Source organism: Lactuca sativa, chromosome 6 (assembly GCF_002870075.4).
Source record: "Lactuca sativa cultivar Salinas chromosome 6, Lsat_Salinas_v11, whole genome shotgun sequence".
NCBI lineage: Eukaryota > Viridiplantae > Streptophyta > Magnoliopsida > Asterales > Asteraceae > Lactuca > Lactuca sativa.
Genome location: NC_056628.2, coordinates 190,707,233 through 190,779,321, shown reverse-complemented (window position 1 = coordinate 190,779,321; position 72,089 = coordinate 190,707,233). Strand labels below are relative to the sequence as shown.

At 37.3% G+C, this 72,089-nt stretch overlaps 4 protein-coding genes across 4 annotated transcripts; 2 read left to right on the top strand and 2 right to left on the bottom strand.

Moving 5' to 3' along the window:
* The first annotated feature begins 4,627 nt into the window (after positions 1 to 4,627).
* On the top strand, positions 4,628 to 7,013 carry LOC111879620 (uncharacterized). Its single transcript, XM_023876082.3, has 2 exons — positions 4,628 to 5,579; positions 5,977 to 7,013. Exons 1-2 carry the CDS (start codon positions 4,951 to 4,953, stop codon positions 6,686 to 6,688), a joined length of 1,341 nt encoding a protein of 446 aa, XP_023731850.1. The 5' UTR covers positions 4,628 to 4,950; the 3' UTR covers positions 6,689 to 7,013.
* An 11,618-nt stretch (positions 7,014 to 18,631) lies between these two features.
* Positions 18,632 to 19,751, bottom strand: LOC128126933 (uncharacterized). Its single transcript, XM_052765128.1, has 3 exons — positions 19,677 to 19,751; positions 19,309 to 19,572; positions 18,632 to 19,162 (listed from the first exon to the last, which is right to left on the bottom strand). The coding sequence occupies exons 1-3, from the start codon at positions 19,749 to 19,751 to the stop codon at positions 18,632 to 18,634; spliced, it is 870 nt and encodes a 289-aa protein (XP_052621088.1).
* A 17,446-nt stretch (positions 19,752 to 37,197) lies between these two features.
* Positions 37,198 to 37,747, top strand: LOC111879623 (50S ribosomal protein 6, chloroplastic). The gene has a single exon (XM_023876085.3). It carries the CDS (start codon positions 37,266 to 37,268, stop codon positions 37,614 to 37,616), a length of 351 nt encoding a protein of 116 aa, XP_023731853.1. The 5' UTR covers positions 37,198 to 37,265; the 3' UTR covers positions 37,617 to 37,747.
* Positions 37,748 to 44,957: 7,210 nt separating this feature from the next.
* LOC111879603 (amino acid permease 6) lies at positions 44,958 to 49,519 on the bottom strand. The gene is made up of 6 exons (XM_023876067.3): positions 49,362 to 49,519; positions 49,040 to 49,273; positions 48,855 to 48,948; positions 48,529 to 48,743; positions 48,192 to 48,334; positions 44,958 to 45,832 (listed from the first exon to the last, which is right to left on the bottom strand). Exons 1-6 carry the CDS (start codon positions 49,474 to 49,476, stop codon positions 45,182 to 45,184), a joined length of 1,452 nt encoding a protein of 483 aa, XP_023731835.1. The 5' UTR covers positions 49,477 to 49,519; the 3' UTR covers positions 44,958 to 45,181.
* Positions 49,520 to 72,089: the final 22,570 nt, after the last annotated feature.

Sequence of the window (72,089 nt, the reverse complement as noted above, 5' to 3'; positions counted from 1 at the left end):
TTTTAATATAAACAAAATACATTTATTCATAAATGGTTTGATAATATATTTATCATGTTTCCAGAGAACAAATTCCGTAATATTATTCTTTAAAATGGATACTCTAATTTTTAAATAAGCATAAATAAATTTTTTAAAATGACTGTGAATTTGGGGATGTCACAATAGATATGGGTTGATGCTAGATTGAAGCTCTCTTCGAGGCTTGGTGATAGAATCACCAATATGAGCATGAAGATGTAACAATCTAGTTATTTTTCCCATTTTAATATCTAGAGGTTGGATTCCATTATAAATATGAAATCTTAATACGATTTTAATATTAGTTTGAGTTTTTAGGTTTATTCTAGTTAATTAGTCATTATCAACAACATCATTTAATGTTGCTTAAAATCTAGTTTATAAGTTGTTTGAAGCGTATGAGCCCTATAATAATGAATAGTTGATCCACGAGCTTTGATAGATGAAAGTAATGACTTGATTAGGTTATAAATGTGATTTGTAAGTTCATTCTAGTTATGGTAACCACTATCTACACCCTTATTTGTTTAATGATTCGACAACCACCAACTTTTAATAACATCGTTGCTCATATTCGGTAACCAGATCTTGCACCGCCATTCACCTCCAGTAACCACCATCAGTGTCACCGTTTACCTCTGAAAAAACACCATCAGTAACCAACAAACAAAGTGAAACCAAACCAAAATCAAACCTTGAACCTAAAATCGACCCTTAAACCTAAAACCTGAAAATCAAATATGAAATCATGCTTTAAAATGAAAATTTAACCCCAACCCTCTCTATGTTTCCGTGTCAAGGTTATAAAGAGGATATGTGTAGATTTGAAAGAGATCATCAAGATATGAAAAGATAGTATGAAAAAGAGTCAAAATTCATAGATCCATCAAAATGCACGTTTTCCAATACCATATATGATGTCGTCATTTTATTCTCAAGGGTTTAAGTTGTTGAAACATGAAATCACTCCTAACCCACCATATTTTCTTCATGAAATGGGTTTGATTGGTTTTCAAGGATTGAAATTGGTTCATGCGATGATTAGGATGACAAACGGTCGGAGGCGACTCTCCAATTATAGTGGCTAATAGATTTTGAGTTCCACGATTTAGGGTTCATAACTTAGATGAAAGGGGATAAAAATATGGGGATATATACAGTAAAGTCCCAATATTTTCATCGATTTGACAAGAAAGTCCTAAACTTTATTTTTTTTACAGTAAAGTCCAAATTACCGGCAGTTTTTGACACTTTTACCCTTTTTTCCCGGTTAGCCGGTAATTAGGACTTTTTTGTCAACAAAATAAAGTTTAGGACTTTCTTGTCAAATCGTCAATTAGGACTTTACTGTCAAAAAAATAAAGTTTAGGACTTTTTTGTCAAATCGTTGAAAATATTGGGACTTTTTTGTCTAATCAGCTAGATCCTATTGAAATCCTTTACGTTTACTTCTTGATAAATCGTTTTTTTAATCTCAACAAACAGACATTGAAAAAAATTGAGATAATCAAGAAAGAAAGAAAGAATCAGGGTTGTGTTGGCTTTTTGCAGTCTCAAAAATGGAGAAATTAGAAACCTAAAAAAACGAAATTGCGCTGGCTTTATACAAACACAAACAACACATGTCTAGTCAAAAGGGTGTGAATGTGGAGAAAGGAAAGAATGACAATTGCGTTTTTTTTTTTTTTTTTTGGTTTCTTATTTCTCCATTTTTGGAGCTGCAAAAAGTCAACACTACCCTGGTTCTTTCTTTCGTTCTTTCTTGACTATCTTAATTTTTTTCAATGTCGGTTTGTTGAGATTAAAAAAAAGATTTAACAAGAAGCAAACGTTAAGGATTTCAATACGATCTAGCAGATTAGTGAAGGTTTCAATAACTCTTATGCTTAAAGAGTATCATACCATTAAAATTTTAACCAAAAAAAATTATATATACACTAAAGTCTCAATATTTTCAACGATTTGACAAAAAAGTCCTAAACTTTATTTTTTTGACAGTAAAGTCCTAATTGACGATTTGACAAGAAAGTCCTAAACTTTATTTTTTTGACAAAAAAATCCTAATTACCGGATAACCGGGAAAAAAGGGTAAAAGTGTCAAAAACTGCCGGTAATTTGGACTTTACTGTCAAAAAAATAAAGTTTAGGACTTTCTTGTCAAATCGATGAAAATATTGGGACTTTACTGTATATATCCCTAAAGATATGTATTAGTTTTGTGTGTCATTTTTTTTACATTCTAGAAAAACAAATAGGAAAAATATAGAAAATGGGTAATATAAAAAATAGTAATTTCAAGTTTGATAGAGAAGAAATCTATGACAAAAAAATAACAAATGGATGGTACAAGTTAAAAACAAAAACATAGACAAAATTAGTGTTGTAAAACTCGCCGAGTTGGCCGATTAGTCGGTCGAGTACTCCTTATTCGGCCTCTTATTGGAGCTTTGTAAAACCCAACCAACTCGGTGATTAATATGTATAATATACTTAAGGGTAAATTACACGAATGGTCCCTTTGGTTTGGGGTAATCTATGTAGTTGGTACCTAAGAAGAATTTTTAACTCGGAAGGTCCTTATTGTTTGTTTTTGTTGCGTCGTTAGTCCCTATTTGACATAAAATGACTTTTTTTTACCCTTATCGGTTTCTTTTTTAATTTTTTAATTTATTATTTATTGTTTATAATTTATAGTTCTAAAATATAAAATACCCACCCACCATAGCTTCACCGATTCATACCTATACCACTGCTCTCTCTCTCTCTCTCTCTCTCACTTTCTCTTATCAATGAACAACATAAAAATCATGGACAAGGCTTCCGACAACCTCTACAGTCCTCTGGCACCTGAAAAAGGCAGGCAACAGACCAACACAACCAACTCGTCTTCTTGTCTCTATGTTAAAAGATCTCATCCATTTCATCCCCGACAAACCTAACAATGCAAATCTAACCAAAACCAAAATTCAAACTTGAAATTAAAATCAAAACTAAAGTCAAATTTGTGAAAATGAAAATCAAACCCGAAGGAATGAAAATCAAAATCGATGTTAATCAAATATGTATTTGATGATAATTAAAACAAAATCAAATGATCAGGATGAAAATCAAAATCAAAATATGATTCATGTGGTTGTTGAAACGATTTTCAATCAAGGTGTAAAAATCAATGGAAGCTTCGATTCACATGGTTTCTAATAAAAATGTCAACGGTTGGGGTGACTTTAGTTCACTTCAAACACCAACAATTTCAATGGGGGTTTCAACGGTGCCTCCACCTTATGAATCACTGGTTTCAATGGAAAGAGAATGATGTTAGGGTTTTTGATATAAAGTTTAGATAGTAAGGGATAAATGGGTGGGGTGAGCGACGAGGGTGGGGCTAAAATAGAAGGACAACCCGTCAGACTCTCTACTTTCTCCGACATCCTCCACCTTCTCTGACGATCTGGTTTCTGTAAGGTTTTCCCGATATGATTTCTCCGACGATTTTCTTCAGGTTTGATTTCCACATTTGCTTAAGATTTGTTGGTTTCTTTTCCTGGTTTCTTCGATGTTTATTTATGGTGGAGGTTTTACAACAGTCTTATTGAAGAAGACAAAGAGGTTGATGATGGTTGGGTGGAGGATTACCGAAAGAAGATGTGAACAAGGGGATGAGTGAGGGGGTGGGTTGGATTGGAGGAGGTAATCTGATTATGTTTTTCAATAATATTAATAATAATATAAATAGTGAAAATAATAAATAATTATTAAAATGAATTTAAAATATAAAAAAATAACAGTAAGGGCAAAAAAGTATTTTTAAGGGTGGTTGGGACCAAAGACGCAATAAAACCAAACAATAGGAGCCGTCTGAGTTAAAAAATCTTCTTAGGAACCAACTTCACAGATTACCCCAAACCATAGGGACCATTCTTGTAATTTACCCTATAATCAATGATTTATTATTTAATACACATGATTATTATGAGATATATATTTTAAATTTTCAGTAATTATTTACGAAATACGACCATTTTATGCTTTTTAGTGTTAATGCATTCATATGTATCTAATTTTGTTATATATTTCAATCAACTTATGATTTTGACATTAATTTCTCTAAAAATATTTATACATGAATTACCGAATCCGAATACTCTTCGAGTATTCGTTACTCAGCAATCAGTCGAACATATACCGAATAGCGAGTTCTATTATCTTGGATAAAACACACATAAAAAGTCAAACCCCAAGAAGGTTAATGTAATTTTATCTTGATTTAAAATACAATTTAATAAAAACATGTGTAAATAACAAAAAAAAACCTAAACTACATAATAAAACAACCAATATTATTAATAAATTACAATGATTATACATAAACAATACATAATTTCATTATTATTTTGTAAATAGGATTTATTGAACTTTTAAAAACAACATAAAACGAAAAGACCAAGTAACAAACAAGAAAGTGTACTCCTATGAAGTCCAAGAATAAAAACATAGAAAGGTAAGGGGTTAAGAATAAAATTGAAATGAAAATTAAGTGCAAAAGTGGACAACTAACACATAATACAAGGATCAAACTTGCAAAAGTTCCTTCCTCTGATCTTCTCCCTCACACTCACGATTTTTCCGTACATTTAAACCTTTGAAAAGAGGAACAAAAACACTGATAATTTTCAGTTACAAGATTGCGACCACGAAGAAGATCGATCATCCGGATAAAAAGCCTGAGCTTTTTCCTTTTGCAAACATGGCCATCACCACCTTCACGTTTCTCAATGCATTCTTCCTACTCCACATCCAGCCTGTTGTTGTTGATTTAATCTTCTCTTCATCCGCTTCTTAAACCCTATCTTTCCACCAAATTCCGCCGCCTCTTCGTCGACTTCTGTTGAATCGCCGGAGAAAGGCGAAAACAATTTTCAACAATACAGTATGGATCCTTGCCCTTTTGTGCGTCTTACAGTAGGCAATCTCGCTCTCAAGATACCTGTAGCGTCGAAAGCTGCTCGCTCTGTGATTCACCCGTCGTCGTCGCCGTGTTTTTGTAAGATTAAGCTGAAGAACTTTCCTGTTTACACTGCGGTGGTTCCGTTTTTGCCGCCGGAGAGTCAGAATGTTGAAGTACAAACCCTAGCCGCTACTTTTCATATGAGCAAGTCTGATCTCGATAGGCTTGTGGCTAAATCACTTTTTGCCGGAAAACTCAGCTTGAAAATATCGATTTTTACTGGACGGAGAGGGAGTAGTTGCGGTTTGAGCTCCGGTAAGCTGTTAGCGAAAGTGACAGTCCCGTTGAATCTCGCCGGAACGGAGAGCAAGGCTTGTGTGTTTCACAATGGTTGGGTCACAGTCGGCAAAGATGCGAATAAAAGCTCTTCAAGCGCGCAGTTCCATTTGAATGTCAAAGCGGAGCCGGATCCGCGATTCGTTTTCCAATTCGACGGTGAGCCGGTGTGTAGTCCGCAGGTTTTTCAAATTCAGGGTAATATCCGGCAGCCTGTGTTCACTTGCAAGTTCAGCTTCCGTTCAACAACCGCCGGTGACCGTAATCAGCGATCCAGGTACCTTTTCTTCGTACATTAGGGCTTTACGCTTTCGATTGGGTCAAGCATTCATGATTACTTCTTTTAACTTTGTCGGATTTTGATTCTAATTACACAGTGCTTATTGAAATTAAATCGATAATGTATCTCTGACATTGTTAAGGTTGCTCAATTTTTTTTTTGTTAATTTGAATGCAATACATAAATATAATACTTTTCCTGTTGAATAAACCTTAAATTGAAGAAGAATCTCTGCAATTTCCCCCCTCCGAGACGGGATCCCTAACTTTATTTCATCTGATATGATTCAGATTTCAGATTACAAAATTCGAAAGTATTATTTAATTAAGACGCAATGTTCTTTGCTTCACGTCTGGGTTTAATCAACTCTCTTTTTTCAATTTGTGTACAACAGATCTTTACCACCAGACATCAGTGGTTCACGAAAATGGCTGAGTTCATTCGGAAGCGACAGAGAACGACCAGGAAAAGAAAGAAAAGGATGGTCAGTCACCGTTCACGATTTATCAGGGTCACCGGTCGCCGCCGCATCAATGGTAACTCCATTCGTCGCATCTCCTGGGTCCGACCGAGTCAGCCGCTCCAACCCCGGTTGTTGGCTCATCCTCCGTCCCGGCGACGGAACATGGAAGCCATGGGGCCGCCTTGAAGCCTGGCGCGAACGTGGTGCTCACGACGGACTTGGGTACAGATTCGAACTGATCCCCGACTCCGCCGCCGCCGGCATCGTGTTGGCTGAATCCACATTAAGCTTGAACAAAGGTGGGAGGTTTATGATCGATTTAGGTGCGGGGGCGGGGAACGGTGGTAGTGGTCGGAAATCAAACATGGCGTCTCCGGTGTGTAGTCCGAGAGGGAGTGGGGATTTCGGGTATGGGCTTTGGCCGTACTGTGCTTACAAAGGGTTTGTGATGGCGGCGACGGTGGAGGGGGAAGGGAAGCGCGGGAAGGCAATGATGGTGGAGGTGAGTGTGCAGCATGTGAATTGCACGGAGGATGCAGCGGCGTTTGTGGCATTGTCGGCGGCGATTGATCTGAGCATAGATGCCTGCAGGCTTTTCTCTCAAAAGCTGAGAAAGGAACTATGTCAGCCTCAAGAACTATGAACTTTTTTTTTTTTTTTTTGATTTAGAGAAATGTTTTTTTTTTTTTTTCTGGATTTAGTAATTTTAGGTCTGGAAAAGTGGTGGAAATTGGACTAACACTGAGAGGAAGTAGATGTGTTTTGTATAGAAGGAGAGTGGCACTAGCAGTTTAGCACTGGCACCGGTTGTTTTTTTGTTAACTAGGTGTGTGGTTTTTTTGTAATTTTTCTATATCTTTTGGGTGATTTTTAGTCAGAAGCAAAACTGTATTTCGCCAAATATGAGTTTGTATTTTTCTACTGATCATTTTTTGTTGAGAATTATCGTAAATGACAACTTCATGTGATGTCTGGTGGTTTATGGCGTTACCTTCAGCATTTATTCATTCATAGTTAAACGAAAAGAGAATTTTTTACAAATGTATTTTCTTATTTATTTATTTATTTATTATTTCTATTACTTTTGTCTTTACTCTCTAGTATGGTAGTCTTTTCAATTAAAAATTATTCAATTAAATTTGCAATATTACGTTGGAGTACATAGATTGTCAACCAATTGATACACAAACAACTCATCCAAAAAGGTAATAAATTAATACAAATATAAATTAGTGGCTTTTTTAATAAGTTGACGGAATTCATCCTATTGTGGAAAATTATGGTATTATGGAGATATTTTTTAGCTTTTATTGGATTGAGGAGTTGGTTTTAAGTGCCATGAACAAGTTTAAAGATAAACTTTATTATTGAATGATTTTACATGTTCAATTTTATTAATGTAAAATCTTTGTTGCAAATGTATGTTATAAAAAAAAAATTTGGTTTATTGAGTAGTTATTTTATTTTATTTTTATTATTATTTTGTTCATAATCTGTTGCATCTTTTGTACCATGAACTTTTTATCATTTTTAACCACAAGATTTAGAAACGAAGAAGCCTTGAAGATGAAAGTTTACTTTATAGTTGTGGAGTTCCAGTAAGAAGATGAAATTTTACGTGATAATTATGGCACCCATAAAATCTTTATACATTAGTTGATCTTTCTCCAAGATCACCATCTTCTTACTTGAAATAGAGTAAAATTTCATTCTCAAGGTTCCTTGGTTCCTAAAATTTCATCTTCTTACTTGAAATAGACAAATATTTGTCACATAAATGTCATTTCGAAAAATTTTGTTCATGAAAGCTTGTAAAAACCCAATAATTGATTTCATCCGATCAGAAATTTCTTTTTAAATAAAATTATATATATGGATGTCTCTTTCTAACACTTTTACAAATATGAATGACTTTTTTTACTAACAACTAAAGATTTTTGTTTTTCTTATAATCAGTATGAATGTTGATTTTAATTGTCAAAACTCAAACGAGTACCTTTAAAATTGGAATACTATGGTGAAATAAAAGTTACATCTGTATGAATTTGAATTGGCCTAGGTATCCCCAATGCATTAGGCATAAGTAAGTCTAAATTATATATTTATATATTATCCAATAAATTAAGAAAAACATGCCGATTAATAATAAAAAATATGTCGTAAATTTATAGCTTACCAAATAATTCACAAATAAAAAAAGAAATGATACAAAACATACATTTTATATGATAAAACTATTTTAAGCAAAGTCTTATTGAAAATCTGTAAAACATTTGTCTAAAATAAATAAGGAAGGAAAAGAAGATTTGATTTGGAACACATCCCTCGCACGGGTCTCAACATTTATTAAATTACCAAACTCCCAAAATAGTGGTAGGCATCGTGCTATGAATATTTTAATGTTCTTACTTTTTTTTCATTTCCAAATTCTTTTCGACGATTTATATTATTTATTCAAATATAAAATTAAAATAATGATTTTAATTTATAAATGTTTCACGACATTATCTAAATACCCATGACATAAGTTTTATAGTATAACCATTTATATACCTTTTCAGTCGTTCTTTGTTGTCTATCATGTGGAAAGTTTTTGTAATTAGTTTAAGATGTGATTTTCACCCAAAAACAATAACATGGACAACTTATGTTAAGCTTTGAAGTGACAATAACATCCAACAAGAAATAATTTTTATAATGATAATATAAAGGTCAACAAATAATTTTGACAAAAGTTCAGATAAACAAAATAAATTACTAATATAGTGATCGATCATATTGAAAGTTGACAAAAAGCAAACTTTCTAATAATAAAGAAAGTGTTAGGCAGGATATTTGAATATTATATTTAATAATAATGAACTAAAAAGAATAATCAAGAAAACCAAAAAATGCGGTTAATAAAATAGTAAATTAAATACAACTTAAATACAGGATGAGTGGTCTGTTGCCCCACCCAGTTGTGCTTGAGGCCTAAATATTTAAATAATTAAGTATAACTTTTTAATAATGATATTTTTCCAGAATTTTACTAAGTTGCATGATATAGAAAAATGTAATCTGAATATTATTCCAATTGTTATATTGTGAGAACATTTTATGTAAAGTTAAAAAATGGAAATTTATATTTTGGCATTATATAACTAATTTAATATATCATTGAAAAATTACAATTATACTTTTGATTTTTAAGAATAACTGAAAATTTTCACCGGATCTCACAAATTGTGAAATTAATACTTTTTAGTAATTGTTTGATTTTGCAACTTTGAAGACATTATATTTATACGGAATGTTTGAGTTTGCAAAATTTACAAAAGAAATGTTTTATGACTCTATGAAATCAAATCGAAAGTATCAAATGTGAAAAAACAGATAAATAAATCAGATCTTTAAACATGTGTAAATTGACCTAATTATCTACATGCAAGTTAAATTAAGATTACATTGGATCTTTTTATCGGAGTTGGGAGTAGATCATAGGGATTTGTTTAAGGACGGTCGGGTATGTTAAAACCGGATCCTATGCACTTTGTTTTCCAACCCCCATATGATCAAAACATACAAAATTTGATTAGTAAAAGAATAAATTATAGATTCAGTCCTCGGACTATTTCTTAATCTATTGTCTAAGTTCATTGGTCATTTTAAATGGTTCGTCCAAATTAGTCACTTTTTTATGATTGTTTGAATAAGGGTTTTCCAACAAAAAGACTATATAACATTGTCTCTTACTATTTTATAATTCATGTTTGAGGAAATATATGTAAATGACCACTGCACTTTCAAATATGAATCGTGAAATCAATTTGTATCTAGGAACAGAAACACAAGCCAAATCGCCAGAGAGTTCTGTTTTCGTTTATAAGAAGAGCTGAGAAAATGGTTTTGTCTACGACTAAAAGAAAGAGCCGTATATATACATGACAAATTAGAGTTTAATTTTCTAAATTAGTTTGGAGAATCTCGAATTTAATGACAAATCAATGGTTTCTAAAACTGGCGAGATTTGTAAATTTTACCATAGTCACCCACTAGAATTCATTTTTTCCATGAGGAAACTAATTCAAATTTTCGAAGACATTTTGGGGCGTTGCCCCAAACCCCGTCAGGGGCCCCTAGGACCCTGCAAAGGGGCGCGACCCCCTTGACCCCCACCTTTCTGTCATACTGGCTTATAATTTAATCTTATATATGCATGTACTTCGCATTCCCCCAAACATATATAATAGAATACAAAAAATAAACCTTTTAACTCAAATATCAATTCCAATTACACAAAAATATCAAATGACATTAAAATCAAAGACATAATATACATTTATATATTATCTATAAATTGATGTATATGTTTAAACAAATGTTTGATCACCAGAGCCATCGTTCTAAAAATGTTAAGCCATATTATATGCCTAGGTCGTACACTCATACTAGATGCTTGGCAAAAGGAAAAAGATTTAGAAGCTCCCTAAATATCATTAAGGAGGTGTTTGCAAAAATAAACAAAAAATAAAATAAAATAATCTTATTGCTTAGTTTATAGCTTATAAGCTAATAAGTTAGACTCTAAAATGAGGTAACTTATGAAAAAAAATGGATTATTAGTAGTTCCTTCGCAATAAGTTATTTTTATTAAAATATTGTTTTAGCCTATAACGATATGAAATCACTTATAAACTTTTGAGAAATCTCCGGAAAAGTCTCAATATTTTGCCATAATTTACGAAAAAGTTCCAAACTAAAAATTGTTTATGAAAAATTCCTAATTACTGGTAAAAATGACGATTTGACCCTATTTTCCCGGTTTACCGGTTTCATTACTTAACCGATTTTAATAAAGTCTCATTATTTTACCATAATTTACGTATAAGTCCCAAATTATGATAAAATAATAGGACTTTAATGAAAATTTTGGTAAAATAATGAGATTTTAATGTTTCCGGGTAAGTAATGAAACCGGTAAACCAGGAAAATAGGGCAAAATCGTCATTTTTACCGGGTTTTGAACTTTTTCATAAACCAATTTTAGTTTGAGACTTTTTCGTAAATTAGGATAAAATATTGAGACTTTTCCGAAGATTTCCCTAAACTATTTTTAAATAAGCTAATCCAAATACCCCCTAAACGAGATCATCAATATGAAGACAAAAAAGTTGATTATCTGATTTATGGACCTTTCTAAGAATTCCACCGTGCCAATAAAAACAACGATGATATAGGAATTTATTGACAACGAAAAAGCATCGTATCTGTTACAATTTCTAAAATTGGAGAAATAAAATTAGTTATTATATATTTATCTGTTAATTGATGTAACATACACTATAAAACTTTTTAGACTTTTATTTAAATAAGATGCAAACATATACATCACCAATAGTTAAATGTAATATTATGACGTGCATAGATAAGCCCTAGGGGAGGAACCAAGGGGGTTTCAAGGGTGGTTGGTGCTACCTTTTAATTTTTCTGGCATAAGGTAAAAATGTTTTTTTTTTTTTTGACATAGTATAAATTTTCTGGTATACTACCTCAAAATCATGTATGTACCCCTTGAATTTTTTTCCTGATTCCGCCACTAACCATGACCCACACCTATGATACTCTAAACATTCGACCTATAGGAATTCTTTCTTTATTTATTATTTTCCACTTATTACCACTACTTAATGCCTTTAACCACATATAAACAAAAACCATACAATATTTGTCCAATAATCTTTCGATTTAGAAGTTATTAAAATTAGCTTTAAAAGGTTTTAACATTTCCAAAATTTATTATTACAACATGCTATAATTGAATTGTTATATGTTAAAGTCCACGTATTCACGTCTATAGCGCCATTCACCCACTAAGTATGTTATGATTAATTAATAGACATGAAATTAGGTTTTAGTTTAAGAGTATATTGTATATTTGTGTTTGTCTGTTAAAAAAAAGTATTTTTGAACTCTAAAGTGATACAATAAAGCCCAATCTACTTTTTGAACTCTAAAGTGATACAATAAAGCCCAATCTACATAGGGGAGCTTAGACCCATTTGCAAATATGATATTTTTTTTTTAAGAAACCACAAAACTAATGGGCATAATCGTGCACCTTTCGTGGAACACTTTGTATCTCATAGTAAAAGATTCAAACATGTTTGATATGGTGTTAACAAATAAACTTTTAATCAGTAATCATCCTTTTTATAATATTTTTAATTTACAAAGCATATGATTTCTTACTAGAGTTTCTACATAACCATATTGATCATCTTTATAGTGATTAGGGTTTAGGTCTAAATCTCTTTGGGTTTAGTTATTAGGGTTTATGTATTCTCTATGTAATTCTTGTTTGAATAATGAAACATTCTATTATCTAACATGGTATCAAAATATTATGTTAAAATACAACTGTTTAGTGGCGGAATCAGAAACTTTTGTTAGGGGTAGCACTAAAAAATCCCCATAAAAGGTAGTGAGATGTTTTTATTTTTATTTTTTATATTGCAGTTGTATTAGATATAACAAACAAACGTAACAGTCTTACATTATAAAGTTGACTTCTTTGTTTACCTATTTTCGAAAGCACTTTATCACTAGTTCGATCTTAATATCTAGAAATAGTTCTTTTTCAACACTAAAAATCAAAACATTGTTCAAAAAATCATCACTCATTTTATCAGAGCTTCATTGTGGAAAACCATTTTTCAACGGTTGCAGTTGTGAAGGCAAAAGCGAAGTCAATTTAAAAAATATAAAATTCATTTAGAGATTTAAAAATCACCACCCATTTCCAATGGAGCCCTACAAACACAATTAAAGATTTAAAATTAACGATTAAAGATTTAAACTTAATTTCACCGACAACCTAACAAGTAAACAAGTAACTTAGTGAATTTTAATATTTCAAATTGAACGACTAAATTAAAATAAAATAATAAAACATTAAAAATCAATGTAAATAAATAATACTCTTTTTATTCTTACTAGTGAAGCAAACCAGCAAAGCAAATGTCAATGTGGGAGAATCTGAAAAGAAGCCACGAAGTGAAGCAGGGAGCAGAGAAAAAAAAAATAAAAAACTCAAATTTCTTTTTCTTTGATTAATTTGCTGCTGACATTGGGCTGGATACAGGATACGCAGTGTTTGTTTATTTATTAATTAGTGGGCCATTTGTTCTATTTTGTGGGCTACTAAATGGTTTAAATGAACTTTTAATTTAACCTTTATAGAGCACACTTGATTTCCCCATATACATACCTTGTAATTTATATCTAAAAAATTCAAATTTTTATACATTTGGGGAATAAATGAGGGTTAACACGTCCTACCCCTAACAACACATTAGTTCTGCCACTGCTGCTGTTGACCCCATGTCGCAACTGCCGCCCTCCACCTCCGATAATAGTCTGAGCTAGGTGCCTTCTTTGTCCATTTTTTTTCCCTTTTCTCCAGTCACATCTCCACTTTCTCCTCCTAAAAACATCTCTCATATAAACACTCGTTGTAACCTCTGCTGCTTTCTCTGATTTCTTTTAGCGTCGACTTTGTTGGACATTAGTTCTTCCCCGTCGCCACCACCGTTGTCTCAAGATTTAGTCGCCGCTTCTTGCAGATCCAGTCTCCATTTTCGCTGTAACATCACTTTACTAACCTTGTTTAATTATCATGTTTCATATGATTGTTAGTTTAAAAATGAATATTATTAGATATTATGTTGTTTTTAACGTTTAAAGTAGGTAGTTATAGTAAAATAGAATTGTAAGCGTTAAAAATTATTATTTTTCGGTATGGTTTTAAGTGTTGAGTTCTAACGAAATAGTTTTATAATATTTGAAGTTAAACTAAGTTTAGAATCATTTGGAAGGTATTAGAAGTGGTAGGGAAGTCTTATGTGCTTCTGATAAAAAAATCAACTATCGGAACTAACGAAAGTATAATGTCTAAGTTGGAAATAAGTAAAACTTATTTTATTGGAAGATCTTTTCTATGATATTATTGGAAGTTGTAAATTATCTCTTTAGAAACGTATAGGCGAAAACCTTATCGAAAACAGAGTTCCGAGCGAAAAGTTATGCAATTTTTAGTGTTTAGGGATAAAACGGGTACCCAAACCAGGTCAAACCCGACCCAACTCGGGTTTTTACCCATTGAAACACGATTTTGGGTCATTTTTCTTCCATTTTCAGTTCCTCACCATCCCTATGGGAGATTTTCACTTACATGATAAATCTTGAAATTTTTTTGAAGATTAAATCAAGATTTTGAGTGTTCTTGAAGTATCAAGTCTAGTAATCAAGGTATGAACTTTTAATTTTTGGATTAACCCTTGTAATTAGTGAGTTATTAAGAGATTAGAGTTTGATCAAAGTGGGTTTACCATTGATTTGATGAAAGTAAGCATGAGTTTATGTTATTAACCTAGAATCTTAAATGGAAATCAAGTAACTACATGTAAACTTGAGAATTAATCATATGGTTTAAGAGTAATTAGTGAAAGTTAGTAATGAAACCCATGGTTTATACTTGAATTAGAATGGATTACTAAAATATTCAGTGTTATCATTGTAAAATAAGAACTTGGTGATATTGATCATTAGGCTTGATCATGTATAGGGTAAAATGAAATCATAAAGGGTATAACTGTCTAGTTTTTGTAAAAATCACCAAAAATTGTAGAAAAATCGTATGGAGATGTGCTATATATCCATGGAAAGCTGAGAATGTCTACTTTGATTTTTTTTTAAAACCAAAATATAATTCCGGACTTAAGATGGGTGAAAACAACTATATGTTTATTGTAGTAAGGCTGAATTTTGACAGTTTTGGGACATTTTGACAGCTTTGGGATGCTATTTTGTAAAATTCATAGTAAATTATAGAAAAATCATAAAAATATGAGGTCAGTGGCATTAGAAATATATAAGAGTCTTTTTTGTTAATATTTAGAATTTATTAGTTATTTTGATATTTAAGAAGGGTAAAACAGATCTGCAAGTGACAGCCATACAAAGAACAAAAACTAAAATTTCTAAATTTAAAACAACATAACTTGAGAGTAGTTGAGTAATTGCTTATGAAATTTGAAATATGAACTCCAGGGGTATAATTGAAGGTTTTAGAGGCTCGAGGATGGTGTAATTTCATCAGAAAAAGAGGAATTTTATCACAACATTCGGTTACAACACAGTGAGTTCAATATATGGACAATTGTATGTTATGTGTTATATGTGCAATGTGCTTTTTTATGTTATTGATCTAAGTGGTTATTACTTGATATTGATTTTGATTCCTTTGACCATGTAGAGCATGACTCATATCACTTTGGTAATGGCTTTGTGCCTGTGGCCATGTAGAGCATGACTCGTATCACTTTGGTACTGGCTTTGTGCTAGGTAGGGCTGCAAGCTTGTATATTCTAGCAACATGATAAAAAGGGATTGTGTTTTATGTGGCTCTTAGGATGAAATTTATGATGTTTATGATCCTAAATTATTGTGTCTCGTTGATTGTAATCCCTTGAATCTAACCGTTTATTGATTTGGAAAGCCCTTCATTTGATACACATAAGCCTTTGTTGTCCTTTGTTTATTTTTGTTCCTGTCATATTGTTATGTATATGAGATAGATTTATATTGTATCTATTTTTGAACTCACTAAGAGACGCTCGCTTATCCCTTTCAGTGTTTAACTATTTCAGGTGATAAGCATCCAGAGTAGACATGCTTTGTTGGAGGACTTAGAGTAGTTGACACTACTGCGTTTGTACTTGGTATACATATATGTATATAGATTATAAATTCCTGGGTAGTTATGTATTTATACAACTAGTTATGAAACTTTGTAAAAACCCTTTTAGTTGGTTTGTATCCATGCTTTTGTATTTAGACCACTAATGTGAATTATAATTATGAATATGCATGTAACATGTTTGGCTTTATGGTAATTTTAGTGTTGGAGTCTTACAGTCGCTACCGTCGATGTGGCCAGTTCTTGATGTCTCCCGCCCTCCCACTTTTATTTTTTATCTGCATCTATGTTTTATGTTTTTATGTTTATGTTTTTCTAGTTTCATCGTCTCCTCCCGATCAAACTGCATAGAGATGTTAGTGATTAGGGTTTATGTATTCTTTATATATTCATATGTAATTGTCTTTTGAGTAATGAAACATTCTATTATCTAAAACAAGATAGTTATAGCTAGAAAAAATGCATCCAAAAGTCGAAGACACAATAATACTCTAAGATATCTATGACATCCCCATTTTCACGGTCAGATAAGACCGATTTTTTATGCTTATTGTAAAATCAGAGTATCATTTTTGAAAAGTAGTATTGCGGAATTTGTTCCCATAAAACATGATAATGATAATATCAAAGCATTTCCGAAGAAATGTATTTTATTTATATTAAAACATTGGGATGTCATCGTCAATACATATCAAAAGCATAAACGAAGTAGTTCTTTGTAATGTAATGAAAACACATTTATTCGAAAATGCTCTGTTCTAGATATCATCCACGTAAGTAGATCAATCAGTATAACGACTTGGAATCACTGATAAATCTTGTTTATGGCTTCATAATAACGATAATGAACTTAAACATAAGTTATACTTAAAGTAGGGTAAACATAACTCACCTACAAGAGAGTTTAGCGAGGAACCGGGCTCTGCGCGGGCAGAATTTCTAAGTCGAAAGCTCTTCTTCTCGGGGCTTTCCGGTACTTTGGGATTCGCTTCTAACACCTAGGAGGTGCTAGGGAAAGGGTTAGAGGGTTTTGGATTGTTTGGGAGGGAATGGGTTAGAAGGTGTGAAGAAATGAAGTGATTTGTGCTTCTATTTATAACATGTATGGAGGTCGTATGCTGGGTGTACTAGATGGGTATGCTGGGTGTACTCATGCCATGTGTCACCATCTGGTGGCAAGGCGTGGGGAGGAAGTAGTGGCTCAGATCGCGCCACGTGTCACTCGCTGGTTACTCCAAAAACTAATTATCTTCTAAAATCCGTAACTTTCGCATACGAGCTCCCCTTTTGACATTATTTACATCCACGTGTAGGTATCGATGAGACCTAGAACTTTCGTTTAGACTCCGTTGGCTAATTTTGACTTTATTTTTAAAGTTATATTTTCACAGACTTAAATAGTCAAAGTCCGTTAAAAATTCATAACTTTGTCATCCGACGTCCGTTTTCGACTATCTTTATATTGTTGAGCTCCTATTAATGAGATATTCAATTCTCATTTTGGTTGTGTCGGCTAAAAATAGATCGATCTAAAAGTCGATTTCCGGGCTGTGTACTGCTAAGCTAAATCTTAGAAAAATCATAACTTCCTCAACCGAAGTCATATTTGGATGTTATTTTTGTGTACGTTCTCCGTTTATCGTATACTACCACTTTCATTCAGATCTCTAAGGATAAAAAGTAGTCTATCAAAAATTCACTTTTTATGATACATGGAGGGGTGCCGGTTTTGTCACAAAACTTTCACGGGTCATAATATCTTCGTTATAAGACGGCTTTCAACGTTCTCTATATGTACGGAATCATTGTGACATATACTATACTTTTGTTAAGATTATTTATTCTAAATAATCTTCTATAAAAAAATCATTTTTAACGATTATTATCTTTAGATTGACTAGCCCAAATCTGCGGGCGTTACAATTATCTCCCCCTTAGGATGATTACGTCCCAAAATCATCATTGAAACAGGGCTTGTATAATGACTCCAAACGTTACGTTTTCATCCTAGGTAATAACCGTAAATCTTATGTCCTTTCAAACGAGTATTTAACTATTGGATTTCTTGATTGATGTGGGTGCTCAATCTTGCACCCACTCTTCATACTATGTTGGACTTTCAATTGTAACCTTCGGGTTACAATCTCGATCCTTACTGGAGACTCCTGCTCATTCATAAATAGACTTTACTTTGATTATCGTAACAGATTGATGGTTCATGTTCTAATGTGATATAATCACATTCTAACATGTAGCACTTCTAGCTACAAGATCTTACTTCAACAACAACCTCGATACTTCTATTGATTGCTTCGATTATCTTATACTTCAATATTTTGGATTAAGTGAGATGCTACATCGAACTTGGTTCTCTAAACCACGTAACATAATTATCCTAGTCGGACTACTAGGGTCAGAATAACAATCATCTTCTTAGATATTACCGAAACGATGGTAACGACATGCATGAATAAAATAGAATCAGTTACTAGCGCCTTGGAATCCTTGTGACTTTTCCTGATCCAAGTGCGAGTTCTGTGATTTTGGTAGTATATGAATCTACTACCTTTCACACCTACTCATACTCATCCTAAGTATTGTTTCGTAGTTCTCCAAGTCACCACATAAGAAAAATCATATAGCAACTTAACACATTAGATAACATAACCAAGGTTTATATTACTTCTTGAAATGATTACATAGATGTTCAAGTTCACCCTATACTATGCCTCTTATATTAGGCTACACCACATGATACTATTTATATGGCTACTTTATAGATCCTTACTCCTAATCCCTTACATCCTCGCCTGCTTCATCAAGGATCATTTGGAATGCTCTTTCCTTTCACTTCGGCGGTGCGATTGGCTTTGTAGCTCGTTCCCTCTCTGGGCAGTCTTGCTTGAAGTGTCCTTCTTCACCACACTTAAAGTAGAATTCTCTCTTGGTTGTGCATTTGTTGGCATAGTGACCAGACTTCCCGCATTTGAAGTAGGTCACCTCTTTATAGCATTTCCCAATGTGCTTCCTTCTGCACTTGTCACACCACTTTTCTTCAATGCCATCCCTATACCTCTTGTTGTTGAGGTCAGACTTCATAAACCTATTTTTATTTTCGGATCTTGAAGAACCCTCAAACTTCCTCTTCTCGCCAACTTCAACCTTATTGGTGGTTCTGACTTTAATCATTTCTTCGACATACTTAGCATCCCAAATGGCCGCCTCAAGAGTAAGTGCCTGGCGCACTGGCATAGTGTACTCCCATGGTATTCCCTTTGTATACTTATTAATTTTTGTTAGCTCTTCAGGGACGATGCGCAAAGAAAACTCCATCTTGTCTGTGAAGGCATTCATATACTCATCAATGTACATGTTACCCTTTTTTAATTTCAGAAACTAGTTCTCTAGCTTTAGCATGTTTTGGGCTGAGCAGAACTTGCGTTTAAAGTGTACCAAAAATTCTGCCCATGTCAGTTGTAGTGGCTCATTGGGGCTTATGATCTTTCCCAAAGTGTTCCACCAACAAACAACCCGCCCATAAACTGATGCACAACATAAGTGGTTTGCAGCTTTTCCTTGCAACCACATGTTATGAAAGCTAGCTCCATCTCAGAGATCCAATCCATAACTTCGATTGGATCTTCTTTCCCAGTAAAAGTTGATGGTTTGAAATTTGTAAAGTCTTTATACTTGCATCTGTTCCTTTCAATTCCTTCATCCTGGTTATTTCTCCTAACCACTTGTGGTTCGGCTTGACTAACGGTTCTACTATAGTTTCCTTCTTCTAACTGTTCAATGTTCAGTTCAGGATGTACAATGGGTATAATAGGTTCATATCCCGAATCATTGCTTGGAATCATGCCATCGTGATTGGTTCGGGTGCAGCTACTACCTCTGGTGCACGCTCAATCACTCGTGGCTCAGGTTGTTGATTACCGTTTTCAAATCCGGTTCGAGTTCTCACCATGTCGATCTATACACAAAATCAGAAGTTAGGTGTGTAGTGATGAGAATTAAGATAGGGAAAGCTTTATTTACGATAATGTATAAATCTCCTTATCACTCTGAAAAGTTACATGCCAGTTCTAATACCGTAATTAAAAGTTTAGAAATCTGAACACAAAAATTTCCCGATCCGGTCGGCAACAGACCATTGATTTGATAGCATCGTAAAACATATAAGGCATATTATAACATAAATCATTTAGCACATAAAAGCAATATAGGCATCCCCCTAAATAAGCTAGTGCCCGTGTCTATGCATGCATACATCCTAAACATAACAGACACTCATCTCACAATCATCGCTTAGGATTCTAAGTTTAAGTCTAGAAATAAATCCTTACTCTTAGTTCGCTTAAATTAATGCTCTGATACCAACTGTTACATCCCCATTTTCGTGGCCAGAAAAGACCGATTTGTTTATGTTTATTTTAAAATCAGAGTATCATTTTTGAAAAGTAGTATTGCGGAATTTGTTCCCATAAAACATGATAATGATAATATCAAAGCATTTCTAAAGAAATGTATTTTATTTATATTAAAACATTGGGATGTCATCGTCAATACATATCAAAAGCATAAACAAAGTAGTTCTTTGTAATGTAATGAAAACACATTTATTCGAAAATGCTATGTTCTAGACATCATCCACGTAAGTAGATCAATCAGTATAACGACTTGGAATCACTGATAAATCTTGTTTATGGCTTCATAATAACGATAATGAACTTAAACATAAGTTATACTTAAAGTAGGGTAAACATAACTCACTTAAAAGGGAGTTTAGCAAGGAACCGGGCTCTGTGCGAGCAGAACTTTTGAGCCAAAAGATATTTTTCTTGGGGCTTTCCGGCGCTCCGGTACTCGCTTCTAACACCTAGGAGGTGCTAGGGAAAGGGTTAGAGGGTTTGGGAAAGAATGGATTAGAAGGTGTGAATAAATGAAGCGATTTGCACATCTATTTATAGTCTACCTGAAGGTCGTATGTTGGGCGTACTCATCCCATATGTCACCATCTGGTGGCAAGGCGTGGGGAGGAAGCAATGGCTCAGATCGCGCCACATATCACTCACTGGTTACTCTAAAAACTAATTATCTTCTAAAATCCGTAACTTTCATATACGAGCTCCATTTTTGACATTCTTTATATCCACGTGTAGGTATCGATGGGATCTAGAACTTTTGTTTAGACTTCGTTGGCTAATTTTGAATTTATTTTTAAAATTATATTTTAACAGGCTTAAACAGTCAAAGTCCGTTAAAAATTCATAACTTTGTGATCCGGCGTACGTTTTTTACTGTCTTTATATTGTTGAGCTCCTATTAATGAGAGTTTCAATTATAATTTAGGTTGTGTTGGCTAAAAATCGATCGGTCTAAAAGTTGATTTCGGACTGTGTACTACTACGCTAAATCTTAGAAAAATCATAACTTCCTCAAATGAAGTCAAATTTGGACATTCTTTTTATGTACGTTATTGGTTTAACGTATACTACCACTTTTGTTTAGATCTATAAGTCTAAAAAGTAGTTTATAAAAAATACACTTTTTATGATACGGGGCGGTGTGCCGATTTTGTCGCAAAACTTCGACGGGTCATAACTTCTTCGTTATGAGTTGGATTTCAGCGTTCTTTATATGTACGAAATCCTTGTGACATACACTATACTTTGGTTAAGATTATTTATTCTAAATAACCTTCTATCAAAAAGTCATTTTTAACGATTATTATCTCTAAATTGACTAGCCCGAATCTATGGGTCTTACAATCTCCCCCTATATGCAAAAGAAAGGCTCGTATTGAACAAATATTTTTTGTACGATAATGTATTTATCTTGAAATACAAAGGATATATTGGGTCTCATGGAGTTAAATGGATCGCCCTATATGGCGATTTTAAATTGACTATTAGGCGCTTTTCATGTTTAGTCCAATTCAAAAAAATTGGTATCTTGTACCTTGCTATTTTACTGATGATGGTGTAACACCCATAAAATTTGAGCCAAATTAAAACATTTTAATTCATTCAAAAACCATTAAGTTCATACATCTTGTTTTCAAAATAGTTTAAACATCAGAGTATCCCCCAGAACCATATCACATAAATCATAAAACATGAGAAACGGTATGATCACGCCTTCGCCTTGACACGATCTCCTGAAGTACCTGAAAAAATACATTGAACTGTAAGCCCGAAAGCTTAGCGAGTTACCCCCAAAATACCAACCACACATAAACATACTCATAGCATATCACAAATAGAACAACCATGCACATCAGGTCTATTGTGTGACTGGTCCGCCCACACCGGGCCTTCAGTCCACCTGGTCCACCTTCCGAGTCTAGCCATGTACATCGAGTCTACAGTGTGATTGGTCCGCCCGCACCGAGCCTTCAATCCACTTGGTCTACTCTCTGAGTCTACAATATGACTGGTCCGCCCACATCGGGCCTTCAGTCGGCCTGGTCCACTCTTCGAGCGTCGGCACATCTAATCCTCTCTCTTGGGGCCTTCAGCCTATCCGGACCGCTCGCTGGGCCTTCGGAATATCCGGTCCGCCCTGGGTATGTTGGCCTTTAGCATAAAGCAGGACCCGCCTCAACCCAACCCCCGTCAAACAACCATGTGCACATAAACAATTAATCACATAACAAATCCTTAACCAGAAAAACAGTCTAACAGATCACATAACATATCAACATTCTAACCAGGATTCCGACCTAACCGGTCACTAGCATAACATTATCCTATATATCGGGTACTGACCTTAACCAGGTCACTAACATAACACTATCCTAAATTACAGGATACAGATCTAGCAAAACCATAACATAACAAACAATACCCAAATTTCCATCCGATAAAGGGCCGACCTTGGTGCCGTAGACCCTGTCGATATAGTGAGGATAACTCACCTGCTCTGACCACCGACACGAACTTCACCACAGAACACTACCAAAGAACCAATTCCATTAATACCAAAATTACCAAAATACCCTTGGAAGTCAAACTGGTTAACTCTTGGTCAAAGTCAAGGTCCTCAGTCAAAGTCAACTTTCCTGGTTGACTCTACTCGCCGAGTCAACCCGTCGACTCATCGAGTTCTTATACTCAGAAACTCCCATAACTTGACTCAACTCGCCAAGTCGCCCCAAGACTCGTCGAGTCCAACGATCAACGAGTCTCATCCTGCTCAACTCACAGAGTCGCCCCTCGACTCACCGATTCGAGGCTTAACTAGAAGAGGTTAGGGTTCCACGACCAGACTCGTCGAGTCCAAGAACAAACTCGCCGAGTTCAAGGCAATCTTCAACAGACTCGCCAAGTTGTTCTTCCAACTCTCCGAGTCCATGCACATGTTCATACAACTCGTCGAGTACACCCATGTGACTCGCCGAGTCTCTCTAGTTCTCAATCCATACAGTGGCTTTTCGAGCCATGCAGGGGCTCCAATCCATAGATCCACTCTTCTACAGTCTAACCCTCACATAAAGTTGCTAACTTTACGTGAAACCAAGGAGATATATGCCCAAAACACACAAGGGCTAGGGTTAAGGACTAGGAGGCTTCACCAACAACTCTTAGACAGGAGCTTTATGACATTCTAGGCCATACAAGTCTAGATCTGGAGTAGCAACCTCAGATCTAAACTCCAAACCCGAAATAGATCTTAAACAAGCTAAGGAACTCCAAATCAACCACCAAGGATGAACCAAAAAGGAAATAGCTTAAGATGATGGCTCCTTACCTCTGAGATGTGCCCAAATTGATGTAGATCCTAGATCTACACAAGCCCCTTGATGCTAGCCTCTAATTCCTCAAGCTCCTTCCACCAAATTCCTCTTCCAAGCTCCAATCTCCTCAACAATGAAGTCTTACACAAAAATTAGGGTTTCTGGATCTCAAAAGGGTAGCAAAGAGGCTGAGGATGGGTTATAATGTGCTTTATATAGGGAACAATCCCCGGGATTAGGGTTTTCTCTCTTCAGCACCAACTCGTCGAGTCCAAGCCGCCGACTCGGAGAGTTGGCCACTTAACCTGCGACAAAATCCCGCTCCAACTCGGTGAGTAAGCATGCCTACTTGTCGAGTCCTTTTCCTTAATTTAAACTTTAAGTCCTTCAATAGCACCTCTGGAATTTGGAGTGTTACAGATGGTTTCATATTAAGTGATAGAACATGATATATTTTCATTGATTACTACAAATATGAAAAAATATCGAACAAATCACATTCTATTCAGATTTTTCTACATTATCGTTGTCATCTGCATCATTATAATCTTGTTGTAATGTCACAAATTTCAAACCATACTTCTCTTTTTAAAAGATTAATTAAAATATTCTTTTCCCATAAAGGCGAAGAATCAATAGTTCCAAAACCCCAAAAGCTTAACATATGGAAATCATTGTTTTCAAAACATTAGAAGTAGTGGAAGTCTAAAACATAAACATAGGAGATCCACATGTATCACGGTCGAGCTAGAGCCTTCCCACCGCCGAACAATCTAAAAAATATTTAATCCACAACTATAAACACAATGTTTAGTGAGCTCTCTAAATTACCACATACCACAATACACATACAATGCACACAATGTAACGTCCCAAAAATTCAAAGTAAAAAAATTATGTTTTTAAATCAACCAAAACATTAATCGTACATTCCAAAACCCAACAAGGTATGTCATTGTAGAAGTAGTTATAAGAGTACAATCTCAAAATCATAAAATATGGAACATGGGTGAATGTTTTGCGATCATGACAGGCCCTTCCCTTTGAACCGGAAGTACCAAAAAACATTTCAAACATAAACCGTAGGCACAAAGCTTAGTGAGTTCCCAAAAATACCACATACCATACATAAATTGCCATGGGCTACCCCCATGGTCTTACATACAAGTGTCTTGGGCTACCCCCATGGTCTAGCATCCATATGTCTTGGGCTACCCTGTGGTCTTTCCTTGGAATTCCATGGGCTACCCCCATGGTATAACATCCAAGTGTCGTGGGCTACCCCCATGGTCTAACATCCAAGTGTCATGGGCTACCCCCATGGTATTTTATACAAATTCCCCGGGATACCTCCGAAGTCTTCCATGCAAGCATCACAAAGACAAATAGCATCCTAAATAGTATAGCGAGAATACTCACATATCATACAATGATCAACTGCTACCGCTCCTATCACTGAGAGTACAGATGCTATACAACACCTATACGACCATACAAGGTACACCGTGAGTTTACCTTCCAAAACTAGGGGTTTAACCAAAAGTAAACTTAGGTCAAAAAGTCAACAATGAAAGTTGCTCGCCACATCGTGCCCGTCAAATGACAAAACATACGTGATTACCCTTAATCGCCACGTCGTGGCAACCTAGGGTCACGTTATGGGCACTGGATTCAAAATATCTTAATGGGTTAAGCTGAACCCTCCGATTCCAAGGTTCCAAAGCTCAGATTTGGTCATCTTTATTGTCGAGATGGATAAAGTTTCCAACTTTATCCCTTAAGACTCTCCAAGAGGTCTAGATCTCAAGTCTTAGGTCCAAAAAGGCAAAAACATGGCATAGGTGTAACATCGGGTTCCTGGTATGTTTTTAAATTATAATTTTATTCATTTTTAGTCAGGAACTCGATGAGTTGGAGGCCCAAACTTGTCAAGTATGAAATGGATTTGGACGCGGGTTTTGAAGTCTACTCGATGATTTGGAAGCCTCAACTCGACGAGTGACCGCCAGAGTGAAACCCTAATTTTGTGACAACCCAAAATTTCTAGCTTGTATAAACGTTAAAATCTATCAAAGTTAGACTTGTGTTGCTATCTTTTAGCACTGTTTAGGGTCTATTTTGAGTATTCCGAGACTAGTGCATCAAAGGAATCAGTGTTTGGATTTGTCAGTTAAAGTTCCAAACCATCTAGCAAACTGTAAACCTCCTCAAAAGGAGTTTACGGTCATGACATTAGAGCTTACGGTCATGGTGACCGTAAACTCCCTCCTATATATATATATATATATATATATATATATATATATATATATATATAGTTCATGATCATTTTTGATCATTTCTTCCATTTCAAACCTAGAACTCGATTTCTCTCCCAATGATCTTAAGGTTTTACTTCCAAACTTCAAATAATTTAAGTCATTCCTTCCCTTTTGGAGTTGATACATCTCTTCTTATTGATTCACTCTTGAATTCATCCACAAATCTCATCTTTTGAGTCTAGATCTTCAAGATCCTCAAGAACATCAAGAACACTTTAGCGTTTTGGGCCGAAAACACCCTTCTTTACTTCCAAATTGTAAGTATCTATCTACTATAACTGTTATCTAGTTAGGATACTTGATTAAGGCCTTGAAAACATTCATTTTTCATGAACAAAACGTGTTTACGGTCTAGTGTATCTCCTTAGACCGTAAACCCTTATTAAGGGTGAAAACGAGACATTAAACCTAGACCTGACAATTGGGTTGGGTTCGGGTTGGCGGGTCACGGGTTGGTGGGTTGAAATTCAGAAACTCAACCCAACCCATATAATATATGGGTTGGCGGGTCACGGGTTGGCGGGTTGGAAACATCAACCCAACCCAATCCATATTAACCCGTATAAATATATGGGCTGGCGGGTTCACGTGTCAGTGGGTCGAACCCAACCCGTATAACCCATTTAATAAGCAACACATTTTAAGATGAAATTGAAAATTCCAAATAAAATGAAGTCTAAAAGTCATAAACATTAAAACATAAAGTCATAAACATCCAAATAAAACTCTAAAAATCAAAACATTCATGAAAAGTGCAATTGTTCAAACATACTGTAGAGTGTAAATTGTTACTTACCGTAGAGAGAAAGGAAGGTTGGTCGAAAACGTTGAAGCTGACAAGAGTGAGTGCGAACAACTATGAGTGGATGAGGAGTGGGTGAGGATCGACCCGATGAGTGATTAAATCATGAGTTTGTGATGTTGCTTTCTTCGAAGATCAGTCCTTAACTCCTTAATCTTTATCCTTCGTTCAATCGTTCGTGAATGTGGAGACTGGAGCGGGTGAGGAATAATTTTTTTATTAGGGCACGCAAATACGTAATGGTTGGCTGCACAAGGACTCAACATTCAACACTCAAGGAGTCAAGGTTAAAGATGGATGACGAGATCATGAGACACAAGCCCAACAGTAGCCCACAACACAATGCCACATTGCCCAAACATATGGCTGATGATATACGAAATTACGAACGAATACCAAATTAAAATTTGAAGATATGATAAATAGAAACTAATAGTATAATATGATCTTAGATTGTTAAAAATTAAAATAAATAGATAATTAAATATATTAGGCGGGTTGACCCGCGAACCCAAACAGGTAACCCAACCCAACCCATTAAATAAACGAGTTGGCGAGTCAGAAATCTCAACCCTAACCTGCTTATTTTCGTGTCGGGTTCGTGTCGGGTTACGGTTTGGGTTGAGAGTTTCCACCCCTAATTAAACCCTCCTAAAGCCTAGAATGGAACTTAGAACCCTTTGAAACGCTTGGAAATCATCCTATGCACAAAAGGATGTAAGTTTACGGTGGTAAACTCACCAGATCGTAAACCTTATGACCGTAAACATATGGGACTGTGAACCCATTGGACCGTAAACCATAGGACCGTAAACCATAGGACCGTAAAGACATGGGACCGTGAACCCATTGGACCGCAAACTCACTTGGTCATGCCATTTGGACCGTAAACTCTTTAGGGTGGCCATACACCCTAAGTGTGCAATCATATGTGATTGTATCCCTTCAATCTAAGAGTTTCCTAGTCTATTAGGGTGTTATCCCTTATAATTAGTTGTTTATACACTAATCAAATACACATACTTGTCATTATATGTTTATTAGGATCTTTGTGTGCTCAAGGTTTCACCTGACACTCTACATACTTTTTCCAAACATACTTCCGTATCACTCACTACAGGTGAGTTCATACCCCCTTAATCTACCTTTTAAATGATTTTAAATGCTTTTATGAGGGGGATACAAGTTGAAACATTATAGTTATTATATCAATCACATGTGATTAATAACTATCAAACAAATGGATTTGCTACACTTTTAGCTATTTTATCAAACAAACTACTTCAAAATGTTTATCAAACTATTTCACATGTTAAACTCTTTATCAAACTTGTTCTTACATGCCAAACCTTTTCTTTAAACTCTTTTAAACTTATATATTGTCAAAACCGTGTCTAATGCATATATAGTTATATAAGTAAGGTTGGAAGGACTTAGGACTGATAACTCACTTTATTTCCTGTTCCTTGTTTGGTTGTGGACTTAGAGTACTCTGTTGTTTGCCTGAGTGTCGTTTGATCCTTAGTTATATATTATGTATATATGTATAAGACAAAAGCTTTTGTCTCAAGTTCAATACACTCAATTATACAAACAACTTTACTAGTAAACTATAATAGGTATAGTTTAGGAAGTCACTATTCACTATTTCTAGTACAATGAAACATACAAAGAGTCAGTTCATACATGAGTCAATACATACTATAACGAGACATAGATAGAGAATACTATAACGAGAAACAGATATAGAATACTATAACGAGATACAATACATACTATAACGAGAAACAAATAGAGAACATACTATGATGAGAAACAAAGAGAACATACTACATACTAGACAGAGAGAACATACATTACACTAGTACATACAATACATATACAAGAATAGTATAACATTAATGTGAGCCACGGTTTCGGGGCATGGCATCACCTGCCATGGCTCGTTTTGTATCCAGAGTCTCCTGGAGGGAGAGCGTGAATTTGTGTCTAGATCTATACTGGATTGACTATCCTACACCTTGTTGTTCGCTACAGTGGGACTTGCAAGTCTACAGGTGCCAAATGTCATTTCTTCCGACGTCTTTCATCGTCGTGTTTTCAGTCGATAGTATGGTACAATCATATCACATTATACCTTAATTAACAATCGGTTTAAGGTAGTTGGTACCACAGTAGTTACTATAATATAACACTAAAGTACTTTATTATTTTCCCATTGCATTCACATTGTGATCTTCTCACATTAACGGTAATGTAAAAACTATATTTTTGGTTAATGATAGTCACACTTGGGAAAATACACACTTTTACAAGAAACAAACATACAGAACATTTGATGCCTTGGTAGAAGGCTACGTTTAGTAGAAAATATAGGATTTTCTAGGAGATACAAACATTTACTACAAACATTTACAAACTTATACATCAAACACTTACAAACATTTTCATACAAACAATGACACTAAAATGCTTATGAACTCACCAGCTTTAAAGGTGATCAACTCTTTCAAAATAACTTGTATTCTCAGGTCATCAGTAGACAGGTACCGATGCCAAGTTTTGAGAAGATGGAGCTCGTTCAAGACTCATCTCTTATTTTGATTTACATTTTTGGTGTCTTATAAACTTCACAGAACATACTTGTATTAAATTATATTATTAATGCAATGGATGATGTTGTTGCTTGTTTACTATTATGCTTTGTTGTGATACTGTACATGACGTCCTCCGCCCCCGAACGTTTCTGCCGTTCTGGTTTTGGGGTGTGACAAATTTCGGGGTTTTGCACCCTATTTAAGCATCCTAATCACCTTATGCTAGCCTCATTTACAGCCTCCAAGTCCCAAAACCCTAGCCACGAAACCCTAGAGCCTTGTGTGAGCTTGTGAGACCTTTTTGAGTGAAACCCAATGTGTTTTGAAGCTTTTGAAGGAAGGGGAAGCTTGAGGACTCAAGAAGGAGATACTAGATCCAGCAGCTTTGTTTCTTCCCCATCTTTTTTTGGTAATCAAGTCTCACACTTGCTTAGTAGCTTCTTAGATCTCTTTGTCATATTTTATTGAGTTTTTGGTCCAATAAGCTTGATTTTTGGGATATGGACGTCCCAAGTTAGTGAACCATCAGATCTGGAATCAGTAAGGGCTTTCATGGCATAAAGGTGCAAACTTTATGGCCATTGAAGCCCCATGCAAGCCATATGATGTCATTTTTGGCCTTTTAAGCTCCAAAAGGCCATGCATGGAGTGAAAAAGATTTACGTGTTCAAATGATGTCTAAGGCCTAGATCTCTGTTTGTATGATTTAGTTTGGAGTATGGATGACTTGTTGACCAACATCTAAGTCCTAAAGAGTTAGGGTTTAAGCCAAACCCAACAAATGAGGGTATTAACGGGTAAAGTTGGAAACTTTACCCTTAAAAGGACGATTTCAATGTGTATGAGAAGCAAGAAGCTTAGATCTGAAGTGTAGGGGCTTAATCCATTAATATGGCCAAAACAGACAGAGGAACTCGTCGATTCCATAGAGGAACTCGACGAGTTGAGTCGGTTTGTCTTGATTCGGAATAATGTTGAACTCGATGAGTCTAAGGATGACTCAACGAGTTGAATCGCCTAATCGCGACTATGAGTAGCCAGGGAACTCGGTGAGTCAGGGGGATGACTCGACGAGCTGGATCGTGATTCCAGGGTTTTTGATTTATAGACTCGGCGAGTTGATGGATCAACTCGGCGGATTGAGTCAACCCAAAATATTGACTTTGACCAGAATGTTGGCTTTGACTAGGGGTAAAATGGTCATTTTACCCTAAGAAGGATTATTTAATTTTGACTAAGTGTTATTGTGATAATGATAGCTGCGGAGTCGTTGGAGCAGCCGTTAGAGATTCCTCATCGTGAGATTTCAAAGTCAGCTTTATGAGGTGAGTTTTCCTCCAGTAGGAATGGGTCGAAGGCACCAATTCCGGCCCGTTTATGTATGTTAGTATATGTTGGGCTAGGGCTCGATGCCGGGTTGTGCCCGATGTAGGTTTATGTGCTTTCAGACTTCAGTCCGATGCCAGGGCAAGCCCGAGGAATGTTTGTATGCTTGGTGTCTTTGTGATTCTTGCATGTGTCTGTTAGAATGTTTTCAGATTTCAGTCCGATGTTGGGGCAAGCCCGAGGAATGTTTATATGTATGCTAGATGATTAGGTTATATGTATTGTTGATATGCTTATGTATACCAAGATCTGATCGATACCGGGTGGGGCTTGATGCCAGATTTTGGTCCGATGCCGGGCGGGGCCTAATGCCGGACTATGGTTCGATGCCGGTGATGGGTTTTGAGAATTCTAACACTCCTATGGTGTGCATGCAACCCTAGAAACCTTGGATCTAAGTTTTCTCTATTATACATGCAAATATTCATTTTCCAAGGATTCATCCTAACTAGCATGTCATATGGGGTACATGTAATACAAAAAACTAGTAGAATGACATACCTTTCTTGTTGCTTGGATTCCTTCAAGATCTTGTGAGCCTAGCACCCCAAATGTGATGCCTCAAATGCTTCACACAACACCAAAACTCTTGGAATAACTTGAGAGAAGTACACTTGTGCACAAATTCGGCTAGCCCTCACCCTTATGTCTTAGTTGCCAATTTTGCTCCATATTAGGCTCTTTATATAGTGTGTCACATGTAGGGTTACACCATGTAAACCCTAATGTGCATTGCTTTTCATTTCCACCATGATCCATGGGTTTTACCCTCCATGGAGCATCCATGGAGCACCCAATGAAACCTAGCCCAATCTACTGAATCATGGATAATAGCCCACTATATAAGAATGAATGATTTACATAATCAATCCTTATATATTTAATTAGTCTCTTTTGATCACAAAATTAATTCCAAATTAATTCTTGATCAATACTAATTAAATAATACGATTTCATATTAATATATTAGAACTTATAATATATTAACAAATCATAAGTGTCCTTTTCTCATTTTATCTATCCAATTGTTGCGATGCCATGCAACCCAAATGGACCATGCCAAGCCGGGTCAAGTACATACTAAATATAGTTATGGACTTAGACACCTTATCCAACAGCCGGGCAGGGGCCTGGTGTAGTGGGTTAGGCCCAAGCTATGCTATTATGTGATCATATGATATGTTTATGGTATGTGGCAGTTTGGGGAGACTCACTAAGCTTCGTGCTTATAGTTTTCAGTTTTGGTTTCAGGTACTTCCGCTAGTAAGGGGAAGAACTCGGGATGACTGCATTGCACATACTACAACGTTTAGCCTGGGATGATTTACTCTGATATTGGGACATGTGATTTTGATACAGTGCTTTGATATGATGTTTTGAGATACTATCATATATGTTTTTATGAGATGTTTTGGTTATCATGGTATTATTTATAAATTAAAAATGAAAAATTTGGATCGTATTTTTGGGATGTTACAATAGGCTCAACCAAGAAGCACTTAATCCCTTAAGTCCTTAACCCATTCAATCCATAAGAGCTTATAACAATAAAACCAACTTAAAGGTTGGTGCTTTTTAGACATGCATGTCAAATGCATGTCTTGGACTCACATTAGGTTACAAATGGGGATTATGGCCGTCTGGTTCAAACAACCAACCAAACTTCAGATCCAAACCATGAATTACTCCAAATGATCCAAAGATTCATAAAGTTACAACCTTTATGAAATCCCACCATCCCATCTATCAAGATCTAGAAGAAAATGGGACAAAACTCAAGATCTAACAACCTAGTAACAAAAAGGTGGAGCCTTGAACGCTTACAAGGGTCCAAAATCGAGCTTGGAAGGGAGATAGGGACTTGCTTGTTGATCCTTGGCTTACTCCTTCTTGCTTCTTCCTTCAAAATCTCCCAAAAGCACTCAAGAAAGCTTCAAAAATAGAGTAAAAGGAATTGAGGTTTCTTCATAGCTTAAGAGGTTGGTGGAAGCTGACGGTGAGCTAACCCCAACCTTCTCATTCCTTTAAATATGCTGAAAACCTTGAAAATTAGGGTTTAAGGCCTCAGTGTCGGCCACACCGTGGCTTATACCTGCCACATCGTGGCGAGTGAGTAGTGACCCACAACAAAAAATGCATCGCCACACCGTGGCATCCCCTCAAAACCAAAATTTAATTTAAATAAAATGTAATTTTAAATTTAGATGTTACATAGAATTAGTGGACTTCAACTTATAGTTGGTCCTTCGTTGGCTTTTAGCTTAAAGCTGGTCCACTACTGGGTATCTTGGCCTTTAGCTGATATATGGAGTGCCCTCAACCCCGAAACATTTTGACCATCAACTAATAGCTATCCTGTCCTATGTATCTTGGCCTATATTTAACAAATTGACCACCCTCAACTCTCACCTCGAGCGTGATTGCGGTTAGATAACGGGATATAAATGATAATCTTAGAGTTTAGAAAACGCAGAGGATGTTGTGTCTGTGATATCCTAAGGGAAATGGCTTAAAGAATAAGCTCCAGGAGATGTTTGATCTTTGAATTTGGAAAGGAAGTGGTTTGATATCTGAGAGAGAAAAGAAGTGAATTGTGTCAACTGTGAATGAGAATGAACATAATTCGTGTATTATATATAAAAGGAAGGATAAGGTTTTGAGTTGATGTTTGCCTTGGTTTGTGTAATTATCACATTGGGAGCTCAAATATCCTATCAATTTGCATAAATATCTAAGATTTGAGAGGGGATTGTGGCCAAAAAGAAGGTGAATTCGGCCAAGTATGACCGAAATCCCTTAACTAATCCACAAGGTGATGATTTCAGTCCTAATGGGCCCTCTTGACATGTGTTTTCGGTCCTAAAGTATGTCCATGAAGTGATTTCGGTCCTAGGTGGATCTATGAAGGAGATTTCGGCCTTAGTGGAGTGTCAAAAACCGAAAACCCAAAGTTTATAGATTCCAAAAACCGAAATCTAAATGGTGGGGTATTTAATTTGGATATTAACTTAACCTTTTGACTTATGTTGACCCATATTATCCCATTTCAACATGGTACTTAGTATATATAAATATATTAACCTATATTATCATGGCTTTCAATTTATATACACATGATAACATATACATACCCTCATGGTTAATGATGATTTAATGTAACAAAGTTACAATGTACACTTTCAAAATATATTCGTATAAGAACTTATATAAACATGCCCTAATGACATTCAAAGTTCTATTGTATCAATGCTATGATGTGAATTCACTTATACATTATTACAATTTAGACTTGTTTGTTTTAGAACTTTCTGGTTATTACACATGTGAAATTTTAAAACATACTTAAGTTAAAAATATAAAAGATTTATAAATTAAGTTTCTTTTTTAATTATTTTATTTTTCAAATTTGTAAACTTAAGTGCAAAATTGAAAACTTTTCGGCAAACTTTAAGTATTAACACATCTAAAATGGTTGTCTATTCATAGACTTAAAGACTTTTTATGTAAAAGCCCTTTTATATATATATATATATATATATATATATATATATATATATATATATATATATATATATATATATATATATATATATATATATATATATATATATATATATATATATATATATATATATATATATATATATATATAATCTTAGTGCCAAATGCCATTTTTCTAGAATATGATTATAATGATGTCATGTGACATCCTTAGAAAAATATTCATATTTTATACGTATAAAATATATAAATATCAATATTCATATTTTGTTTTTTTATTTTTAATCATTAATCACTACATTAATAAAGATAATAAATTTTCTTATTATTTAGATGATACCATCTTACAATCATCTTAACCATATTCTATTAAAAAATAAAAAACAAAATAAAAATATGAATCATTCAAGTTTCATTTATTTATGTATAATATGATCATATATTGACATTCATACTTCAATGTAGTTTAGTATTGAATTTTGAATTGTTTTTATTTTAACAATCTACTTTCATTGTCTATCTTATAACCCGTGTGTTTTCGCGTGTGTCTAACTTTGTATGTGTGTGTGTGTGTCTATATATATATATATATATATATATATAGTATGTTAAGTGTTTTTTAGTTAATTTGTAAGAATGAGTAAATTAAAAAATTAATTTTGTAACATCCCAAACTCACTAATAAAAATTTTCATTTTTGAATCATCAAATTCACACAATATTTGTTCCAAAATTCATCATAGTAAAATGTATCACAATCATCAGAGTAAAATAACAATCATCAATGCAGAAAATCATTAGGAGGATGTAGTGCAGTCAAACCAAACCCTTCCTTTTGGAACTGGAAGTACTTGAAAATGTTTAAACCACAAAACCGTAAGCACAAAGGTTAGTGAGTTTCCCAAAATACAACATACCATATATATTATTGGGCCCAACCCTACATGAACGCTATGATCAAACCATAATCTTACATTTACTCCCAGATTACAATGCATTCGTAACCTTTGTGCCATAATCCAACCATGGTATTCCAGGGAAATCACAAAGACAACCAAGTGTTGTGATCCTACCACAGTCTTTCGTAGAAGTGATGTGGTCTAACCACAGTCTTTCATGCAAGAGTCACAAAGAAAATCTAGCAACGTATATAGTATAGTGAGAAGACTCACTTGTCTCACGAAGTCATATAAACTACATCTTAATGTCACACAACATGTGCTACGACACACCCAGAGAACCAAATAAGGTCTAACCTTAGTCTATACTCTAAAACTAGCAATTTAACCAAAATTCGACCCAGGTCAACAAGTCAACGGTCAGCATCATCATCAGCTGACCCTCACGTTGTGACCAATCCACGGTCAATTGGTCATGTCATAAGAAACTCACTTGACCCGATTCCAAACTCGGTCACGATCCAACTCAGCCAACTTAATCTCGACCCAAGATATCGTCACGTTGTGATGGACAAGTCATCACGTCGTGATAAAATCTATCCACAATAACTGGGAAATCCCTAGTAGTCGTCACCTCGTGGCAAGGAGGCTGTCACGTCGTGAAAATAGGTTTTCTCAGATTAATGGATTCAACTCTTAATCCATTAAGCCATCCATCCAATCCTTCGAGAAGGCTTCCTAATGTCCAGTTAAATCTAAAGATTGAAGCTTTTCAACCATGCATGCCCATTGTGAGTCTAAGACTCAGACTATGTTAAAAATGAAGAAACGTCACCAAAGATCTCATACATGGGTCCAATACACTAACAAACTCCAGATATGAACCATATAACACTCAAAGGGCCTCAAGGATCCATAAAGTTTCCAACTTTATGGAATCCCACCATATCAACTTGCTCAAACTTGAAGATAAAGGGACAAAAGCTTAGATCTAGCAATCTAGAGCAATACAGTTTGGGTGTGAAACACTTACAAAGGTCAAGAGATGCCCAAATGAAGTCCCAAATCTTGCCAACATGCTAACAACATTACCAAGGTCTTCTTTTTCCTTCAAAAGCAACCAAAAGTACAAAGAGCTCAAAATAGAGGAAAAGGATTAGGGTTTTCTTCAAGGGCTTAAGAGGTGATGGAGGATGAGAGTGAAGGAAAACCTATCCCCTCACTTCCTTTAAATAGGGTCCAAGTCCGAAAATTATGGTTTGCCCCTGATCAGGTGTCACGTCGTGACACTTAAACGAGACTCCTATCTCTTGCGACTATGTCATGACATGAAGATGCTTCCCTTAGGTCATGACCCACCCAAAACTCATATTTCACTTAAAATTTCATATCTCGAAGATCCGGATGTTACAAAATTAATATAGTAAAATAATTATTTATTTTGAACAAAGTACTTAAATTTAGACATAGATATTCAATTCAGCTTGACTTTAAGGTAGTGTTTGACAGTGGGATAAGTTGAACAGAACAAAATTGAACCGGACTGAACAAAACTTGACTAGACTGAACAAATTGTTTGTTATGCATTTGGTATGACAAGGAAAATGAATTAAAAAACGGTACAATTACCAAATTGTCATCAATATTGTTAAAATACATATAGACTATAGACTGTTTATATTTTTTAAACCTTACTCTAGTTAATTATAAGGGCTATCATATCCAATATATATATAAAAAAAACTAACCAAGAAGAAAACCCAAATACTGTTGATTGGATTTGGCAGATTTATCTTGGGAACCATTAATCTTCCACTTTAACACTTTCTTCATATATATTATATTGAAATAAATAAAAAGGTACCAATTAGATCTTAGTCATTCATATGATTTTGGATGAGGGACTTGTTCAAAGTTCTATCATGTTCCTATCTGTGTCCAGCAAACACCACTTCAAAAGGTTTTGTTATGTAATGTTAATTCAGTTCCGACCACCAAATGATGCTTAACATAAGTAGGTCTATGTATTAGCATGAGTTTGCGAGGCCCATAAATAAATAACAATCTAGGACTAGGGGTTTAGGATTCCTAGGTTTATGGACTTGGGTCCATTAACAGCCTGCCCAACAACAACCAAGAAAGTATTCAACAAAACGACACCGCTGCATAACTGTAACCGGATAACATAACTAATCCTCTCAGATCGTCAGCCAGTTCCACGAACGGTCGAAAAAACGATGTCCGTCTCAGCAATCTTCGGCGTCCAAATCGCCGCCACCTCCTCAATCCCTCCTCTCCGTCAATCATCCTACAACGGTGCCACAAGGGTTGCTTCGCCGGAAGTCAAGTATGGCCGTGAAATTGGAGACAATATAGGGTTAATGATAGAATGCTCATCGAGGCCACAAAAGAAGGCGACAGCACACCACCGGAAAACAAGGCCGAAGAAGACGGCGGCGTGGGACAGAAACCGTGGGCCTGCGGTTTACCCACCTCTGCCGGACCTTCCCCCGGAGTGGACTCTCGTCACTGACCAGGCCGTTGAAGCTTCTCCGTCATCAACGTCGTCACCACCTGCTACTGCGTAGGATTTCTTTCTTGTTACTTTAAATTTCAAGAAATTTTAATGAATGTCTGGTTGATACTTTGTTTAGTGCTTTTGATTATGTTGCTGTTATGAAATGAGACGTAAGTAAGCAAGTGAACTTTTTGCACACAACGTGTTCGACGTTATTCCTGAATCCTGACAACCAAAATTGCCGACAAATGTTCTGTTTTGTGTATTATCATCACTTCTTATCTTCAATCCGATTGCATAGCTTTTGATTTTGTTTATCTTGTATACATTCTGCAATCTGCATAACCATCCAACATCGTCTCCCATTCAAAATTCGTAGATTTTGTGCTTCAATTTTGCCCAATGATATTATTCAATCTAATAATCCCAAACAGAAACTAATCAACAACCTAAAGACACCGAATTTTTATGTGGAAAGACCTTCAAAACAAGATTAAAAACCAAATGCTATTTTAGCTTGCTTAAATATGTAATTTGACATAATTAACCATAACCGAATTGTGTAACCATTGCGGATAAAATAAAAGGTATTAATAAATATTCTCCTACATTTTATTCCTACACATCCTCCTACCATATTGACAAGTGGATTAGATTAGTATTAATTTCACTGAATATGTCATTAAATGTGACACATGTCAACATTTGATATGATAGAAGGATGGATAAGAATAAAATGTAGGAGAATATTTAATTTCTTGTTAATAAAACTAATCTTTATAAACGACCTCATTAACAAAAAATATATTTTATTTCTTTTTATGAAAACTGACCACTTTCTCCGGAGCTCTGCATTCCGGAGTAGTTAGGTCCGTTCTTAAACATTTCTAGACTGTCTTCCAAAATAATTGCACTAAATATACTTTGTTTTCCATCATTTTTTCACCTACAACCAAGATTTCAGAATTATTTGTTAGCCTCCATGTGTTCATCAAATCGAGAGCACAAAGAAAGTTTTGCTAATCCTTATATGTACTTCCATGGCCTTAAAAGAACCAACCTGACAAGTTTCACCAACATCAAAAACAGTGGCCCAGACAAGATTTTGTTTTTGGGTAGGCTAAACAAATTACAAAATATAAACACGTAGTAAAATACTTCAAATGATAACAAAATTTAACAATTTATGCATTTTAAAAGTAAATTGTTTATTTAAAGTGCATACGACGCTCTCTTACACCATTAAAATTATCTAAAATGGAGTTTAAACTAAAAATCTTAGTGATATCCTTCTCGATGTAAAGAACCAAACTATTAACAATAAAATAATCATCCATCTTATTGCGTAGTCTATTCTTCATAATTTTCATGGCGGAAAATGCACGCTCAGTAGACATAAGAAGGGTCATCACTAGCCGAATCAATCTGTCAACAAGATAGTAACGACTCGTTTTTCGGTCTTTACCAAACCTTGACATACTTCAACAATAGATGACAACTTTCATAAAAATGGATGTTGCTTCACATAAGCTTCAAAGCGCTTCAACTGAAATATTAAAACATCAATTTCTTGTCTTATGAAATCAAGATAATAATATTTTTTTGCTAGTTTGCAAATAGAATCAAAATTGAAGCGTTTATATTTCCTTTTCGGATCCAAAGCAACACTAATTTCTAAAAGCTATACAACTCTTTCATTAAACCTTGTGTCAATATCCTGTAACTGAAAATCAATTGTTTCATTAAATATATCAAAATGATAATGATGCTTAATAGTAATATGACTTCCCTTCATATTGCTTCTCCCTTCAAAATAAGGATCTTCGAATTCTGGAATATAAATACATGCTTCTTACAAAACTCAATGACATCATCAAGACAAGAGCCTCATTCATTATCTCTAAGGGTTACAATTAGTTTCTTTTATTGTAAAGCTTGAAAAGAATATCATTAATTCCCAAAATTAGTTTCATCACATGTAAAATAAAAACAAACTCAAAAGATGTCATTCTTTTCAATGCAATACTAACATCACCTTTTGTTTTATAATTAGAGCTCACTTTTTTTATGTTTTCCAAAACTGTACAAGTTGGATTATACATCCGAAGAAGACTACTAATATAAATAAAATGAGAGCTCCAACAAGTGTCTCCGACACACTTTGAAGTACCAATTTGATTAGCCTCTTTACCAGTTTTAATTTCAACATATTCTAGCAATTCTGCAATTTCAGCAACTTGTAGTTCATATTGGCGTGTACAAGAAGCACCTATGACAATCCCCTGAAATGAAAGAAAACAAACAACATCTATTGATGTTTTCACCCTTAGGCTATTCTTTTCAGTTTGATCATCAGACTGTTTTGCATCACTTTATTACTATGTACTGATTGATTCACAAAGTATCACAAAATCTTCAAGTATTCACACTTTCACCAAAAACACTCACTAGTTCTTGGACCGTGAACCCCCTCCCAAGCTTAAAAAACGTGAGTATATCTTTTATCTCCTAGTTATACTTGTTAAACTCTTGATTCTAGCCTTAGATCATCATAAAATACATGAACATCAAGGGTTTACGGCCGTAAACCCTTGCATGGCCGTAAACTCTTGTGTTGTTGGATGTTTTGGCCCTTTAACTCCCTTATATTCGAGCCTAGAATCGAAAGCACTTGTTGGATGCTAGATAAGACCATAAAACACCTCGTTTGCAAGTCCTCCCATGAGTGTACGACCGTAAACTCATTGACCGTACACTCTAGGGCCGTAAACCCCTTAGGCCGTAAACACAATGGCCTTAAACTCCATTGTGTGGTCGTAAACCTCTTAGATGCAATCATTTGTGATTAAAACACTTCAATCCAAGTGTTTCCTAGTCCCTAAGGTGGTTTCCTTGAAGGATTAGTTGTATATACACTACTTATATCCATATATGTATCATTATATGCTTATTAGGATCCGTTTGTGCTTGAGGCTTCACTTGACACTTAATATCCTAAATCGATCTTTTATTCGTATCACTCACTACATGTGAGTTCATACCCCTTAACTTTCCTTTTAAATGATTTTAAATGCTTTTAGGGGGGGGGGGGGATACAAGTTGATAACATTATAGTTGTTATATCAATCACATGTGATTAATAACTATCAAACAAATGGATTTTCTTATACTTCAACTGATTTATGAAACAAACTCTTCAAAACATTTTATAAACTGACATCAAGTCATCTGTTACCTTTCAAATGGTTAAAACTCTTTTATATGTTAAAATTTTTATTAAACTCTTTTAAACTTATATATATTGTCAAAATCATGTCTATATAGATATAGTTATATAAGTAAAGTTGAAAGGACTTAGGACTGATAACTCACTTTATTTCATGTTCCTTGTTTGGTTGTGGACTTAGGGTATCCGGTTATTTGTCCGAGTGTCGTTTGAATCTTAGTTATATATTATGTATATGTGTATAGATATAAAAGTTCCTAAATCAGTTCAACACCTTTGGGTAGCAAAGGTGTACAAACATATACAAACATACTCAGTCGTTCAAATAACATTACTAGTAAACTATAATAGGTATAGTTTAGAGGTTTACTACTCACTATTTCTAGTACAATGAAATATACAAGAGTCAGTTCATTCATGAGTCAATACAAACTTACTATTATGAGAAACAGAAAGAACATACTATGATGAGAAACTAAGAGAACATACACTACACTATACAAGAGAACATACTATATACTAGAACAGAGAGAACATACAATACACTAGATCATACTATACAAACACTAGAATACTATAACATTAATGTGAGCCACTTCTTCATGGCATGGAAATCTACTGCTGTGTCACGTTTTGTAACCAGAGTCTCCTGGAGGAAGAGCATGGATTTGTGTATAGATCTATACGTGATTGACCATCCTACACCTTACTGCTAGCTACAGTGGGACCTGCAGGTCTACGGGTGACGAATGTCATACCATTTCGGTGTCTTCGAACATCGTGTTTTATCAGTCAATCAAGTATGGTTACAACTATATCACATTTTACCTTAATTAAAACAATTGTTTTAAGGTACGTAGTTAGTACAACGGTAGTTGCTATATACAAATACTACAAGTACATCTTTATTATTTTCCCATTACATTCACAATGTGATCTTCTCACATAAACGCTGATGTAAACTATATTTTTGGTAAATGATAGTCTGTCTTTGGAAAAACACTCACTTTTACAAAGGAACAAACATACAAAACAATTGTGTCTTGGTAGAAGACTACATTTCAGTTAAAGTAGAAAATATAAGATTTTCTAGGACATACAAACATTTACTACAAACACTTGCAAACATTTACAAACACTTACATACAAACAATGACACTAAAATACTTATGAACTCACCAGCTTTAATGTTGATCTATGCTTTCAAAATAACTTGTATTCTCAGGTCACCAGTAGACAGGTACCGATGACCAGATTTTGAGAAGACGAAGCTTTCAAGACTCGTATTTATTTTGATTATTCATTTTTGGTGTCTTATAAACTATACACAGAACACACTTGTATTAAATTATAATATTAATGCAATGGATGATATTGTTGTTTGTTTATTATTATGCATTGTTGTGATACTGTACATGACGTCATCCTCCCCAAAACGTTTCTACCATTCCGGTTTTGGGGTGTGACACATGCTAGTAGTGATCTTCATAGGTACGGTCTATAGCGTTTGATTTGCGCATGCTAGTAGTGATCTTCATGTTCATATAGACAGAAATCATCAGACCATATCTATAACGTTGGATTTGCGCATGACAAAGAACATTTAATCTTGGTCCTAGTTCCTATTGAGGCTGAAGAAATGTATTGAGGAAAGAGGCTAGGACACCACGTTCTAGAATTGGTCGAAGTAGATTTATAGAACATTTGTTCTAGCATGCGTGCAAATCATATGGAATGTTTGGTTTTAAACAATATTTGGGTAGAATTCAATACATAATTGGATCTATACCTAGTGAATGTAGTTGGCTTGAGAATACTGATCACACAAAACATGCAAAAGCTTTTTCCTTGACATTAACGATCATTCATATTTATAGGGGTGAACAAAATTTACCGATAACAACACTCATTGAGGGTATCCGTGAGATGATTCAACACATTTATATTCAACGTAGTGACTTTGGAGGTAAAAAGGTGAATATAATAATATATTCTTTAGTTGTTGAATGAAAAAAATGCTAATATTTTTTTTTTGTAAGACGGCATACAAGAAATGTGTCACACCACAATTTTGACGTAAGAAATTTCAGGAACAATGGTCTTTGTAAATCTTCAACTTTGTACTTGTACATGTGGAAAGTGACGGAGTTGCGGTATCCCTTGTGGCCACACGATAGAAGCAATCCGATTATTAAACATGCCAGAATGTTACCATATCGTTCATATTTATTTGACGTTTGTAGTGTATACAACTAGATGCCGAATGAAAATGATGCATCATCTACCACAAAAAAGTAGAAACTCATTTCCACCTACCACCTTCACTTTACAACCTATTACCTACCACCTTTAATTTATCACCTATCACTTTCAATTTACCACCAACTACCTTAGACACTATTTAAGTGTTGTAATACTATTAGACTCTTATTTATTTAAAAATGAGTTCATATAAATTTGGCGTTTGGAATTGTGAAGAGAAATATTGTTAGAATTGTCCTAGTATTAAATCAGTTTATGAAGGTCCGAATAAACCACTACTAGTTAAGATGACCGATAACATTTTTGAAGCGATGACACAAACTAAAGAAACCAACTGAAAGGACTCAGGAATGAGTCTTTATTTACCGCTCATACTTTCTATCAGCACATGTGAAAGGAAAAGAACACACTGAATAACTCAAACTAAAAGATGTTGAAAAGTGGATTAGTCGTGCAGATGCAATGATTGATACACTTCAAGAACAACATGATCGTATTGCAGATGTTGTTAGAATTAGAGGGTGTTTTATTAAACGTGAACGAGGTATGCATCCTTTACAATTTTTGAATGTGTTGCTCGAAAATTAAGTATGTTTAGCTTCTTGAAGGTTACTTTATCGTTCTCTGAGGTTCTTTAATGAAAATGAAAATTGAAAAGTATTATCATTCATGAAAACCATACAAATCTAAATATTAATGTTTAAAGTCACATCATATTTTCTTTCTTTATACTTGATTCTCATGATTATCTGAGACTTGCATACGGTGCAAACAATTAGTGTCTATATGGACTCCAAACAATTGCATGTAGCTTCCAGTTAATTCAAACTCAGTATCATCCATTTCAGCTCGCTCCTTTACTGTTGCACTTACCCTGTGTGCTTTGATTCTTTCCACTAAGCTGAGAAACTCTTATAAATCTTCAGACATTGTAATACGTAGTTTTTGCATATTATAAAGCACCAACTTTAAATGCTTATTGGTTGTTGAAGATGGTAATGAGGTTTCTAATACCAACAATCGTTCTTACACACGTTGACAATCATGAATCATTTCTAACATCGTCATATCAATAAAACATGTCTTATTGGTATAGGTGGTGTAGTAGTGAATATTGAATATTGTTATAAGAAAACATAAAGCTCTTTAAAACATTCATATGCTTCAAAAAAATTAATCATTTTAAAAAGATGTTTTGTCCGTGAAGTTACATGCTGCGCTAATCTGAAATAATAGCTTTGTTTAGGTTTGACTCACTCGCATCTTTGGAAGTTCTATTTGCTTTCATTTTAATGTTTAAAAACCTCTTTATTTTCCTTATTAGTTTTCATGTTTGACTTTGATGTGTGTGGCTTTTTTCTGCAAGAAAAATGTATATTTGAATATTATAAATTACTAATATAATAAAAATATTCAAATTCAGACTCACCTTAATCGATTCTAATTATGAAAGTTCTTGTAGATGTGCCATAATATCCTTGTATCTAAAACTCATTTTTTCAGCAACACTCGCAAATTGTTCACGGGTACTTTTGTACTGATTCAACATAATGTTTCAGAATTCAGATTTCAAACTGATTGGACAAGATTGGCTGTACGCAAATTACTACTACTTAAAAGTATAACACAACAGTGTACTCTATAAACAAAGTATTTTTCTAAATAAACAAAGAATCCATTTGATAACATATCATATTATTCCAGAATAGAACTTCGCATTCCAAAAAATATAATATCATTGCAGACATCTCTTAACATTTGGGGGTGTATTTTTAAGGCTGTTTGGGCTACCAACAGTTACTAGCACACATAGGAGTCAAGATCACTCATGGTAAATTCATGTAATTAAGCCATGTTTGACATGGACAAAGGGACAACTTGCTGAAATTAAACTATATATTAAAGTAGCTAACAAGGAAAAAATGAAGATTAAATGTGTTTTGAATGTTAAGTATGTTCAAAGTGTGGCTACAAATGTAATTTTATCTGAAGTGTGGAGTAGCTAGGCTTAGATTCCATATCATTTTTTTTTCTTAATTAATAGCAACTATATTATATTGAAATTATCTTCTTCAAAGTTCTTGTACAATCACTTGTAATTGCAAAAACATTAATTATTACAATTTCCATAACCCAACATCAACTAATTAAACTGTCTCAAAGGGTTTATACTTCTTGACATCTGTCAACAAACCCTGCACAGATCCAATAGCTGCAACCAACGAAACCACCAAACAAACCCAGCTCAGAATCTTCAACCACACCCATGTGAACGAAAATCTTGGAATCTTAGCCCTCGCAATATACATCTCTATCGGGAAATACACAGTCAATGGATAGAAAGAACCTGCTCCAATCAACCCTAAGAAGCTATTGAAAAATGGAAAGATCATCGCTATCACAGCAGTCATTATCACATACGCTGTTCTCCAAACCAACCTAAACATGTTGATGTAGTATTCTCCACAAAATGGCACGTTTACAATATGTTCTGTTGTTATGAACTTGCTATCTGGCCATTGTTGTCTGCATTTCATCTCGAAGAAACCAAATAAAGGTTGACAGAAGACTTGGTATGCTCCGATGAGGTGGATCGCGATGCAGACGTTGGCAAAGTCAATGAGCCAAAAGGGTTCGTAGAACCCAAATCCAGTTAAGAAGTTTCCTGGTGCGTCGTTTCCGAATGCAGCGTAGCCTACGCAGCCGCAGAGGACGTAAAATATGGTGGTTGTTGAAACTCCGGCGAGTGATGCTTTTTTCATCACCTTGTTCTCCGGTGGATACGATTTCAATGTGTCCTACAGGTTTAGGTTACGACTTGACGTTAAAAGTCAAAACACCAACTGGAAGGAAAACAGATACAAACTTTGGATTTTGTTTGGTTTTGTTTCTGAGTAATTTACATTTTTAGCCCCCAAGTATAGATGTTATTTACAATTTTGATCCCAATTTTTTTTCTTACGACTTTGGTCCTTGTTTAAGGGTTTTTTAAAGCCTTTGGTACTTTAGAATTATACTTTTGGGATAAAATAAAACTGAAAGAAACAGCTAAGGACTAAAAGTCGTTAGTTTACTTGAAATAATGGCAAATAGACGTTATAAAAACTCAAATAAGAGCCAAAATGATTTAAAAAAAAAACAAATTACAAAATTCAGAATCAAACACACTTAATTTATACATTTCATTCATGTATATGTATATCAAATAAAATGTTTTGGTTTTCTTGTTTCTTACAATCTACATGATTATGTTATTTGTTACTATTGTAAATATTTATATATAATCAAGCATTTCTATTCAACATATTCTTTAAAGCTCTACTATATAATTGTAAGGACAATAAGGCATCAAATTCTTGCTAACGAAAACAAGGACACTCACCTTCCTTTTCACTTATCTTATCAAATATAGAAGAAGCGAATATATTCTTTTTTTAAATCTGAGGTACAATTATAGTATAAAATAGTAAGGATGAGTGTACGAAAGAAAAAGGATGGCAGAAAATAAAAGTAGAAAAATAGAAAAAGAATATATGTATGCTATTCTTAAAGAGAAAAACAATGGTCTTGCTCTTATCTTTGAAACTTGACAGGTCCAATTGCAAACACATTTGATGGTTGTTAGCCCATTTTAGTTTTGAGGTCCATAGTTGATTGGTACACAAGAATAATTACACGTGGATATGCCCCACCTTCAACTTTCTTTTTCATTAAATATTATTAAATATATTTACATGTTAGTAAAATATGGTTATTAAGATTCCAAACGAAGACATAAATATGTCAGAGAAAAATTAGTCATTTTTATCGTTAATAAAATTTTTGATAATAAACTTGTTACATACATAAACGAATAATATACACATGCAATATGTAATGGGCCATAGTCTAAAGTCAGCCAGATAATACGATATGTAAAGACGAATCAAATAATTTCGAAAAAAAAAGTTATCATCGTGTTTAACGTTTATTTTGCAATACTTAACATAATCGATGTTTTCATTTCTTTCATCTAATGAATATTCCTTCATATTACCATCATTATTTTCTTCATTAAAATGTGCGATCTAGCTACATGCATGGGGTCTAGTTTTTATATATTCCTTTTCTTTTTCTATAATGAAAACAAAAACAAGACATGTTACAAATGAATTACTCATTTATTGGATGCAAAACAAAATCATAGGCAAAGACAGCTCAACAACTACATATATATAATTATAATGTATATGTGTTTCATAATATTTACACGTGTCACTATCTCCACCTCCTTATACGTTATGTAATAAACAACCAATCATACTAGAGAGTTATCTTGCAACATATAATTGTTTTTGTGTTCAAAAATAGTTAAAGACATTTTGGCATTTTGCAAAAAAATAATAGCTTATTTGACATGTAACTATTATATGATAACAACTTAGTTTATTTATTTTAGATATATGAAAAATGATATTTTAAATGAGATTGGATTCAAATATATAGTTTTTCTTCATAATAATAATTAATGTTTTAAAATATTATATTGTATAACATTTAAAACTATAAATTACCATATATTAAAAAAACTTTTATATATAAACCATTCCTTATTTTAAATAAACATACATATATATGGATGTTGATTTATGTACACATGTCACGTATGCATACTATTTATACAGAAAGTCGGCAATCTTTCGTTATTTGATCAACAACAATATTTTATGTGTACACACTTCAGGAGAAAAGATGACTATTTATGGCAAAGATAATTTTTATAACATAAAATCATATTCTTATCTTATCCAAAATAATAACTCCAACCTTAAGTCGGTGTCAAAACATTAAGTCTTATAAATTCTACAAGTCATTCTAAATTCGTATACATCCCTATCCAAACGACTTCCTTCGTAACATTTATTCAAAAAAATAAAAAACAAAAATCTGTTATATATAACATTTCAAAATTGAGATTCTATGTTGTTTATTTATATATTATTGCACCTTTGTTTTATTTACCATCTTTTTTTGTTATATAATAAAAATAAATAAGATTCTAAGTCAAACAAACACGCAACCAAGAATATCCGTATGCAAGTTCTTATCTTTCATGAAAATTGAATTGTTATGTATAATTAAATCTATGAAAAATAACATATAAATAAAAAAAATTACCTGAATCTCAATGAGAACAGTAGAATAAGCATAAGCAAATGCAATATCACCGATGGCTTGAAATGTTCTCCAAATCTTCTCAGCTCCGGTCACGTCAACTCCGACTTCTACTCCGGTTAGGCTTGTCCTTACATGTCCTCCGCCTATATAATTAGCATCATATTCAATTCTCTTTTCATTTTTCTTTTTCTTTTTTGTATTTTCAATAATAACAGTTACCTTTACATTAATTGTGTTATAACTAAAAGTCAATGTTTATATATACTGATTTTCGTATACTATGTATTTACAAAATATATAGTAATATATAATAAATAATCAAATATATTTAATTTACCTGCAACTTTTGCTATTGATAACCCAAGTCCAATCGAAGAATAAGCAAAAGACATAACAGCAGCAACTATCGACAACCACGAAAGCTTATGAAAATTCGGAATTTGACTCAACACGATTTGAATTGCTGCAAATATCATCATGTATGGATAGTTTGACAATTTACAATCCGCTTCATGTCCCTTATCATGATAACAGTTTGATTTTCTCACAGCGCTGTAACAAATACAAAATTATTTATAGAAATATATTATATAAAACAAAGATTATCTTGAAATTTAATTCTATTTACATAATTGACTTAAATATTATTCTATTTTTACTTACACCATACTGATAGAAGCAGTGATTGTGTATCCGATTGTTACACCCACAAGATTAACATATTGAGCTATTCCACATAATTGCACCTTCTTCCCACCTGTGAAACGCATGTTAAAAAGACCATTTTACCCCTCGTTTGTATCAAAACAAAGATAGTATTAAAACTTATAATGTTTATACGTAGGTACCTAGACTAGCCTGAACGACATCCATATAAGTGTAGTTACGCTTGCCGGAGACAGGGTCAGGTGCCCGGTAGGAGTCGGCGAGGAGGGTGGAGGTGAAGTAAGTTATGAGGGAAAAGGCCATGAGGACGGCGGGTCCGGCGACCCACCCCAACTGAGCGATAGCCCATGCCAGAGACAAAACTCCAGATCCTATGACAGCAGTTATAATATGTGCACTTGCAGTAACCAAAGTTCCTGAAATCAAAACCATTTTTGGTGGATACATATGAAGCTTTTTGGGTGAAAGATTAATGGCGGCATATGCATGAAGAGATCAGCTCACCTGTTCTTTTTTCACGGCCATCGTCGTCGATGTTTTTGCGAAATCCATCGTCTCCTACCTCGAAAGTTGAAGCGGTGTTGTTGTAAGCGTTCTTCTTCTGAAACTGTGCATCCATCTGTTTCGATTTGCAGGTTTGAGAAGGGAGTGGAGGGGGATTTTATGGACAGAAAAAGGGGAGATATGGGCCAAGATTTTAGGGTTTTTTAATATTATTTATGGAAAATTAATAATAATTTGTTTAGAAAGAAAAAAGAAAAGAAATTGAAAACGAAATGAGCGGCGGAAAACATAAGTCAACGGATGGTCGTCATTTTGAAGTGAAGAACAGGAGTCAAATATCAAGTACCCATTTTCAAAGGTAGTCGTTGTTTCCTTTTCACCTTTTTGACATTTTATTTTCTTAATGTTTGAAACTTATACATATGGTTTCAGATAATTAGTCCAGTGTAATGATGATAAAATACGAAAAATATACTTAAAAAAATCAATGTGGTAAATACTTCAAAATTATCCATAATGCACAAATCGTACACTCTAATTGAAATCTAATGATGCTATATATATGACAATGTAAATACATATTTAATGTTGTATGTTGAATAAATATATACTATCATATAAAAATATGTTTCAGCTAGAATATATAACGATTAAATGTACAAAAAAGGAGATTATGGCAACATTCTAAGGTTTACATCTTGAGATTTTTGTTTGAGTAAATTCTTATGGTTTGGTAATTTGAACGTTTAGTTCTTAACTTATTTTTTTTTTTAATTCGGAGGTCCCTATTATTTGTTTTTGTTATGCGTTTGGTCCCTACTGTTTGTTTTTGTTACGTATTTGGTCCATAACTTACTTAAAAAGACTATTATTTAACTTGAGAGGTCCCTACTATCCAGTCTGTTAAGCTATGGACCCATTGCATGTTGTTATTATATTTTGTGTTATTTGTTGTGTATCGGTATTTTGGGGAAATTCACTAAAATTTGGGTTTACAGTTTTGGATTATGTTTCAGGTACTTCAGAAGATCGCGGAAAGGCAAAGACGTGATCGTGCACCTCTTCGTATTTTGTTTTATGATTTTGGGATTTCTCAAATGTGAAAATTATTTTGAAAACAATTTGTAAACAATGATGGTTTTGGGTTAATTTTAAAAGTTTAAAAATTTTAAAATATTTATGAATGTTACATACAAAAGAGAACTCACTAATGCTAGAGAAAAGTGATCGCCCCAACCTCTTCCTCGGTTTTATTCGAATAGGCTTAGTACACGTTTCTGAGATGCCTACTTGTCCTCGATTATGGCTGATGAATCGGGCTCCCCATGGGGCCAGGTGAAATTTCCATGTATAAGATCATTTTTAGTGACAATCTTTTTATTTGTGTGGCTTGTTTTTTGTGAAGTCTTTGATGACACTTTTTGTTTTTAATACTACTTTTTATATGTCAACTAATGACATATATTTTGTAATGATTCTATGTAACGACCCAAATTTCACTTCCGAAAATTTCATTTAAATTAAGTAGTTTGTAAAACATTTGTAGTAAAACGTCATACGATCATATCATTTCAATAAGCATATCTCGTGTCTAAATACCCAAAACATGAAAATAGTAATAATGTCAGAGTACAATCCCAGAATATATCATAATGCGGAAAACCAAAGTGTGTGTGTATGATCTGCCGCTACCGCGCCGACTCCCTCCCCTTCGCTGAAGAGGTACCTGAAACAAAAACTGAAAATTGTAAGCACGAAGCTTAGTGAGTTCCTCCATCGTACCACATACCATACAATCATATCACATACATACTGTCAGGCATTTCTGGGGTGCCCGACCTGTCCGGTACGGCCATTCTGGGGTGCCGACCTACCCGTACGACCATTCTGGGGCGCCGTCCTTCCCAAGTCAAGCCATTCTGGGGCGCTGGCCTACCCGTGCCGAGCCATTCTGGGGTGCTGACTACCCATCGGTCCTAACAATCGAACCTCGGGGACTGGTCCCCACCTACTACCTCTATCGCATATAACATACAAGCCAGCATGCAAACATATCATCACATACTGTCAGACATATCTGGGGTGTCTGACTACCCTTCGGTCCTAACAACCGAACTCTACTACTATCACATACAACATATCATGCTAGCATATAACATATCAGGTAGTAGCAAACCTAGATGATATCACAAAGACAATCATCTAACATACGAACCCTACTAGTGGGCCGGCATTGTGGCCGTAGACCCACCGCTACTAGAAGATAACTCACTTCGTAGCTGCTGAACTGTGCGGGAATCCTATTACCGATGTCGTTGCTGCTCCGGAAATCCTCCGGCTATAATTCCCACAAAACACTTAGTTAGAAACTGACATATACCTTTAGGGTAAAATGACCATTTTACCCCTTGACCAAGTCAGAGTCAAAGTCAACTTCCAGTTGACTTGACTCACCGAGTTGGCTCGCCAACTCGCCGAGTCCCCATCCTTCCATCAGACCTCATACCCGTCTCTACTCGGCGAGTTAGGTGATGACTCGACGAGTTTTCCTTCTAAAAGAACACCGACTGAATCCACATCCGACTCGCCGAGTTGTATGAACAACTCGTCGAGTTCATCATCAACCGATACTCATGTCCTGCCCTGACTCGCCGAGTTGTATGAACAACTCATCGAGTTACTCTTCATACTATGAACACGTTCTGTCCTTGACTCGCCGAGTTGTATGAACAACTCGCCGAGTACCATGAAGATTGCCTTGGACTCGCCGAGTCCGTTCATGCACTCGCCGAGTACCATGAATTCCCAGAACACTTTGCTTAGTCCAGAACGTTGGGTGACTCCCCGCGACTCCTAAAACCCTTCCACACTCAACTGGTCCTTATGACCCTCACTGATATGGGACCAAAACCCCTTGGACTCGCCGAGTCCAGGAATGGACTCGCCGAGTCTATCACATTCCTTACTAAGAACTTCGATTTCTGATGTACAACACATAACCAAATGATAGATCCAGGCCCCTAAACTTGATCTAGCATGTAAAGTTACAAACTTTACGTGCATGCATGGGACATTAGAGCTTAATGGTTCTTTTGTTGCATGGGGCCTTCCTTGGTGCAAAAAGCAACCTAGATCTGACTTGTGGCTCGTAAAATGACATGATACATAAGCCCAAACCCCCAACCATGTTTGCAAACATGGTTGGCCACCAAAAATGGCTTATAAAAGCCCTAAATCACCTCAAAGAGGGATCTAACAAATGAATGAGCAAGGTTCAGACTTTATACCTTCCAAAGATTGTAAAATGATGAACCAAACTTGAATCCTTCAGTCCCCTCTTGATTCTTCTATGCTCTTCCTTCTTCCTTGAGATCAAAACTCACAAGAATCACTCAAAAAGCCTTAGATCTACTCAAAAACAGCTAGGGTTTGCTATGAGGAGTGTTTGGGAGCATAAAGGGGGAAAGGAGGCTACATAAGGTCGTTTAAATAGGGTGCAAACCCCTGGATTAGGGTTTTTGTCCAAAAAACGGCTACTCGCCGAGTCCGGGACCCGACTCGTCGAGTCCACAGCTCAAACCCCGTTCCTCATCCCGCTTCTACTCGGCGAGTCAGTCCTTCGACTCGCCGAGTCCAAGGCTAAAATGCAAAAATAAATGAAGATTTAATAACATAATACATACCAAGAACCGGGTGCTACAAATATCCCCCACTTATTTTAGACTTCATCCTCAAAGTCTTCCGCTCGATCCTGAAACAGCTCGGGGTAGTGCTCCATCATCTCACTCACCGGCTCCCAAGTCCACTCCGACCCCTTCCGGTGCTGCCATTGCACCTTCACGAGTTCTACACTTTTGTTCCTCAGATCCTTCGACTCCCGGTCAAGGATCGCTAGAGGCCGCTCGATGTAATTCAGGCTGCCATCAACCTGAATGTCCTCTAAGGGTACCACCGCCGTATCTTCCACTAGGCACTTCCGCAGCTGAGAGACGTGGAAAGTGCTGTGAATCTGACTAAGTTCGGCTGGCAGATCCAGCCGATACGCCACCTTGCCCACCTGGGCTACAACCCTGAACGGTCCGATATACCTTGGGCCCAACTTGCCCCGCTTCCTGAATCGGATGACGCCCTTCCATGGTGACACCTTCAGGAGAACCATATCCCCGACCTGGAATTCCAGGTCTGATCGACGCTTATCGGCGTAATTTTCTGCCGACTCTGAGCAGTCTGAAGCCTGCTCCGGACCTGCTGAATCTTCTCTATCGTCTTGAGCACTACTTCGGTGCTCCCCATGACTCTCTGGCCAACCTCGCCCCAACATATTGGGGTCCTGCACCTCCTCCTATACCACATCTCGAAGGGAGGACGGTCGATACTCGCATGATAGCTGTTATTATACGAGAACTCCGCCAAAGGGAGGTAGGTATCCCAACTACCTCCGAAATCTAAAACACATGCCCGCAGCATATCCTCCAGAGTCTGGATGGTCCGCTCGCTCTGGCCATCCGTCTGCGAGTGAAAAGCGGTGCTAAAATGCAGACGAGTACCCAGCTCGTAATGAAACCTCTTCCAAAACTTGAAAGTAAACCTCACGTCTCTGTCTGAAATCACCGAAACTGGCACTCCGTGCCGGGCCGCCACTTCTCTGATATAGATATCGGCCAATTTCTCGGCCGAGATGCTCTCTTGATTCGGGATAAAGTGGGCGCTCTTGGTCAATCGATCCACGATGACCCATATCAAATCCATTCCCCGCGCGGTCCTGGGAAGCTTCGTGATAAAATCCATCGTAATATCCTCCCATTTCCACAGCGGGATATCCAATGGTTGCATCTTGCCGTGAGGTCTCTGATGCTCAGCCTTGACCTTCCTGCAGGTCAAGCACCGCTCCACGTACCATGCCACATCCCTCTTCATGCAGGGCCACCAATAGTCCAGACGAAGATCCCTATACATCTTCGTTGCCCCTGGATGAATAGAGAATCGGGATTTGTGCGCCTCCTCCATCAAAACCTGATGCACGCCTCCATGATAAGGGAACCACACCCTACGGTGAAGAGTCTATAACCCTCGGCTATCATAGTCGAAGGAGGAAACATGCCCCACAATCCGCTCACTCTTCCGATGTTCCTCCTTCATAGCCTCCTACTGAGCCTCCCGAATCCGCTCCAACAACGGAGTCACTACTGTCATCCTCATACAGATACCCCTGATCGGCGCCGCCTTGCGGCTAAGCGCATCGGCCACCACATTGGCCTTACCCGGGTGATAAAGGATCTCACAATCATAATCCTTTACCACATTCATCCACCGACGCTGCCTCATGTTTAGATTCGGCTGATCCATGAGGTACCTCAAACTATTATGATCCGTGCAAATGGTACAACGAACCCCATAGAGGTAATGACGCCAAATCTTGAGGGCGAACACATCATCCCCCAGCTCCAAGTCATGCGTCGAGTAATTCGCCTCGTGAGGTTTCAGCTGCCTCGACGCGTAGGCGATGACATGCCCTCTCTACATCAACACCGCGCCCAAACCTGAGATGGACACATCGCGATACACAACAAAATCCTCCATGCTCTCTGGCAGGGATAAGACCGGCGCCTCGCACAATCTCTGTCTCAGTGTCTCGAACGCTGCCTGCTACTCAGGCCCCAATGAAAGACCACGACCTTCCTCGTTAACCTGGTCAACGGTACGGCTATCTTGGAGAAATCCTAGATGAATCTCCGATAATAGCACGCTAATCCCAGGAAACTCCGAATCTCAAATGGAGACTTCGGAACCTCCCATCTCAACACGACCTCCACCATGGCCGGGTCTACCGAAATCCCGTTCTGGTTGACAAGGTGCCCAAGAAACTGCACCTCGCGCAACCAAAACTCACATTTGGAGAACTTGGCATACAAGCTCTCCCTCTTCAAAGTCTCCAGCACCTCCCGCAGGTGCTCCTCGTGCTCCTTCTGCGTCTTGGAATAGAACAAGATATCATCGATAAACACTATCACTGACCGGTCTAACATTGGTCTACAAACGCGGTTCATGAGGTCCATGAACGCGGCAGGAGCATTGGTGAGCCCGAAGGGCATCACCACAAACTCGTAGTGGCCATAGCGCGTCCGAAACGTAGTCTTCTGCATATCCTCCTCCCTGACCCTCATCTGATGATATCCTGAACGCGTATCAATCTTGGAGAACCAAGATGATCCCTGTAACTGGTCAAAGAGGTTATCAATCCTCGGGAGTGGGTAACGGTTCTTCACCGTTACCTTATTCAGCTCCCTATAGTCTATACACATATGATGCGACCCATCCTTCTTCTTCTCAAATAGAATCGGGGCTCCCCAAGGCGAACTACTTGGCCTGATAAATCCCTTGTCTAGCAGCTCCTGCAGCTGTGTAGACAACTCCTGCATCTCGGGAGGAGCCAACTGATAGGTTGCCTTGGCTATCGGAGCCGTACCAGGGACTAGGTCGATCCTGAACTCCACCTGGCGCTCCGGAGGTATCCTAGGCAACTCCTCGTGGAATACGTCCGCGAACTCTCATACTACGGGCACCTCGCCCACCGTCGCTCTACCTGCCTCCCGGGTAACCCTGCTGGAGGTAACGCCTAGCTCTCGCCGCTGAACATAGGGCTGGTCCTCGTTGTGGCTTCTCGCCCTGAACCACCAGCTCTCCCCCACTTGGGGTCCTGATCCACACCAACTGCTGCGCACAGTCGATCATTGCCCCATTGGGGCTTAACCAATCCATACCGATAATAACCTTGTTCCCCCGCAAACGTATAGGAACCAGATCCACTAGATAGCGCTCCTCAAATAACCTCAGCACACAATCCCGGAACACCGTCGATGCTCGCACCGAACGGTCATCCGCAATCTCTACGTCTAGAGGGCAATCCAACATGCCTAAAGACTCGGAAAATCTCTTGCTGAGCGCAAGAGAAACAAACGATCGGGTAGCGCCCGAATCAAACAATACCTGAACTGGAATACCGTTCACATGGAACGATCCTAAAAAAAGCACATACATATAATATCAAAATCATAACAGCATATCATAATAGCATAAATAAGAAGTCATACCCGTCACCACATCGGGTGCAGCGCGTGCCTCCTCGGTAGTCAACTGGAGTGCCCGGCTCCTCACCACTGGAGCCTCTGCCTTGCCCTGCCAGCCATCAGTGATCCGTAGGGTTGCTGGAGCTGGCGCCTTCACCGGCGCTGATGCTGCTGCCAACTGGGGGCAATTGGCCTTTTTGTGGCCTCTCTGGTTGCAGTGGAAACACGGCAACTCAGACGTTTGAATAACTGATGCAAGGGCAGTACAATCCCTGCTGAAATGCCCCGTCTTGCCACACTTGTAGCAGCCTGACGATCCCAGTCTACACGCCCCCTCATGTGGCCTGCCGCATTTCCTGCAGCGGCCTGGTCCTGACTGGCCTTTCGGCCTACCATCCGATCCCTTGGGCTTCTTCCCCGAAGCCCCCATCGACTGCCCCTCCTCTACTTTCCTCTTACGAACATGCTCCAAATCAATCTCCCTTCCCTCGCCCTGGCAATCATAGACTCTAGGGTATGGCAAGCTGAAAAACTAACATGCTCCCGTACGTCGGCTCGCAACATGTCATGATAGTGGGTTCTTCTCATATCCTCGTCTCCCGCATACTGGGGCACCAGCAATGCCCTCTCTCTGAACTTGGCGGTGATCTCCGCCACAGTCTCTGTCGTCTGCCTCATATCCAAAAACTCCTTGGCCAGCTGCTGAAGCTCGACAGCTGGCGCAAACTCTGCTCTGAACCTAGTCACAAAGTCTGACCAGGTCATAGCCTCAACAGCCGAGGCTCCGAATGAGTCACCGACAGACTCCCACCAATCTCTAGCTTGGTCTCGTAAACATCCTGCTGCATATCTCACCTTCGACCCCTCGAGGCAGAAGCTAGTCAACCGTGCAGACTCGATGTCTGCAATCCACCGCTTGGCAGCTATGGGGTCCTTCGCCCCATGGAAATCCGACGCACCACTGCCCCTGAAGTCCTTAAAGGACAGTGTGCGAGATCCTGACTGGCCAAATGCCATGTCACTCCTGAACGCCCCGAGGCGGTCCTCCATCAGCTTAACTATCCCTTCCTTGATCGACCCGAAAATGATGGGGGTCGAATCAAGGATGCCTCTGGTGATCTCTGACGCGATGAACTCGCGTAGCCTCTCATCTGCTGGCTCGGAACCTGATCCCGAACCCGATCCCTCTCCAGAACTGCCAACTGCTGGCCTCTAACGTAGTACCACCATTCTGCAATACATACAGGCAACTATTAGTGATACTGATATATCTAAAGGGATCACATCTATTACAAGTTCCCCGGTCTTGTCTTAGTCTTCCTCAAGTCGGGTACGGATCCTCTGCTTTCAGTAGTACGAGCCCATACTACCTTCCACATATATTTGTACCTTCCTCAAGGACTGCCTTGACTCCACCAGATCCCTTTTACCACTGCTGATCTCTGTTACTCTTATCCTAGGCTTACCCTAGGAAACCTCTGACTCCACCCAAACCGGTCCTTAGCTGCTGAAGGTCTCTTTGTAATGCCAATTATCCATTACCTGAATACAATCACATGCAATGAGGCTCGGATAATCCTTCGAGTAAGGGACTCATCCCTACAACGGTTAGGACTCAAACAAGAGCTATGCCATAGGGTCAAATCCAACACTCTTATATTATTTAACCCTGATCACATGTGACTTTAACGTATTCACCTAACAGCTAACTCCTATCACTCAAGGCCCACGAAGCACAAAGCAAACAACATTCGGACAAAAGGAAACAATCTCAAGCAACTCTATCCTCATAACAGGAACTGTACTAGTATACAATGCTAAGCTTATACTATCAGGCATAACCAAAACAGGCTATCCTACTGATGTCTACTCAAAACTAGCATTCAACTCTCATAAGCTGGAGCATATAAAGCAGGCACATAAGGCATCACACCTAGATCCTTAGCCCTATTCTAGCATGCTGTTCTACTGAAACTGATAACGTAACATAAACTTGTATGGGTACTTTGGGGAGTACTTACTTGAGCTCAGCCGGTCGCGCACATCACACACTTGTTCTTTCTAAAAAAACTCTTCTGTTTTATTCTTTAGAAAACCACTTTCTTATAAAATCTTTTAATCCCTCGGTTTGAGTCCAGACGCCCCCGAAGGTGTGTCCGAATCCCTCAAACCAGGGCTCTGATACCAACTTGTAATGACCCACATTTCAAGTCTGCAAATTTCATTTAAATTAAGTAGTTTGTAAAACATTTGTAGTAAAACGTCATACGATCATATCATTTCAATATGCATATCTCGTGTCTAAATACCCAAAACATGAAAATAGTAATAATGTCAGAGTACAATCCCAGAATATATCATAATGCGGAAAACCAAAGTGTGTGTATGATGTGCCGCTACCACGCCGGCTCCTTCCCCTTCGCTGAAGAGGTACCTGAAACAAAAACTGAAAACTGTAAGCACGAAGCTTAGTGAGTTCCCCCATCGTACCACATACCATACAATCATATCACATACATACTGCCAAGCATTTCTGGGGTGCCCGACCTGCCCGGTACGGCCATTCTGGGGTACCGACCTACCTGTATGGCCATTCTGGGGTGCCGACCTACCCATGCAGCCATTCTGGGGTGTCGTCCTTCCTGTGTCAAGCCATTCTGGGGCGCTAACCTACCCGTGTCGAGCCATTCTGGGGTGCTGACTACCCATCGGTCCTAACAACCGAACCTCGGGGACTGGTCCCCTCCTACTACCTCTATTGCATATAACATATAAGCCAGCATGCAAACATATCATCACATACTGTCAGACGTATCTGGGGTGTCTGACTACCCTTCGGTCCTAACAACCGAACTCTACTACTATCACATACAACATATCATGCTAGCATATAACATATCAAGTAGTAGCAAACCTAGATGATATCACAAAGACAATCATCTAACATACAAACCCTACTGGTGGGCCGGCATTGTGGCCATAGACCCACCGCTACTGGAAGGTAACTCACCTCGTAGCTATTGAACTGTGTGGGAATCCTATAACCGATGCCGCTACTGCTTCGGAAATCCTCCGACTATAATTCCCACAAAACACTTAGTTAGAAACTGACATCTACCTTTAGGGTAAAATGACCATTTTACCCCTTGACCAAGTCAAAGTCAAAGTCAACTTCCAGTTGACCTAACTTGCTGAGTTGGATCACCAACTCGCCGAGTCCCTATCCTTCCATCAGACCTCATACCCGTCTCTACTCGTCGAGTTAGGCGATGACTCGACGAGTTTTCCTTCTAAAAGAACACCGACTGAATCCACATCCGACTCGCCGAGTTGTATGAACAACTCGTCGAGTTCATCATCAACCGATACTCATGTCCTGCCCTGACTCGCCGAGTTGTATGAACAAATCATCGAGTTACTCTTCATCTTATGAACACGTTCTGTCCTTGACTCGCCGAGTTGTATGAACAACTCGCCGAGTACCATGAAGATTGCCTTGGACTCGCCGAGTCCGTTCATGCACTCGCCGAGTACCATGAATTCCCAGAACACTTTGCTTAGTCCATAACGTTGGGTCACTCCCCGAGACTCCTAAAACCCTTCCACACTCAACTAGTCCTTATGACCCTCACTGATATGGGACCAAAACCCGTTGGACTCGCCGAGTCTATCATATTCCTTACTAAGAACTTCGATTTATGATGTACAACACTTAACCATATGATAGATCCAGGCCCCTAAACTCGATGTAGCACGTAAAGTTACAAACTTTACATGCATGCATGGGACATTAGAGCTTAAAAGGCTCTAAAATGGTTCTTTTGTTGCATGGGGCCTTCCTTGGTGCAAAAAGCAACCTAGATCTGACTTGTGGCTCGTAAAATGACATGATACATAAGCCCAAACCCCCAACCATGTTTGCAAACATGGTTGGCCACCAAAAATGGCTTATAAAAGCCCTAAATCACCTCAAAGAGGGATCTAACAAATGAATGAGCAAGGTTCAGACTTTATACCTTCCAAAGATTGTAAAATGATGAACCAAACTTGAATCCTTCAGTCCCCTCTTGATCCTTCTATGCTCTTCCTTCTTCCTTGAGATCAAAACTCACAAGAATCACTCAAAAAGCCTTAGATCTACTCAAAAACAGCTAGGGTTTGCTATGAGGAGTGTTTGGGAGCATAAAGGGGGAAAGGAGGCTACATAAGGTCGTTTAAATAGGGTGCAAACCCTGGATTAAGGTTTTTGTCAAAACAACAGCTACTTGCCGAGTCCGGGACCCGACTCGCCGAGTCCGTAGCTCAAACCCCGCGCGTCATCCCACTTCTACTCAGCGAGTCAATCCTTCGAATCGCCGAGTCAAAGGCTAAAATGCACAAATAAACAAAGATTTAATAACGGAATACATACCAAGAACCAGGTGCTACATTCCACAAACAAAGAAAAGATGTATTTTGGATTGCAATGTCCATGTGTTAAGTCTTATTTTGTGTTGTGTAAAATAAATTTTTTACGTAATTTTGTATTGTTCCAATTCCGAAATGGGGGATGTCCATTTTCAGAATTGTTATTTTTATGGTCTTTAAATAGTACTTGTGACATCCCCATTTTCACGGCCAGAAAAGACTGATTTTGTTTATGCTTTATACAAATCAGAGTACTTCTTTGCATAAAAATGTTGCGGAATTTGTTCCCAGAAAAATACGATAAATACGTTATCAAAACATTTTCGAAGAAACGTATTTTATTCATTTTAAAACGTTTGGGATGTCATTGTCAATACAGGAACATAAGCATAAACGGAACTTACATTTATTTACACTAGTGATCTACATCCCTTTAATCTCTCAGTGTAATGTCACTTCATATCGACACTTGTGATATAAATAAACTGAGTGAGTCAGGTTGGGAAACCTGGTGAGTACATAGGGTTTTCAACCCATAATAATATAATTATTATGTTTAATCATCAAACAGTTAACCCAATTACCCATCCCCATTATCTTCTTTATTCTTAAGGATCTATCCTAAGAATCAGTTATTTCTTGTTCATTCATTCCTAAGGAGTATCCTAAGGAATAGGTATGAATTCCATCGTTGTAAATGACACATCTGTCAAGCACAACTACTAGTTCTGTCACTTAGGCGCAGCTGCCAAAATTGTGACATTCTCTATGGGGCGCATCTACCAGAATAGTCCTTTTAGGCGCATTTGTCGGGGTTACGAGGTTCTCTATTAGGCGCTTATGCCAGTAGAGTCCTTTAGGCGCATCTGCCAGGGTTTTATTGACAGTATCGTTTTCGAGAGTACACTCGCAATACATATCAATGGGTTTTTTAGAGTACACCGGTGAACACATCGTTCACAACACCTACAGGTTGCGAGCCTGCTAGTGTTCCACTGGACTGTCTAGAATAGTCCATGGTTGTCATCAATACTCTGCTGAATGACGGGGCCATCATTTGGAAAAAAGGCTTCTCACATCATCCACCTCTCACCCTCACCTCACGGTCTATTTCACCTCTTAACTCATCATCCAACTTATATTTCATCTATTACATCTACCCTTGTCTTACCCCAACATTTTCGTAGATATAAAATACATATACAGTTTAAATCATTAAAAACGTGTATAAAATCGTTCATCCAGCATAGACAGCAAGTACTCAGGTAATATGCACACATAGCACATAATTTATATAAAATACTTCATATCTATGTGTAAGATGAAAGTAACTATGCACTCATCCGATAAGGTGGTGACTTGGCACTCGGACAGCACTTCGTTATATCAAAACAATTTCCTCCGACAAAACCTAGTATCATTACCACTAGGGTTTAGTCTAACGTTAACTGCAAATAGTTAATAGTCTAGCTATTATTATTATTATATAAGCATTAAACAACACTCTATATAACTCATAATAATAGCCCAATTAATTATTTTAAGGACCTAATAACATTACTATAATTATTTGAAAGCTATTTTAAAAATAGTGTAAGCGTATCTCACTTACAGCGGGTTTTAAAGAAAACCGGGCTCCGCTGGAGCAGCGTTCCCAAGCCGAAAGGCTCTTCTTCTTTGAGCCTTCTGGCGCTCCGGGACTCGCCTCTAGCACCTAGGAGGTGCTAGGAAAAGGGGAAGATGGTTTGGGGGTAATGTGAGAGAAAGAGTATGAAAGGTGTGAGTTTTGGGGGTGATTTATGCCTCTATTTATAGGCTGTCTGGGCCAATTCACGTCGTGAGTTTTGCGTAGGCTCCAAGGCGAAGTTTGGTGCTGACAAGTGGTGTCGGACGCAGGTAAAACAACCAATCTTTAAAAATTCATAACTTTCGCATACGAACTCCGTTTTTGACGTTCTTTATATCCACGCGTAGGTAAAAACAAAATCTACAACTTTCCTTTTGACTCCATTGGCTAATTCTCAACCGATTTTAAATTTAACAGTAGGAGGAGATTAGACTGTTAAATGATCGCAATGAGTTCGTAACTCCTTCATACGGACTCCATTTCCGTCTGTCTTTTTACCGTTGAGTTCCTATTAATGAGATCTTAAACTCCCATTAAGGTTGCGTAAGCCAAAAACCGCTCGAACTAAAATTCAAGTTTCGGGCCGTGCACTGCTATGCCAAATCTTAGAAAAATCATAACTTGCTCATACGAAGTCAGATTTGGGCGTTCTTTTTTTGTATGTTCTTGTTTTAACATATACTAAAACTTTGGTTTATATTACTAAGGCTAAAAAGTCCTCCATCGTAAGTTCACTATTTACGTCTCCTGGTGCCGTGCCGGTTTTGCCGTAAAACTACGACGGGCCATAACTTCTTCGTTATAACTCGGATTTCGGCGTTCTTTATATGTATGGAACCCTTGAGACATATTCTACAGCTTGGTTAAGATTAGTTATTCTAAATAATCATTTGTCGAAAAGTCGTTTTCGACCCCTATTATCTCTAAATTGACTAGCCTGGATCTACGAGCGTTACAATTATCTCCCCCTTAGGATGATTACGTCCCGCAATCATCAACGAAACAGGGCTCACATGATGACTCCATACGTTATCTCTTCATCCTAAGTAATAATCGTAACTTTGTTGTTTCTTCGAACAAGTATCTAACTTTAAGACTTCCTGACTGCAGGCGGTGCCCGATCTTGGACCCGCTCTCTATCTCATGATCTTCATGTCACGATCTCGATCTTTATTGGAGGATCCTTCTTTAACAAAGTTGAGATAAGTTTCTTACTTCAATTATCATAATAGACCGATGGGTCATGTTCTAACGACCTCTCATCGTATGATGCATTGCTTGGACTCAGGTCTTTTAGAGTCAAATTTCAGAACAGACTATACCTTCCTTCATGTTCTAATCACATCTTAAAAGGTAGAATTTCTAGCTACAAGCAATCTTCGCGATACCTCTACCGATTACTTCGATCATCTTTTACTTCAATCCTACGGCTTAAGTCAGATGTTACATCGAACTTGGTTCTCAGAACCACGTAATATACTCATCGTAGTCAGACTCAATGTGATATGACCACTAGGGTCGGGATAACAACAATCTTCTTAGTCATTACCGAAACGATGGTAACGACATATTTGAATAAATCAGAATCAATTATTGGCTTCTTGGTAACCTTGTGACTTTCCCTGATCCAAGCGTGAGTCCTATGCTTCCGGTAGTATAGGCCTCTACTACCATTCACACCTACTCATACTCGTCCCAAGTATTGTCTCGCAGTCTCCAAGTCACCATACAAGAAAATCACATAACAGTTTAACACACCAGATAACAAAACGAAGGATTTATTATTTCTTGAAACTATTACATAGGTGTTCAAGTTCACCCTAGACTATGCCTCTAATAGGCTACACCACGTGGTACTCTCTACGTGACTACTTTATAACTTGATCTTCGGTCATCCGTCCTTACTCTTGATTCCTTGCGTTGCCAGCTGCTTTTTCAAGGATGCTCCTTAGCTCTGGAGGTGTATTCGCTCCTGCTACTTCATTTTTCTTCGGGTAGTCCCTAGATAAATGTCCTTCTTTGTTACATCCGTATCACACCTTTCTCTTGGATGTGCACTTGTTGGCGTAATGCCCTGTCCTTCCATATTTGTAGCAAGTCACCTTCTCATCGTATCCGTCATAGTGTTTTAGCAGTACATTTGGTGTAGTTGCTCTCATCGGACAATCTTGCTTGAAGTGTCCCTCTCCATTACACTTAAGGCAAACTTCCTCCTTGGTTGAGCATTTATGGGCATAATGACCAATCTTCCCGCATTTGAAGCAGGTCACTTCCTTAGGGTATCTCCTATTACACCATTTTGCTTCACCTCTTCCTCCTCCAGACTGTGAAAATAAGTTTTTCATGTTGGACCTTGAAGAACCCTCAAATTTCCTCTTCTTGCCAACTTCAACCTTGTTGGTGATCCTATCGTTGATCATTTCTTCGACAGACTTAGCAACCCAGATGGTTGCCTCAAGAGCGGGTGTCTGGCGTACTAGCACAGTAAGTTCGTCCTTACTTTGTTAAAGTAAACGCCTTGTTTCTTCCATCTGTTGATCCAACATTATCCGCACCATTGCTTGTACTCTGGCCATCGTGATTGGCCCAGGTACAGTTGCTACCTCTAGCACATGCTCAATCACTGGTGGTTCGGGCTGCGGGTTACCACTTCCAAATCCGATTCTAGTGTTCATCATGTCGATCTACACATCGAATTTAGATGTCCGGTGTAGAGTGACGAGAATTTAGATAGAGAAGATTTTATTTATGATCGACGTATAATTCTCCCTATCACTCCGAAAAGTTACATGCCAGTTCTAATACCGTAATTAAACGTTTAGAAATCTGAACACATAAAGTTTCCAGATCTGGTCGGCAACAGACCATAGATCCGATCATACATTTAGCAGCACAAAGCATCATAAATCATTTAGCACATAAAAGCATATTAGGCATACTTCCTACATAAGCTAGTGCTCACAGCTCACAATCATCGCTTAGCATTCTAAGTTTAAGTCTAGAAATTTCCTACAAATTCCTAGTTCGCTTAAACTAATGCTCTGATACCAACTGTGACATCCCCATTTTCACGGACAGAAAAGACCGATTTTGTTTATGCTTTATACAAATCAGAGTAGTTCTATTCATAAAAATGTTGCAGAATTTGTTCCCAGAAAAATACGATAAATACGTTATCAAAACATTTTCGAAGAAACGTATTTTATTCATTTTAAAACGTTTGGGATGTCATTTTCAATACAGGAACATAAGCATAAACAGAACTTACATTTATTTACACTAGTGATCTACATCTCTTTAATGTCTCAGTGTAATGTCACTTCATATCGACACCTGTGATATAATGTAACACCCCCCTCTGGCACGTATCACAATATTGTCCGCTTTGGGCCACTCGGCACGAGGACTTCCCAGGGGGTCACCCATCCTGGTACTACTCCCGCCCGAGCACGCTTAACTGCAGAGTTCTTATGGGATCTACTGCCCTCACGGCTTTAAAATGCGTTGTTGTGGCAAGGAAGGTATCCACACCCCTTTATAAGGAAATGTTTCGTTCTCCTTCCAAGCCGATGTGGGATCAGATCTAACCCACTTTCACCCCCCATTATAGGGTTCAACGCCCCCGTCGAACACATCGACCCGTGCCCTAGCTCTGATACCATTTGTAACATCCCCCTCTGGCACGCATCACAATATTGTCCGCTTTGGGCCACTCGGCACGAGGACTTCCCAGGGGGTCACCCATCCTGGTACTACTCCCGCCCGAGCACGCTTAACTGCAGAGTTCTTATGGGATCTGCTGCCCTTACGGCTTTAAAACGCGTTGTGACAAGGAAGGTATCCACACCCCTTTATAAGGAAATGTTTCATCCACCTCTCACCCTCACCTCACGGTCTATTTCACCTCTCAACTCATCATCCAACTCATATTTTATCTATTACATCTACCCATGTCTTACCCAAACATTTTCGTAGATATAAAATACATATACAGTTTAAATCATTTAAAACGTGTATAAAATTGTTCATCCAACATAGACAGCAAGTACTCAGGTAATATGCAAACATAGCACGTAATTTATATAAAATACTTCATATCTATGTATAAGATGAAAGTAACTATGCACTCACCCGATAAGGTGGTGACTTATCACTAGGATAGCACTTCGTTATATAAAAACAATTTCCTCCGAGAAAACCTAGTATCATTACCACTAGGGATTAGTCTAACGTTAACTGCGAATAATTAATAGTCTAGCTATTATTATTATTATATAAGCATTAAACAACACTCTATATAACTCATAATAATAGCCCAAATAATTATTTTAGAACCTAATAACATTACTATAATTATTTGAAAGCTATTTTAAAAATAGTGTAGGCGCAGCTCACTTACAGCGGGTTTTAAAGAAAACCGGGCTCCGCTGGAGCAGCGTTCCCAAGCCGAAAGGCTCTTCTTCTTTGAGCCGTCTGGCGCTCCGGGACTTGCCTCTAGCACCTAGGAGGTGCTAGGGAAAGGGGAAGATGGTTTGGGGGTAATGGGAGAGAAAGAGTATGAAAGGTGTGAGTTTTGGGGGTGATTTATGCCTCTATTTATAGGCTGTCTGGGCCAATTCACGTCGTGAAAAAGGGTGTTCACGTCGTGAGTTTTGCGTAGGCTCCAAGGCGAAGTTTGGTGCTGACAAGTGGTGTCGGACGCAGGTAAAACAACCAATCTTTAAAAATTCATAACTTTCGCATACGAACTCCGTTTTTGACGTTCTTTATATCCACGCGTAGGTAAAAACAAGATCTACAACTTTCCTTTTGACTCCATTGGCTAATTCTCAACCGATTTTAAATTTAACAGTAGGAGGAGATTAGACTGTTAAATGATTGCGAAGAATTCGTAACTTCTTCATACGGACTCCGTTTCCATCTGTCTTTTTACCGTTGAGTTCCTATTAATGAGATCTTAAACTCTCATTAAGGTTGCGTAAGCCAAAAACCGCTCGAACTAAAATTCAAGTTTTGGGTCGTGCATTACTATGCCAAATCTTAGAAAAATCATAACTTCCTCATACGAAGTCAGATTTGGGCGTTCATTTTTTGTATGTTCTCGGTTTAACATATACTAAAACTTTGGTTTATATTACTAAGGCTAAAAAGTCCTCCATCGTAAGTTCACTATTTACGTCTCCTGGTGCCGTGCCGGTTTTGCCGTAAAACTACGACGGGCCATAACTTCTTCGTTATAACTCGGATTTCGGCGTTCTTTATATGTACGGAACCCTTGAGACATATTCTACAGCTTGGTTAAGATTATTTATTCTAAATAATCATCTCTCGAAAAGTCGTTTTCGACCCCTATTATCTCTAAATTGACTAGCCTGGATCTACGGGCGTTACAGTACTTGTATTTGTCTTTCATGTATTTGTCTTAAACTCTCATTAAGGTTGCGTAAGCCAAAAACCGCTCGAACTAAAATTCAAGTTTCGGGTCATGCACTGCTATGCCAAATCTTAGAAAAATCATAACTTTCTCATACGAAGTCAGATTTGGGCGTTCTTTTTTTTGTATGTTCTCGATTTAACATATACTAAAACTTTGGTTTATATCACTAAGGCTAAAAAGTCCTCCATCGTAAGTTCACTATTTACGTCTCCTGGTGCCGTGCTAGTTTTGCCGTAAAACTACGACGGGCCATAACTTCTTCGTTATAACTCAGATTTTGGCGTTCTTTATATGTACGGAACCCTTGAGACATATTCTACCCCATGGTGAGCAACGGTCTCGCGAATATACACATCGGCCAACTTCTCGGCCGACATGCTCTCTCGAATTTCCAGAAAGTGGGCACTCTTGGTTAATCGGTCCATGATGACCCAAATAACATCAAAACCCTTTGCTGTCTTCCGCAAGGTGGTGATGAAATCCATCAAAATTTGCTCCCATTTCCACATGGGAACCTCCAGAGGCTGGAACTTTCCATGTGTTCTTTGATGCTCCACCTTGACCATCCTGTAGGTCAAGCACCTCTCGATGTACCAGGCGATCCCCTTCTTCATGCACGATCACCAATAACTCAACCTCAGATCCCGATACATCTTGGTGGCCCCGGATGGATAGAAAAGCGAGACTTATGAGCCTCCTCCAGCACTGATGTGACCTTGATCTCTGCTCTAAGCCCTCCGGACCAAGTGACTTCGGTGAACCTATGAGGTCACAAAAAGAAAGAGGCCGTCAGCCGTTCTCTGGGAGGAGCTTCGGGGAAAACGCTCCGACGGTCAAGTCAGTGGGAGTTCTCTAGGGTTGGGTATGAGTAAACTGGTAGAGAATCACTTACTTCCCAAGGCATCGAGGATAGGCTTTTATACTGAATTCCCCTGGTAGTCCGTATGGGACAAGGACGTCAGACCCGACAGGATCGCGGATGCTGATTGGTGGATTGTGATCCTAAATCTGTTAGAGCTAATGATTGGTTGTGGTAGTAGTGTTGTGGGTATCTGCCTTGTCTCTTGACTGTTGTATTTGTCTTCGAGCGGAAGGCGGACGGGCACGCTATGCCTTGGAGCGTTTTCTGTCGGGGCCGGTTGCATCTCTTCCGTGCTTGCTAGGGCACGCCATCAAGTCCCCTAGTCCAGTAGTCATAGTGTTGCTATGCTAGCTATGATGTTCTGGACTCAACTGCTTAGTACACGCGTCAGTTCTTGATTCAACTGTCGCTTCGGTTTTTATGGCGAAGTGACTGGCCATTATGGCAGTCAGTTACATCATTATGCTAGGGATTTCGAATATCCCGCCTTTTCCTATCCTTTATAAGGTTACATATCATCTCTTTTCCATGCCATCTTTTCCCATCTTTTCTTCTTCGTCCTCATGGATGCTCAATCTGGTTTTGCTCCGTCTGAGGCCGATTTTAAGCTTCTCGAGGATGCTTATGCCCTTTCACCAGTAGAGGGGGTTGAGTTTCCATCACCTGAGTCGATGATCCTGTCTCCTCCACCGGGCAAAGTAGGTATCTACTTGAAGATCCTTCATGCTGGATCGCGTCTTCCTCTTTCAGACTTTCAGGAGGAAGTTCTGTAGAAGAGTGGGTGCAGCATTCAGATGCTTACTCCCAATGCTATGAACAAGGTAGTAGCCTTCTAGATGATATGTCGGGCTAATGGTTTACTCCTGTACTACTTCTTCTTCAAGTACTTCTTTAAGTTCTGTGCCATCGGTGATAAGTATACCTTTTCTGTCCAGCATGGAGGGTATACCCTGGTTCCTGAAGGGAAAACCCCTAAAAATTGGCAGGATAAATGGTTGTGGGTTAACCGCAGTTTGGTTGGCAGTGGCCAGTATCAGGCAAACACTCTTGCTGACATCGCCCCTAAGTTGTTTCCCCATAATCAGGCCGTTGCTGATCTCTTAAAGGTCATCCAAGTTGCTCCTGAAGATTACTCTGAGGCGTTGCTTACTGGTGCAGGGATGAGTCCCTCTTGGTGGCGTCGGGGAAAGATGCACATCTGCTTTACTGTTGTTGATGGTAAGTAGTCCTGCTGTTCTCTTTCTCCTTTCTCCCCCCCCCCTTTGAGAGGGGAGGGGGGGTAATGAGTTTACTTTGTTATTTGCATTCCTGACTCGCTGCTTGCTTGAACAGGTGTGGAGTCCTCGTTATCCATGGACGAGGTCTTACGCAAACATTATCAGGCAAAGTTGGAACATCAAGAGACTGATCTGGTCGAGACTCTTCCTCCTCCTCGTTGGGCAGATTGGCTTGCCATAACTGCTGCCACTTCTGTATCGCCGGTAGCGGAAGGTTGGTCGGCGTCTGCCGGAGGGTCTCCTTTGGCTCCCCAGCCGATGTCGACCATGGCTCCTTCCTCTGCTGCATGTTCTGGTCACGCAGAGATAGGTGAGGATAATTGATGTGTGTAAAACCCACTAGTTTTAAACCTACTTTTAATTATCAAATAACACACCAAAAGGCAGTGAACCTATCAATTGTGGTATAGTTCAAGCAAGTAGGGTATCGAACACAGGGAACAGCAAATTAAACTAAAAAATTATTTAATCTAGGTTAATTAAAAAAGCAGGGGTTGTTCTCTAGTTTTACAAGACTAGAAACTTACTAGCTATTACTAATTTAAGCTAGAAAATAACGACTTTGACTAGATTCAATAACGGAGAAGTACTTCTATTTAGTTCAACTTAATTGATCCTATGGTTGATTTCAAGGTAAAAGTGCAATGGATTAATTCTTTTGGCTAGTTACCGATTCAATTGATTAGTTTCGTATTCACTTCATTAATCCTTAGCAAATAAATCAATTTAAACAATGGCCAGTTGTCTATTTCAATTAAATTTACTAGATATAATATTCGGGTTAAGTTAGACTTGCAATAGCTAATTAATTTATCTTTTAATTAACTTCTTGTTTAATGGTCATCTCACAAGCTTGCACATAAATTTACTTGATTTTCTTATTAATCCTAGTTTCATGTTCACTACACTAGACATATGACAAAAAGTGTTCACTAAGCATATGAGATTGATAACTAATAGATGTTCATGCTAATTAATTATCTCCCTATTAACAGAAAATCAATTATCACTCACACACAAGGTTCTTTAGCAAGCTAAAATAACTAAATTAACCAGCATAGAATTAATCCTACCAAGAATCAAACCATATTACCAATTTTGTATCCCCAAATAGAAGTTTAAAGAATTTAGTTCATAACTAAGGTAAATAACAGCAAACAAATAAGTTCAAGTTGCTTAATCATGTTGACAAAACAAAAGAAATAAGTAGAATGGTGAAATTATGCCTTAATTACTCCCGGAATTGGATTCTAGCTTCCTTGGTCGACTTCGAGGGTTCTTCTGGCTTCTTATTCGCAGCTAAGCACTTCTGAAACTTCCCAGAATTCTCCCTTTTTGATATGTGGAATTATCTTTAAATAAGCTATCCGACTCGTCGAGTCAAGTGGTGACTCGTCGAGTCCCTCTCACATTCTCCGTATTGCGATAACTATCTGGGATCCTGAGTCATTATCCTTCTGATTCCTCGACCGGACTCGTCGAGTAACTATCTGACGCGACGAGTAGAAGCTTTTTTTTAGTGCTTTTCCTTCTTCATTCCACTCTCAATCTTCTAACTGTTTCTCTTGCTTCCTTTTGCTTCCGAGCTTCATCTTTGGACTGAAAAACATAATTTAACACTTTTAAGTACCTTTTGTCCATAATATGCGATAAGTTAGCTAATATATGAATAAAAAACTATACTAAATACACACTAAATATACACATATCAATAGTAAAGATGGTATTTGTAACGCCTGCTTCCTGGTACACATTTAATTATAATTTATTTATTTTTCTAGGGCTACTCGACGATTTGGGAGCCCCAGACTCGTCGAGTAGAAACGAGATTTGACGCGGGGTTATAAGTATTCTACTCGATGAGTTGAGAGCCCTCAAATTGGCAAGTAGGTCTGCCAGAGTGAAACCCTAATGTCAGGGTTTTTCACCCTATTTAAGCATCTAATACCCATATTATGGCCTCATTTCCAGCCTCCAAGTCCCAAACCCTTATCCACGAAACCCTAGAGCATTGTGTGAGTGTGTGAGCCATTTTTGAGTGATATTGTGTG

What these genes read in the sequence shown, in the direction of transcription:
- LOC111879603 (XM_023876067.3), bottom strand. Translation starts at nt 49,476, where the DNA reads ATGGATGCACAGTTTCAGAAGAAGAACGCTTACAACAACACCGCTTCA. An exon ending in TGGCCGTGAAAAAAGAACAG is followed by an intron (nt 49,274 to 49,361) that starts GTGAGCTGATCT and finishes TTTTGATTTCAG; the next exon opens with GAACTTTGGTTACTGCAAGT. An exon ending in TGTCGTTCAGGCTAGTCTAG is followed by an intron (nt 48,949 to 49,039) that starts GTACCTACGTAT and finishes TGCGTTTCACAG; the next exon opens with GTGGGAAGAAGGTGCAATTA.
- LOC111879623 (XM_023876085.3), top strand. Translation starts at nt 37,266, where the DNA reads ATGTCCGTCTCAGCAATCTTCGGCGTCCAAATCGCCGCCACCTCCTCA.
- LOC128126933 (XM_052765128.1), bottom strand. Translation starts at nt 19,751, where the DNA reads ATGGTGAGAACTCGAACCGGATTTGAAAACGGTAATCAACAACCTGAG. An exon ending in TGATTGAGCGTGCACCAGAG is followed by an intron (nt 19,573 to 19,676) that starts GTAGTAGCTGCA and finishes AACATTGAACAG; the next exon opens with TTAGAAGAAGGAAACTATAG. An exon ending in AGTTTATGGGCGGGTTGTTT is followed by an intron (nt 19,163 to 19,308) that starts GTTGGTGGAACA and finishes AAATTAAAAAAG; the next exon opens with GGTAACATGTACATTGATGA.
- LOC111879620 (XM_023876082.3), top strand. Translation starts at nt 4,951, where the DNA reads ATGGATCCTTGCCCTTTTGTGCGTCTTACAGTAGGCAATCTCGCTCTC. An exon ending in GACCGTAATCAGCGATCCAG is followed by an intron (nt 5,580 to 5,976) that starts GTACCTTTTCTT and finishes TGTGTACAACAG; the next exon opens with ATCTTTACCACCAGACATCA.